Below are 72,089 nucleotides of genomic sequence, written 5' to 3' on the forward strand. Positions count from 1 at the left end.
TTGGTATCGAGTGATTTGTTTGAGGTGCTGATAGTTTTCTGTCAGTTTTGTTGCCTAGTTTAATGTTGATGCTATTATGCATTTTGTATAGTTTTGTTGCTTAGTTTAATGTTGATGCTATTATGCATTTAGTGTAAGTTTTGTTGCTTAGTTTAATGTTGATGCTATTATGCATTTGGTGTATCGTTTTGGACATTTACTTTTATCGGTGAAAATTTTACATTGTTGCCCAAGAAGGTTATTCTTTTAGATATATAGAAAATTCATTTTATGTAGATAGCAAATTTAGGGAAACATGGTTTTACGGTTTACACATGTTCAATCATATTTTATAATTTTATGAAAAATATGATTATTTTGTGGCTATAATGATCATGATAAGGTTGATATGTTGTGATGATGCCTGAAAGGATAGTATAGGAATAAGTGAATATTATTTATGATGTGCTTTTGATTATTTTATAACATGCTTTTGGTTATTTTTTGTTGTTTTTGTTGTAAACCGGGGATCCTCTGCGCGCAACTGTAGAGACTGATCCCTCGAGTCTTGTGGAACTCAAATTGGGCGGCAAACACTCCTAAGAGTTTTAACGATGCTGCATGTCCAAGGCAAAGATTGAACTTAGGACTTTGGTTAAGCTAGAAGAAACTCGTGTCATATAATCTAAATGCTCTTGAGTTGTTTTAAGAGTATGGTTGGCTAGTACTCACTACTTAGGGTGATATGACTATGAGATATAGCACTAGTAAGTGGATATATGTTATCCATTATCATATATTTGAGACATATGAGCTCAATTATTATATATTTATGATATGATATTGATAGAGTTAATCTCTTTTGATTTTGGGAATATGTTAAGACACATACAATATTCTACATGCAACCAATAGTTTGCTTGAGATATGTGTCGTTGTGTTTATCATGTCCATAGCCTATAGCATCACTATCACACTTTTAGGAAACATTGGTTGTGGAAAGGTACTCTTATTTTTCAAAATGGTGGATATAAGGTTTTGGTCTTTTGGACAATGACTTCCTGTTTCATTGTGGGGAAACTTTTGCATAGTTGTCCCCTTATCTTGTCCCCTTGTCTTGGTGACAACATTATTTGGATGTGGTCATAACATATATTGTTAGGTGCATGAATTATGAGGATAACTTGGATGATAATTATGTGTTTGAACTTTGAATGTATGCCCTTCAATGTGTATATTAATTAATCTTCTTTTACATTTTGACATTGCATATTCTTATCTCATTCATCTTTCTGTACTTGTCAACCTTAGACATTGAGTTTGAAGATGTCACCTCTGTCTATGTGTGATGTAGTGCAGAGAGAGATCTTGGTTCCTACTAAGAATGAATTGGAGTTTGTGTTTGAGGATTGAGACTAGGCGAACTCGAAGTTAGGTCATTCGGGCCTAAAAAGCTACCTAAGCACATGCACTGTGTGCTTTGGGACATATGATATTGTTAATCATTAACGGACGGTAGAGTCGATAAGTACATTATAAATCCCCGGATATGTGAGCCTCCTTTCGGAGAATTGCAAGCTAGGACAGCGTGAGAACACTGCTAACTATTTGCTGCAAAGCTAGGAAGTGCATTATAAATCCCATGTGGATTAGGAAGAGCTTCCCGTGAAACGTCTAGAACCACTTATGACTCTTGCCAAACTGTGGTAGGTTTATCAGGTTGTAGGACTTGTCCTTTAGGAGAGGGGGTATGTTTGATGTTTTTGGTGAGGGTATATGAGTCAATAGCGTCCCAAGTCCCAAATTTTTATATTTTATAGGTATATTATATGGAAAATATTAAATAGTGCACCTGGTGCACTAGTTAAGCATACCAAAAAGGAAATTTTGTCTTGAAACTTGTGCATTCAATAAGATTTTGTTTGCGAGTCATGTTTTGTGACTTTATGGTTTGACAAGAGGAGATCCTCTCATGTTAAATTTTCCTCCAATTTAATCACACCATGCAAAAGTCTTTCAAATGGTGCATGATGTACAAATAGTAAATAACATTAAAGAAATACAAATTTTATAAAATTCACTGTTGGATTGAAAGTTTATATCATTTGGACCGTCCATAATTTTTTTTTTTAAAAAAATTGAAAATCATTTGATATGTTATCGAGATACGTCAAAATTAACGGTATTCAGTAAAAATCAATAAACCGTTAATCTAGATGGATATCATATCTAATGATTTTAAATTTTTTTTATAAAAAATATAGATGATCTATATGATATAAACTTTCAATTCAACGACAAATTTTGTAAAATTAATATTCGTTTTAATGATATTCACTACTTATGCATCATACACCACCTGAGAGGCGGAGAAATGAACTAATAGGTAATAAAATTAGGATCTAGCATAACAAACTAATCTCTCGTTACACGGTGCACAATAGAGTTGAGTTTTGTTAGAAGAGATATCCACATTTGTTGTTCGAGAATATCTTTAACATAGCGTGTGTTTCATCCGTTAAGAAATATAAAAGACTAATCATTATAATTTTAGTTATGCTGTATTTGATTTGAAAACTACTCCAAGGATTTGACAAACTAGGGGCAAGAGACTATATAAAAATTAAAATTTTTGTTCCTCACTATGTAAACTACATACATGATACATGAGAACATTTTGTATGAACTACAAGTTGTATAATATACCTTAGAACTTTGTCATGTACTCTTATATTCTATGTTTGTTTTTACTGTTCTTATATTCTGTTAAACAAACTCATAATTTAACAAAAATAATTGAATAATTAAACTTTTTAAAACGATAAACTCAACTTTCTTTGACATAACATGTGGTTATGTAACCCTTGATAAACATGTTATCACCATCATAAGAGAATTATGTGCCTTAAATGTCAAATGTGGAACGCATATCATTGATGGTACACGTTTTTTGAATTATTCTAGTCATTGCTCATTTTCTTCACCAAAATTGCTATTTGTACTCCTATGAACCAAGTAACGTTGCTTAGTGTTATTTTGACATAAGATAAAAAAAAAACGTGTGGCTACACACGTTTTTGATTGTTGTCATCATCAAATTTTCCCTTATCATGAATTTTCTTAAAAGTTTTGATGGTTTGTTCTTTGCTCCCTCTAAATTTGTTCAGAATTCTCTCATATTTTCTTATGTGCTAGAAGACATTTTTATATAGTGCAAATATTTTTTTTAATAGTGTAAATTTTACTGAGAGATATCTTCTTGTAATCATAAAAAATATGGGACAAACAGCCCCTGTCTAAAAGCCTAGCGGTCCAAGTTGAGGTTTAAAGTTTCAAAAATTGGGGACAAAAAAATGCCTAAAAAAACATAATATAATTATAAATATATAATATGATAAATTTTTTATTTTTTTTTCCCAAAAGAGGAGTAGCAAAGTGCTACTGCCTCAATATATATATATATATATATATAGAGAGAGAGAGAGAGAGAGAGAAAAACAAAAGAAGGAGGGGGACTAGGCCAAAACCTCCTTACACACGGATAAGCCTGAAACTAGGCTTACCCAAACTATTATCAACAAAAAAACCACTAATTTGTTGAGGAAAAATTAATCCTAAATATTTGTCTAATTTAATTAGTTGGTCAAGTTGAGGGCTTCAAGGTTAACTTGACCTAGGTGTAAACCTTGGGCTCAAGCAAAATTTTGTTCCCTTCATTGAATTTTTATAAACCCTTCTTTAATTTCTTAATTCTAAAAAAGTCTCACTATAAAATTTGTTTTATACCCGATTTTTTTTCTTTCTTTTTGAAAAAAAGAGGGCCAAAAGGCCCAAGAGAGGATTACAGAGGATTACAGAGAGATAAAACGGGGTAGTTACCCCACAATATCAACTTCTAACAATAATCTAACATGAGTAGGACAAAATTCATAAAAAATCAAAAGATCGCGTAAAATACACCGACTTCTAAACATGTTGGAGCCATCATAAGTTAAAAAAAATCATATGATTAAGGCACCAATAATATATGTCAATTTATATCATCCCATTCCCATACTTTGGGCACAAAAAGTTGGAACAAATCAAATGAGTAGTTTCAATATTGCATCTTCCCTTTGCCTTGGCCAATATCATCGATTAAACATCATTATTCATCAAGCCGTTTATTTTTAACTTTTTGGTTCATCAAGCCGTTTATTTTTGAATATATTCAATAATACTAATTAACTAGGGAAACGCTAAACATAGTCTGGTCCAACTTCAATAAGTAAAAAATTTAACAACAAATTATTAATTGACACTCAAGTCTCAAAGCCATACTACTAAGTTTTTGAAACAGTACCCTAATTACCTACAACCTAATTAATTATTTGGGTGTTTTTTCAACCACAAGTATCCACCCTACTACATCGTCTAATCTGGTTCGGGTTCAGTTGTGACATGACTCTAGCTCCTTACAGATCGTTGTTACAGGAGATTGAAATGTAGTTTTCTCTACTAAGTCCAACAACAATCACTACTGAACCAACTAACAATCGGCAGTTATTTGGGTTTGTGTCAACTAATCAGTTGCAATATCATTAACATCGAATTAATGTCAATTTAATTGACTAAGATGCCCCCTAGTATACACAAGAATGATGCCAGAATATAGGGGGAATTCTTTCATTGAAAATGGGACCATACTTGGGGATTATGGTTTTCATTTGCATGTTTTAGTTACGATGACAAGTCATATTTCCAGTCAATGTGGGATTTCTAACACACCCCCTCATGTCAGAACTGAACAAGCTGGAACGTGGGATCAACAACAACGGGTGACCCAAATATGGGAGGTCTCCACAACAAACAACAAATGGATCTATGATAGGCTCTGATACCCTATTAGAATTTTAGAGGCCTATACTCAACCACAAAAGCTAGCTTGAAAATTGAGGTTTGCACCACACTTATAAAGACTATCTATGTCATATCTCTAGTCAATGCGGGACTTCTAACATTTTGTGTAACGATTGAATAGAACCATAATCCTTATTGTACCAATCCCCAAGTGAAAATCATATTCCTTTCCGGTTAAGGAAATAATAAATAAAAAAAAAGAGTAAATTTTATATTGAAATTAATATTTTCTATAGTTTAAAAAGATGAAATATACAAGTTCGAAAATAATTTTACTATATTAAATTTCTTAACTCTCAGAGATACTAGTTAACATAATCCCCAACAAGAATTAGTTAGCGATGATGCATTTTTTAAATAATGACAACAATATTTTCACAAGAAGAATTACTTTAAAGTAAAAAAACTTCACTCTAAATAATGACGTATTTTAAAGGTCATGCTAATTTGTGCCCCCTAAAACACTAGTCAAAGAATCAAAAAGAGTAAGGTTTGTATTGAAAATAATAATTTTTTATATTTTAAAAATATTAACTATACACATGTTCCAATTTGATTATATTATCTTTGGTTTCCTTAACTAGTGACCCGGAGAAACAAGTTAGCATTTTTTTTTTATAATTGTGGACTAATGAACTTAGGACTTAAAATAATATTTTTTTCTCGATAAAAAAAATATAATTTTTGAGGTAATAAAACCTTTGCATGGATTGCCTTAACCTTTGGGTTAGCCCTGAGAACTCTCTCGCTTGGTATTTAAAATATATTTATGTATTTTTTTTTATGGAAAAATATATTTATGTATTATTTTCTTGAAATAATTAAATATATAACACGCATAAGTACAATTATTATATAACTCAAAATTGTTTGATCTAGTCGTAAAAACATAGGTTTTCAAATCCTATTAGTATCCTTGAAGGCAAGAAAAATAGAGTTATTGGTTTATTTTATCAGTTTCATGTTAATGATCGGTCAATTCACCAAAAATGTAGACTTCTAATTAGTCTATTATGATTAAATAGAAATTGGTTATTTTTACATTGTCCTACGCTTTTGTGTGGACGCGCTGAGTTCGTCAGTTTAAGCCCCCTAGTTTTTGTATATATTTTTTCTTTTTTATTTAATATATAAGGAGATATAGACAAATGATGAGTGTGACGCCTACTTTGTCCCCTGATGTCTGAATACCCCTCGCTTATAAAAAAATGGCAAGATAAATATAAAGAAAATGCTAACTAGTGCCCACGGGGCACTAGTTAAAGAAATAAATATTGTAAAAAAAAATATTGAAACACATGTACACTACTTTTTAAAAATATAAAAAATGTTTTTTAACGCAAAACTCACTTAATCGATTTACTTAACTAGCAACTCTAGTTAGTATGACCTTAAATATAAATACCCTTAGTAAGTGCTCATAGTCTTGTTTTGGATTGTACATCATTCTCTCACCCTAAATTTGTTATTAAAAAAAAAGCACAATTATTATTCAAAAAATATATTTACTAAAAACCTAATACTCCAACCGGTTATTTTTATAAGAGTCAAATGGATAAACGAAAAATGATGTATCCAAACTATATTCCGAACCAGATACATAAACTTTTATCGACCCAGTTGTCCCTTATATAAAGGACTACCGATAGTAATTTATTTACTAAAAACAAATTTCATTATTATTATTTGTTTGGTCAAACATTATTATTATTATTTATTATTATTATTTAAATTAAAATTTTGGTGTAATTCATTCATTAATCTTGAATTCAGCATTATAACTTTTTTGGTCAATAATTTTTGTTTTTTCCTTTGGTGAAGATAACTTTTTTTTTTTGACTACGGTCAAAATAATTTATTATTTTAATTAATATGTTATATTACTTTTTTTATTATTATAACTAATAATTATTTACTAAAAACAAATAATATACTATTATATGAAAAAGCCAAGTCTAATCCATTAATCATAAATTCAACTTGAAAATACTTTTTAATATGTCATTTTGACTGAAATATACCTTTCGTCCTTTTTTTTTTTTTTACCTTTATTTTGAATTTTATCTTTTTTTATTCATTTTAGTCTTTTTTTCTGTTTTTAAAAGGAGGCTTTTTTCTTTTTAATATGTTTTTTATTTTGACCATTTCTTTTAATATGTTAATCCTCCTATATATGATCATATTCTTTGTCATTCTTTGACATTCCTTAAACATGTGATTAGGGGTTCGATTCCTGAATCATGCGTATAGAGGAAATTCGGTGAAAGAGGAGAACCAAACTCTGTGTACCCCACAAGTTTCTTAACAAAGATTAGTCATCGTCAACAATAGCAGAAACTTCGTACAAATATCATAGTAATTAAAAAAAGTACAAAAAGTTTCAAAAAATAAAGAAATACATTAAAATTTACATATAATGCATTAAAAATTGTCAAACTGTTATTTAATTATTGCAAGAGTTCGACCACAATTAGACCATTAAAAGTTAAATATAAGGAAAAATTCTAAATTTTTAATCAAATACATCAATTTTTGTTGACCAAACTTGAGTTAATTTTCACTTATATTTTAGGACAGAGGAATTAATCTCTAACCAAACTTGACTTATTTCTCGATCGAAGTCAACCCCTTCTCATAATTTTGTACTCCCTCCGGTCTTAATTAGGAGTAGGATGCTAAAGAGAACACTCCCTCCGGTCTTAATTACAAATAAATATTTACTTTTAAAATTCATTGAATAACTGATATATCAATATAAAAATAAATAATACTCTCTCATTCTTAATTATAAGTAAAATTTTTCTTTTTAAATTCATTGAAAAAATGATGTATATGGTCTACATTACAGTTTAGATACATAAGTTATTCAATGAATCTGAAAAGTTGACTTTTACTAATAAGTAAAATTTTTCTTTTTAAATTCATTGAAAAAATGATGTATATGGTCTACATTACAGTTTAGATACATAAGTTATTCAATGAATCTGAAAAGTTAACTTTTACTTAAGAACGAAGGGAGTAATATACTTAATTTTTATATTAATGACCAAATACATCAATTATTCAATTAATTTATAAATATATTTAATACCGAAAGAAATATATATAATCCGAAAATGGTGAGAAAGATACTCCCTCCGTCCCAAAATGAGTGAATCATTTTGATTATATACACTATTCACATATCATACTTTGACCCTATTTTTCTACTAATAAATAAAAACAAATATTAACATATAAAATATTGTTGGATTCGTCTCGATGAATGTTTTCAAAATATCATATTTTTATAATTTTTACTATTATACAATTAAAAATATTAATCGTCAAAGTTATACATTGACATTCGTGACGCAATCAACTGACTCACTTATTGTGAGACAGAGGGAGTACTCTCTCCGTGACAATATATAAGTAAAAGTCATATTTTTAGGTTCATTACATATTTAATGAATCTAATTTATATTATAAGACAGATACATTAAATATACGATCAACCTAAAAAATTAATTTTTGTTTATATATTTTCATGGGGCAGGTATGCTCTAGTGACTGAATCGAACTATGTCTCGAATTAAAAAATCAAAAAGTCAAAACATTTTAGTATGTCATTAAGAAAGTTTTGGTTTCCTAAAAGGAGTCAGAATTCTAACGCATGCTTTTACTCCTTTTCCCCTCATTTTTTATTATTGCATTTAATGTACAAGTCATCATTATTAATTATTATTATAATTATTTCTACATGCACAACTTCTTTTTTTCATGATAAATACAAGAATCCAATAATAACTGATTGAAATTTATTCACAAAGAATAAGACCAAAACCCCATTAATAATAATTTCCAATATTATTAAATTCACCTCCTTCATAAACCCCCCACTTTCCCCTTTGACTAATTCACAAAAACTTCAACTCATTTTTTTTCTCTCTCTCATTTTTCCACCATGAGTGATTATCACAAATCTTTCACGTTGGATCTTAATCTTGGACTTGGATTAGGATCTTATGTGCAAAATAATGTGAACAATTCATTGGCTAGTTCAAAAGATGAATTAACCATTGGTTTGAATCATGATGATAAGGCAAATGAATTGAGTTTGAAGAGAGTGCATGAAGAACAAGAACACACAATTGAAGAAGAGATTGCTATTGACACCACCAATGATAGTAACGGGTGTACAAAGAAATTGAGGCTTACTAAGGAGCAATCAACCATGCTTGAGGATGCTTTCAAGCTTCATAACACCATTAACACCGTAATATATTATTCTTTTATTTATTTTTTTCTTTCATATATTTGTTTTTGACACACATTTTTACAATATCTTTAAAATTGTTTTTTGTTTAATTATTTATTTTTTAAAAAAATTTCACGACAAATATCCGACTCACTAAACCGCCTAATCTGATTCATGAGTCAGTTCTGACATCAAGTGATCAGTTTTAGTTTTGATTAATTATTAATTTATGTTAGCTAATTTTATATGATGGTTTATAATTCATCATGTTTTTTTATTAATTACTGTTTTATATCATTAGTTATGTTTTCATGTTTATGAGAAATTTAAGGGAATTGATTTATTTTTTTTTTGTTTCTTTTTTTTTTTGGTTTCGGTTTCACATGCAGGCTCAAAAACGGGCACTTGCTGAGAAATTAAATTTAAAGCAAAGACAGGTTGAAGTTTGGTTCCAGAACAGAAGAGCAAGGTATATTGTTTTCAATTTTCAATCTTTTATGATTTTTTATTCATGGGTTTTTTTAATTTTGGTTTGATCTTAATCTAACAATTGTCTTCATCAAGTTTTCACTTTTGATCACTTAGGTTCCATTATTCTTCTTTTTGATTTTTTTGATTGATGTGTTCCATAATTTTAATTATCATGTCTACCCCCTGATTTCATTGATAAAATTGTCTTTTCAAAAAAGAATTTTATGGGTAAATTGTCCAATTTATTTTTTGTTGACCAAAAAGAAGGATTTTTTCTTTGGTTTAGAAAAGAGAAGGGATTTAAACAGGGGCATTATGGTAAAAGAAAATTTGACCCCTTTGTCTCATAATAACTATCATTTATGTAAAATAAAAAGTGTCTTCTTCAAAGGAGTTTCACTTTCAAATTTTCAATGTAATTTTAATTGATATTTTTCTCCAATTATATTTAATTAATATTATACTATGTTATTATTTTTTCACTTTGATCTTATGATCATGAAAATATATCAATTTTTTTTTTATCAAAAAATATATCTATTATATAAGAACAATTTAATAAAATCGTGATTTCTTAGTTTGTTCAAAATGGTCAAATGTGATAGTTTAATACGGTCAATAGTTTCAAAAGGATCTTATAAAATGAGACAAATAATTATGTAATTTTTTTTTGCGTACGTAAATTTTATATTTTTTTGTTGGATTGGATTGTGGAGCACTGAAATTTTTGAGACTTAAAAATTGAATATTTTTCAACCTTATTTTTTGTTGACTTTTGACTAAACTTTCTAAATAATATTCATTAATTAGAATTGACTTTTCATGATTAATTAAAATTGACTTTTCATGACTAAGCTTTTTTTATTTTTCTTTTTCCTTCTTTTGACTGATATTTAGGACTAAGCTGAAACAAACAGAGGTAAACTACATGTTCTTGAAGAAATGTCATGATAAACTAAGTGAGGAAAATCTTATCTTAAAGAAAGAATTAGAAGAGTTGCGTGCATTAAAAGTTGGACCATCAAATATTAATCAATCAACCAAAGCTGCAAATTGGACCATTTGTTCATCATGCAAGAAAATATGGAAGCAAAATGAAGGACACAACAATGAAGATGATGAAGAAAATATGGTTAGAAAGAGTAGCTATAGCACCATAGAGATAGAATAGAAGCTATAAGGATATATAATTAATTGATTGATTAATTAATTAATTAATTAAATTGGAATATTATTATTAGTATCATCAATTATCAAACATTAGTCCGTACATCAAATTATGATGTATAGGACTGCTATAGGTTAGCTAAAGATATTTAGATTATATTATTAATGGGTACAATTTTTTTATTTTGTTTTATGGTTTGTGAATTGTCTTGTAAATGTATATAAATAAATTAATAAGATAAAATGCAATTTTAGTCAAAATGGTACGGACATGAGTACGTGTGTTTGTTTGATGGTTGAACTTTGAAATGTGGGAAGATGAGACAAATTATATGATGTGTGGTATGAGAGTATTGTTTGAAACTAGACTTTTGTTTTAGGCAAGTTTGAAACTAGAGTTAAGAATCTATGATGTGTGGTATGAGTATTTGGCTATTTGCGTTCATTTTTTTCTTTATGCCGATTGGTTTAGTAGTTAAAAATTTCACCTTTTAAAATAAATGGATAAAGTATTTAAAGTTTGAACTTTAACTCCTCCTGTATATATAATCCGATGTTTCTGCCATATTAGCTAAGCTGACGAAGACTTATTCAATTTTATATTTTAAAATGATATCAGTTCTATTTGCTAAATGTATTTTTAAAATTTACGATAAATTTAACAAAAGTAGAATGAACAATAATGATATTATAAAAACTACATAGTATAACTTTTGTAAAATTACGATATCTCACTTTAATTTTAGCAAATCTATGATACCAAACATGTAGTAATTCATTATTATTTTACACTTAACACATTTTTTATTTGACGAATCTTCAATTCTTGTGTTTTTCCAATGAATGTCAATATGGTGAATTTTTTTCTTCTCAATCAATCAAATTTTTTCATACACAAAAGACATAATTGAATCTTTGATCATTTGTTTACAAAAATTAAATTTCTTATCGCTTGGATTCATAGGGAGACCTAGCCCTCGTGAGGGTTTAAAAATTAGAGAAATGCAAATATGCCTCAATTTTTTCCCACTAGTTTAAGAACTCAAAAGTTTGAACTAGGGGCGACAATTGAGTCTATTAATCAACCACCCATCACCGTCTATGATATGAGCTATCAGAATTAGATGATTATTCCCGTGAGATACGACATATCCTGATGGTGGTTGTGAGCTCTAAGCAACAGTAGAAAAAGGTACATGTAATAAAAATGTTAGCATTCCAACGCTCAAGTCGGTAACAACTAAAAATAAGTGTGTGTATGAATTAGGTGAAATGTGTATACCTTGAAAGTGAGTGCATATGCATATATGTAGAGGATATGCATAACAACATTGTTGGTTCCATGAGTGAGATTGAGAATAGTACTTTCCATGTAGGTCATTATCTTGTATGTGCAGTATAACGTAAGGAACAATGTGTTTTCAATTGGATATGAAAGAGCCATGTTGCGCTTAAAGTATATTGAGCCTCTATATATGTATTTTGGACTTTAGTCCAGTCCGAAACACTCTACATAATAAAATCATTAATCGGTTGAATTCAATCCATCGACTTAAAAGTATAGATGAATTCGATCCCTCTAACCATTAATTTTAAAAATTCAACGAACTATTCTTTTGCTTTTGGATGAAATCCAATAAATAATTTAAACTCATTTGTAGCACATTTTTTTAAAAATTAAAATAGATATAATCCTTTTAATGATAAAATAGAGAATTATATCATTTTCATATTTTTCTTATTATAAAAAAATTATGTTGAAAACGTATTTAGAAAATATCAGATTTTTTTACAAGAAAAAAAAAAGGAATTGTTTTAAAGGAACCATAATTATTTTAGAAAAATAGACTTAAAATTATAATAATTTAAATATTAACTTAAATTCAAAATAATATTTATAATAATTTTTATTAATTTAAAATATTAGATTTAATCGTACCGCCAACGAAGCTCCTCCAATCATCGTTGCGGGTCACCAGAGTGCCACCGTGCTCCGTCACGAGGACTGCATATGAATTTGGAATTATTTAATACATTTATAAATATAAATTTATTTAAATAAACAATAATTTTCTTAAAAGGTAATTATATTTTTATTAAAAAACAATTTATGCCAATTTTTATTTTGTTTTGCTTTTTTAAAAAACTTTTTTCCATTTTTTTAAATCGTTTTGCTTGTTAATTTTGTTTATAACATGTAACATGATTTTATAAATGTATTGGTTGCTTTGTGATATATATATTGGATCGATATTCATCCATTAAAATATAATATATAATATATGGATGGATTTGATGATTTTTATGTTTAATAGGTGAATTGAATTATTTTAAAGAAATTTCAATATTTTTGTTAATGAGTTATTTTGATCCATTTATTATCTTCTAAATTCATCCATTTTATCACTTTTTTTTTATAAGCAAATTATTGAATTATAAGGAGTATAAGGTGTACTCAACCCTTACAATTCGGTGAACCTCCATTATATACTATGTAGCAATAACTCCTCTAAACATTGTGTTGTTTCGAGCACGCCATAAACTCCACGTGGTAGCTAACCAAATTAGATGGCGGCCTTTAGCATTTTTATTATTCTTCAGCAAAGCCCCAAAATTGTTTAGATTATCCATTTCTATTATCCATTTTATCACATCAAATTTGAACCCTGGACTAGGGTCTTCATATGCACTGCTTAGATTAATTGTGGTGGTAGAAAATACCCTCTCTATGCTGCTTAATTTGTAGTTTTGTAACCTTAAAACCTTTTTCAGCTTAATTAAATGTATTTTATTTTAGGTCAAATAATTTAGGTTAGAAATTTCATCTTAAATGTAAATAAATGAAGAGTCTTGGACTTGAACCGTGGCTCATGCATATAAAATGTGTTGTTGCTATCAACTGAACTAAGCTCACAGAGACAATTAAATATATCATTTATCTCCTGCTAATAATTTAATTTTTGGATATATGATGATATAGTTTTGTTATCTTCAAATTTTTACTTAACTACTGATACCATTTTATTTGATGGCTTATATATACATTGATGTATTTTTAATAATTAAAATATTTATAATATATAATAATATAATGTTGTACTCGCTAATCGAAATTCATAAACTGAAGTGATCATATTTGATCACTTTTCACCATCATCATTACTAACTTATTACAATTGTTTATCTTCTACATAATAAAATCTTAATTCTTTGGCCATATTTCTACATGACATTTATAGAATTCCTTCAAAAAATAAAATAAAATTATAGAATACTTGTGCAAAATAAACTTTGCAATAATTAGAGGTTAACAACCTCCGCAAAAAATATGTACAAAATAAAAACCTCTGCAAAAGTATTTCACTATCTACCGCAAATGGGAAACAAAACCGCTGCTTATTGTTGTGTTTTTTTGTTGTTGATAAACGAAATGATAATTTTGATAAGTTATGAAAAATTCACACATAAAGTAAAAGGATCGAAATTCGAACTCCAATCATAACATTTAACCTAATTTTTTTGTCAGTTGAACTATAATTCATGTATGAATGGTAAAAATAAAAGAGAAGTTGGACATAGAAAGAATATCATTATCATGTTATCAACTATTACATCTTATGACCGTCACTTAGTTTTATATATTAAAATCAAACAATTAAGATTTACAAGTCAATTGTAGTTGGAATTTGGAAGATGAGAATCCTACAAGATTTACAACTAGTTAAACCAACAACAAGTGAACAAACATCAACACTTCTTCAATTGACTGCTTTTAATTGGGTCAATAACCACCGACCCACAAAACAATTGGTCACAAATCATATTGGGCCACCCATTGTCACAAGAACATAGTAAGACACATTCATAGCATCTTCCTAGTAATTGCTCACATTTCTAATCTTGAGAAATCATTAGGAAGAATATTTAGAAAATTAACCGGAAAATCTTGATAGAGTGTTTTAGGGGTTAACCCAAATTAGATTTTACAGAAATGTAGTCAATGCTAAATGCACTAATCAATTGCAGGAATCACATTGAAAGCAACCTTTTAATTTAAATTAATTTGAATCACACATATCAATTGGACAAGGTCTTTCGATTATATAATTTTAATTTACCATGGTTGAATAGGATGAATATAAGAAAGTAAACAAACAGATAAAATTTAGTTTGACTCGATTCAATCGAACCCCGATTCAAATGGAGATATAGTAGATATCAGAATGTAATTAATGTTGTAGGGTTCTGATTGTTGAAAACAGACACATACAATAGGCTCAATTTGAGCCTATCTCATAGCGCGCACGCACACACACCTTAAGTGGGCAATAAAGTGGGAAAAAAATTGTGGGGTATTGGCACCGCTGTGGCGAGCATTCCAGACACGCCAGGACTTTTTGTTTTTCCTGGCACAACCGGGACAACCCAGGCACGACCATGGCGAGGATTCAGACTATTGATCTTTGCCTCTTCTCACAACCCAGGCACGATTCAATGCATGCACGTTTTTATGTGGTAAGTACCCCTTGTACTTCAACCCGACTTTGTGAGTAAAGTACACTTTGTACTTTCGTCCATTGAAATAAATATTTTCATTGTTAAAAACAAAAAAAAAAAATACAGATAATAATATTTTAGTTAATTTTTTTTTCTTACTTAAATATTTTTCTTAATTTAAGTAAAATTATTCAATTGATCAATCATTTTAAATCAAAGGAAGTATATTCAATAAATCTAAAAAATAAAACGTTGCGTTGTATATGAGACTGGAGGAAGCATCTACTTGACTTTTTTCCCTATGATAGGTCAAATTCTCCTCTATTTCTATGTTTCCTTTTTTTAGAGAGAAAACAGAAGTAGCTAGGTAACTACTAGCCACACTGTAGTAACAGAATTAGAATTTAGACTATTCATCCCAGGTTGTCTCTCTATAAATGTTCCATACAAATTCTACAATGTTCTTTATGTTAGAGTAAATTCTTATACATATATGAAACACAAACCATCATTCATTCAATCAATACTTTCTCAGCAAACAAGTGTTTTCAATTTCAATTCTTATGAAAAAAAACTCTGATTTGAATTCAATGCATGCACGTTGTTACATCAGTGAAAAAAAAACACACAATTAATTCTCCTTGCATGCATTACCTTCTCTTCAATTAGTGTCAGCTTTTTCATGTTTGGTCCTTTTATCAAAAAGCACGTTTTGATGTTCCATTGATTAACCAAATAAGTTGGTTTCAGATAATTAATGAAAAGGATGGTTCTGCATGGTTTGTTAGCTAGGCTCTTTCATCAGCTATGCTAATGACCCTCACGTACAGAATGTTGCTCTTTGGCTCCATTAACATGTCATATAGGAGTATATTCTTTTCATTGACCAATTATTATCGAATAATTTTGATACATTAACTTTTGTTGATCAATTTGTCTTTAATTTATATTTAAAACTGGGTAGAGTAGGGATTCAAATCCTCTCATGCCCCTCCTCTCCAGTTTTATGTTATGTGTAGATCTGAACAGTCCATCAATAATATTACAGTGTTAACCGCTAATATTTAATAAAAATCAAAGGTTGAGATCAAACGGTGCCATTGATAAGTGGCTAGAGAGGTTCCAATTCCATATAGTAGTAGTAGTAGTAGTAGTAGTAGTAGTAGTAGTAGTAGTAGTAGTAAAAGGTTGCGTTAAGGATTTTACGATTTCGACTATTTCGTATGATGTGTCACATATTGCGGTCGTCGCAGTGTGAATTAATCACAAAATTGCACATCTTACTAAAATTATTTGTACTATCATATAATGTATAGTAACTTAATTTCTAATTGTTTCTTCATGGATTCATAATTGTAATTCATATTTTTAAAGAATTTGTGTCTTCTAAAATATAAATTAATCAATAATAAATGCATCTCGCGGCCGCAACGGAGTTTATCACGGCATAACGGTGTTTTGTCGCTGCCGATTTCGTTATTTTAAATCACTCTATTAAAACGGAAGAAAACGGTAACGAACACTATCGATACTCTTTTGTCGCGGCTGTCCATTTTTAAAAACCTTATTTTTTTATTAAAAAAAACCTTATTTCTATATATAACAAAGATAAAATAAAGTTAAATTATTTTTGTGTAAGGTAAGTTGTTTTTCTAAATCATCATGGTGAACTTCTGAAAATAAACTGAAAACAACTTATGAACATGGCATATCATGTTTTTGTAAGGTTTACCAAACTCGTAGGTGCTTATGTCTTATGTCGGTCAATAAGTTTAAATAAGTTAATTCAAATAGTCCTATGTCTCAATGAGTTTGAATTCAACTTCAAAAATAAATGGAGTGTTTTGTCTCTACAAATAATTCTTCTATGAAAGTTAAAAAATGTCTATTGGTCAAGTTGAATTGAAGTCAATTAATGAGTTTGGTAAAAATTTCTGACCAAAATTGTGATGTATCAAGGTCTCTTTATCTTCATATCCGAGGTACCATATTTAATGTCTCACTATTCCTTTAATAACTCACTATTTTTCTCAACTCAACCCCTTATATCCTTTTCACTAATATCATCACCAATTCCTTCTCCTTTGTCTCCACTCACTACATGATCTTCCCCTTTCTCATTGTTTCCATCTCAATCTCTTTTTTGCCTTATTTGTTTTGTGCTATTTCTATACTTCTATTTTATCTTTTTTTGCTTGCTATTTTTGAATCAAGTTTGGTACAATGAAATTATCCAAGTTAATATTGATAATTATGTTGTTCCTTTTGTTCTCTTCTTATGTTGGTTCCAACATGATTATTAGAAAATCTTTGCTTGTTAGCAATTTGTTTGATGGTGCAAAGAAGACCAAGAAGATAAGTGATCAAATATTTCATGTCCACAAGTGCAACACAAAAAGACACAAATTTGGTCCTTATTTGTCATGCTATGAGAAGAACACAAATTCAGATTACAAGAGACTTGTTCCAACAGGTCCAAATCCATTACACAATAGGTAGTTTTTCATATTGGCTTAATTTGTAGGAAGGAAAAAAATTCATAACATGATTTTTTTTTTTATTTTGTTCCTTGAGTTAATGTATTTAATTTATGTCTCTATTTTAATTTTTTTAGAAGAAATGTAATTATACACTTTCTTCTAAATTAAGTAGTTTCTCAATTCAAAATTCTCCCCTTCGTCTCTTCGTAATTAGTTCTCTTTTTTATTATGTGACTTGTTATATTTCATTCATTTACCATGTTGAATAACAAGAAGTTAATTAGTAGTAAGTTACAAGTATATATTTTCTTATAGCAATTACATGCATTAATTTTCATTACAATACGTTTACATGCATATTTGAATTGACCGTGAATTTAGTCGAACCAGGATCACCTGCAGTTGAATTAAACTGCAGGAGTAAAGCAAACTTGTTCTATTTTTATTTAACAAATTAAAATAAATTAAAAAGTAAAAAAGATAATGTGCTACAGCAGGACCCTGCAGTTATTATATGTATGTAACACATAGTTAAGAAAAAACTATTTCTTCCCTATCAAATTATAAGTCGCTTTACAATATTAATGAAACATTTAATATTATTTTTCATATTATGTTTTTAACTATTTATTACTCCACTTGGATTGACATAGTGGTGTTAACATGAGTTCTTGAAGTATGTTAGATTTTCTCAAGGTCTTAGGTTCGATTCACTCTGGTGTCGATTTCGGTGGACTAGTCCATACAGAACAAAAAAAATGCTGGCTTTAAATGGATCCGACAAGTGGGCGGTGGGATTGATCATTCGAATTAGTCGGTCCTAATGCCAGATACCGGGTGTTTTAAAAAATAAAATAAACGAATTGAATGCATGTCGGGGAAGAATTGAATGTGATACCTATGGGATATCTCTGCCATGCATGCACTACTATTAAAATCTAATGGCAAGGGTTTAAACACATACACACATGTTGTCGTTTTGCGTTTGTCCTCTTTTTTTTTTGGTACAATATCTATCTTCCTATTTTTGCATGAACCATTGTGTTTTCCATTCTTGTCTTCAATCTCTTTCAATTGTTGTTGTATATCTCGAGGTTTTATGGATATTTTATATAATTGCAAGTATTGTCGCATCACATTAGGACTAATCTGTATTATTAACTCGAAATTAGTTACATATTAGATTTATTAATTAATTAACTTTTTATAGTATTTTTTTTGTGTAAATTAGATATTTTGTGCCCATAATTATACAGATTAATCTCTTCGGTCATACGTGCATACAATTTACTATCATAAGTAGTATATTCCTTACTACGTACCCCCCAAACTTGCTACTACTAGCAAATGGTCACATTATTGTCAAAAAGTAATAAAAAACAAGCAATCGGGTGTATTAGAAAATTTTGATCCTCAAAATTCTAAAACAATAAAAGTAGGTCATGCTAAACAGTATATCAGGAGCACTTGTTAAACATAAAAAAAAAATAATAATAATAATATTGAAAAGACAACTTTTTACAATTTTAAGATACTGAATACATAAATTTCAAGAAGAAATTTTCATATTAATATGCTTAATTAGTAACCAAAGACACTACAGTAGAAACTCTATAAATTAATAATGTCGGGACCGGAGAAATTTATTAATTTAGAGAGTTATTAATTTATCGATAAATTAATAATTATTAATTTAAAGAGTTTTTAAGTAATTATACTGTACATACCAAATAAAAAGGCAAATTAGTCTATGTCTCTTAGAATTACGTTGCAGCAAATCTTGGAACTCAATGTAAATTAATAAATATTGTATTCATATCCATTGGAAATATAACTTTTGACTTTTGAAGTGTATAGTAAATGTAAACAAGTGGAATGTTCAATGTATTCTTAAGCAAGTTTGACATATATAAATTACATGAATGTGTTAAAAGTATTCAAACCATATCTCACTCACGAGATGACTTCTCATCTAAAAGGTGTTGCAAAATCAACTATGTCAGATCAAATACGTAAGGAGTTGTGCGAGTACAAGAGAGATAATCCTGCAAGCACACAAAGTGTAATATATTTTTTTCAGTTTCTATGAATTATTAATTTATGATTTTCTTGGGACCGAAAATTATAAAGGGATCTCCCAAAAAATTATCATCTTATTATTTTATCGAATTATTCAATTTTTTACACTGGCCCAAGTCGGGACAGGACAAATTTATTATTTTAGAGAGTTTATTAATTTACCGAGTATTAATTTAAAGAGTTTCTACTGTATTTAATATTTTCCATAAAAATATTATACCAAGTTCTGTATTTATTCATGAAACACTAGATCAACAAATCAAGTATAAAGTTAATTCAATAATTTGTTTTTGACTTAATCTGATCAACAAAATCAATCATGTAAGTAACAATCAAGCTAATGTTAAACCGATCCGGATCCTCTGCTGCAAAGATGTCTGCTGCAATTTCTGCTGCAACTACATCAACTGTAGGATCCAACGGACGTTTGTGATTAAAGATGAAAAAATAGCATTAAAAGATGAAAAAAGTAGGACTAAAATGTTGAATAAGTCAATGTTAATTTGAATTTAGATTATTAGTATCTGTTAGTATGTTTCTTTATTTTGTTCCTATTCTCTTGCACACATTTAGGATATGCTGTTAGTGTGTGGATTAGTTTCCTATTTATTAGCTAGGCAGTTGTAGAGCTAAGTCTATAAACTTGGCCTTTAATTATTCAGTGAATAATACGCAGAAACACACTGCATTTTCCCTTCCATTTCAAACTTTTACTTTTCTGTGTTAACATCTGGCATCAGAGCTAGGTGTGTAGTAGTAAAGAGAAGCAGCAGACTTCAATAATGACTACAACCACGGATGGCAACTTCGTGCAACCTGCGATTCCAAAATTGGGTGAGCACTATGACCATTGGGCAATGCTCATGGAGAATTTTTTAAGGTCGAAGGAGTATTGGAATCTCATAGATCCAGGGATTCCTCAACAAGCTGTCGGTGTTCAACTGACAGAAAATGAGAAGAAAACAGTGGATGAGCTCAAGCTGAAAGATTTGAAGGTAAAGAATTACCTCTTTCAAGCAATTGATCGAGCTGTGCTTGAAACAATTTTGAAGAAGGAGACATCGAAGGAGATTTGGGATTCCTTAAAACAAAAATACAAAGGCACTACTAGAGTGAAGCGAGCACAACTTCAGGCCCTACGACGTGATTGAGAGATTTTACAGATGAAGAATGGAGACTCAGTTAACGACTATTTTGCTCAAACTCTCACAATTGCAAATAAGATGCGAATGTACGGTGAACAAATGTCAGAACTTACCGTCATCGAAAAGATTCTTCGCTCAATGACATCCAGGTACGACTATGTAGTGTGTTCTATTGAAGAATCTCATGATTTGGATTCCATGACTGTGGATGAACTCCAAAGTAGCTTGTTGGTACATGAACAACGAATGAATGGCCACAATTCACATGAAGAACAAGTGTTGAAAGTAACTCAAGATGAGGCAAGTACTGGTCGAGGCCGCGGAAGAGGTGGCTTTCGTGGTGGACCTGCTCGAGGAAGAGGAAGAGGAAGAGGCAGAGGAGGTAGACAACTAGTAGACAAAGCAGCAATGGAGTGTTATTAATGTCATGAGTTTGGACATTTCCAGTATGAATGCCCAAAGAAACCATTGGACAACACTGCAAATTATGTCGAGGCAAGTGAAGAAGCAGTGTTACTTATGGCACAACTTTCATCAGATGGAAAATCAAATACACAAGACATGTGGTTCATTGATTCAGGCTGCAGCAACCACATGACAAGTAGAAAGGACTGGTTTTCCTCTATTGATACTTCTTTTTCTGATGAAGTGAAATTAGGGAATAATTATGCTCTAAAGGTTAGTGGGAAGGGTACTGTTAAACTTCTTGTTGGGTTTTTGTATGTTGGCTACATTTTGCAAAAACATATTTTAGCCAAGTGTTGAGACAAATGTGCTGACCCCAAGTGTTGTGACAAATGTTGGTACACTTTGGAACAACACCTGTCTCTGTATCTGCGCGCGTCAGCTAGCTGTTATTATTTTCTACTCAATCTTTTGAAGATCTGTTTGAAGAATTGTTTCAAGGTTTCTTACAGAGGAAGGCGCACGTGTTTAATGTGTTTCATGAGGCAGCCAAACCCTAGTTTTATTTTCCAAAGGAATTATATTTTTGGAAAATATATTTTTGTGTTTCAAAAATATAACTATTGTTTTCAAAAATATATCACTGCTGCCGCAATTCTAGAAGCCCTAATTTTATCTTGAAGCCCAAGTCGTTCTACTACTATAAATACGAAGGCAAGCATATGGTTTCAAGCATCTAAAATCGTGTCTTACAAAGTGTGTGTTTTAGGGATTTTAGAGTGTTAATTGTGAGCCTTTCTTGTGTCTCATTGATGCAAGCTTAGGACCTGAGTTTATTGAGTTGTAAGTGTGAACTTCTCCTAAGCTTTGAAGTACGGAGATTGTTCTATTGTGTTGTGTGGTTTACTCGCAAGCTTTTAAGCAAGAGTGAATCGTAGTTTCTTAGGAGTGTGTCTCCACCTGTTGTGATTGTGAAATTGAATAACAACGCTGTCTATGTTGTTAAGGTGGGAATTGGGACGAGGTCTCATATCTAGGAGTTCCTAGGTAGAAGTGTCATTGGGTAGTGATTAAGTGAGAAGTTGTAAACGGGTGAGTTTAGCTTCGAAGTAATACTGCTGATAGTGGACTTCATTCCTGGATTGGTATCCCCCAGAGTAGGCTTTAGGCTGAACTGGGTTAACAACTCTTGTGTGTTATTTACTTTACTGTTTGTATTGTTTTATGTTATTTGCTCTGTTTATAGACAAGTGTTGGCGCACCGGTAACAACATCTGTCTACAACAGACAAATGTTGATACACCTTGATCAACACCTGTCCACTGTGTGCCAGGAATTTCAATTGGCATCAGAGCAGGCACCCTGTTCTGAATTTTAGGGTGAGCTCCAGGGAAATCGTTTCTGGCAAGGATGGACAAAGAAGGAGGGTTTGTTACCAGACCACCTCTTCTGGTTGGTACTTCAAACTATGACTATTGGAAGTCCCGCATGATGGCCTTCCTAAAACAAATTGATAGCAAGACATGGAAGGCAATTCTGAGAGGATGGACTCCACATGTGAAGATGGACAAAGATGGTAAACCAACTCTTGAGTTGAAATCTGCTGAAGAATGGTCCAAAGAAGAGGATGAGCTTGCTCTTGCAAACTCAAAAGCATTATATGCACTATATAATGGTGTTGACAAGCACATATTCAGACTCATCAAAAAGTGTGTCTCTGCTAAAGAAGCTTGGACAATTCTTGAGACTGTTCATGAAGGTACCTCTAAAGTGAAGCTGTCTAAGCTACAACTCCTAACAACTAAGTTTGAGAATCTAAGAATGAATGATGATGAAACCATTCAGGATTTTCACATGACCATACTTGATTTTGACAATCAATTTGATGCCTTGGGTGAAAAGATACCTGAAGAAAAGCTGGTAAGAAAAATGCTTAGGTCTTTACCTAAGAAGTTTGACATGAAAGTCACAGCTATAGAAGAAGCAAAGGATATCACAGATATGAAGCTAGATGAACTGGTTGGTTCTCTACAAACCTATGAGGTAGCTACAAATGAAAAGATGGATAAGAAAAACAAAAGCATTGATTTTGTCTCAAATGCTGAGGAAGAAGATCAACAGAGTGACACAGAGTCTGAACACAGCATCTCTGATGCAATGGTTCTTTTGGGAAAACAATTTAATAAGGTGCTAAAGAGAATGGACAAACGCTCTAAGACAGGTGCAGCTGACTTTGGTCGCAACACTTACAGGAATTTCAGAAAACCTGTAACAGATTAGAAATCAGCTCCAAATAAAGGTGTTCAATGCCATGAATGTGAAGGGTATGGTCACATTAGAAGTGAATGTGGAACCTTCCTGAAGAAACAGAAGAAGGGGTTAACTGTAACTTGGTCAGATGAAGATTCTGAGGGAGAAGCTGATACTGCAAAGGCTATACATGTATTGACAAGTGTTTGCACATCTGACACTGAATCATGTGAAGAAGAACTGACCTTTGATGAACTTGCTGAATCATATAAAAAGCTGTGTCTGAAGAGTGCAGAAGTTTGTAGAGTCTCTGAAGAGCAAAAAGAAACAATCACTAAGTTGCAAACTGAGAGAGCTGCTAATCTGTCAAGAATCTCTGAATTTAGTAATAAATGGGAAGATAGTTTAAAGATCATTGAGGAACAAAAGGCAACCATCATCAACTTAGAAGCAGACAAGATCAAACAACTGACTGAGATAACCCATCTGAATGAAGAGGTAACTGAATTAAACTCTCATCTTGAGAATTTAAAGAAGCATGTTCTTAGGCTATTCAAAGGAAGTGATCTAGATGAAATCCTGGAAACTTTGTCTGCTCCTAGAAGATCCAAAACAGGCATTGGGTACGAGTACAAAAATGTTAATAGGATTATGGATTACAATAAAGAAGGGAAATATATGCCTGAGATAAGTAAACAACCTTCTCCAAAAATGCATGACAGGATGTCGCCACACTTGGCTCCTAGACAACAGAGACAAGTGTTACCACATGTGGCACCACATCAGCAAAGATGGCAGAAACCTAGATTTATACCTAGACCCAGAAGCAGGTATCACTCATGGAGATGTCACCACTGTGGAAGAAAGGGGCACATAAGGCCTTACTGCTACAAATTGTATGAGTATCCAAGTGAAATTCCTCAAGAGTCTGATCCATCCATTACTAAAACAAGAATGGAATGGAAGCAAAAAGATGATACAACCAATACCAAAGAGGATACAGCTGAAAGCAGTGGGAAAAGTTTGATTGCCCATACGTCTCTCAGAGCCTCGTCAAAAGAAGATTGGTACTTTGATAGTGGTTGTTCCAGACACATGACTGGTGTTGAAAAATATTTGAAGGAAGTAAAATCCTATGCCACAAGTTTTGTGACATTTGGAGATGGAGCAAAGGGGGAAATCAAAGGTATTGGAAGACTGATTGACCATGGTCTACCAAAACTTGAAAATGTTCTCCTTGTAAAAGGGCTAACTGCCAATCTAATCAGTATAAGCCAACTATGTGATCAAGGCATGAAAGTCAACTTTACAAAAAATGAATGTCTGGTCAGTAATAATGAAGGGGACACCCTTATGAGGGGAGTTAGATCAAAAGACAACTGCTACTTATGGATCCCTCTTGAAGAAGCTAATGTATCTACATGTCTCTTAACTAAAAATGAAGAGGTTAAGCTGTGGCATCAAAAATTAGGACACCTTAACTTGAAGAGCATGAAGAGAGTCATAACTGAAGAAGCTATCAGAGGACTACCAAGCTTACAGATACAGGAAGGCAATATCTGTGGTGAATGTCAGATTGGGAAGCAAACCAAAGTGTCGCACCAGAAGTTGCAACACTTGTCCACCTCTAGAGTTCTTGAGTTACTACATATGGATCTGATGGGGCCCATACAAGTTGAGAGTCTTGGAGGAATAACTCATGAATTTTCTTCACCAATTACACCTCAACAAAATGGTGTGGTTGAAAGAAAGAACAGAACCTTACAAGAATCTGCTAGAGTGATGTTGCATGCCAAAAATGTTACTTACAAATTCTGGGCTGAAGCCATGAATACAGCATGTTACATTCACAATAGAGTAACATTAAGAAAAGGTACTGCTACAACACTGTATGAACTATGGAAGAATAGGAAGCCTACTGTAAAATATTTCCATGTGTTTGGGTCAAAGTGTTATATTTTGGCAGATAGAGAACCTAGAAGAAAATTGGATCCCAAAAGTGATGAGGGGATATTTTTAGGTTACTCAACCAACAGCAGAGCGTACAGAGTTTTTAACTCCAGAACAAGAACCATGATGGAATCAATCAATGTTATTGTTGATGATAGTGATACAACAAGTGCGGATCCAGCTGAAGAGACAGATGTCATAACACCTGTCCCAACTCCAGATGATGATCAAACTGAACCTGAACCTAATCAACATTCTGAATCTACTACAGAGGCTCCAAGACCAAACAAGGGACCATCTACTAGAACACAGAAGAATCATCCTCTGGAACTTGTCATTGGAAATCCAAATCAAGGAATTGCAACAAGAAGATCAAAAGAAGCAATCTCCAACTCATGTTTCATATCCAAGATTGAACCAAAGAATGTTAAAGAAGCTTTGACTGATGAATACTGGATCAATGCTATGCAGGAGGAACTAACTCAGTTCAAAAGAAGTGAGGTATGAGATCTAGTACCTAGACCAGATGGTATAAATGTTATTGGTACAAAGTGGGTGTACAAGAACAAAACTGATGAAAATGGTGACATTACTAGAAATAAAGCCAGACTTGTAGCACAAGGATACACACAGATAGAAGGAGTAGACTTTGATGAGACTTTCGCTCTAGTTGCTCGTTTGGAGTCCATAAGATTACTCTTGGCTGTGGCATGCATTTTAAAATTCAAGCTATACCAAATGGATGTAAAAAGTGCATTCTTAAATGGCTATCTAAATGAAGAGGTATATGTTGAACAACCAAAAGGGTTTGTAGATCCAAGCTTTCCTAACCATGTTTACAAACTAAAGAAAGCACTCTATGGATTGAAACAAGCCCCTAGAGCATGGTATGAGAGATTGACTGAATTTCTGTCAGCCATGGATACAAGAAGGGTGGTAATGATAAAACCCTGTTTGTAAGAGAAGAGAAAGGGAAGCTAATGATAGCTCAGATATATGTGGATGATATTGTATTTGGTGGAATGTCGCGACAAATGGTGGAACATTTTGTGCATCAAATGCAATCTGAATTTGAAATGAGTCTTGTAGGTGAGCTAACTTATTTTTTAGGTCTTCAGGTCAAACAAATGGAAGACACCATATTTATCTCTCAAGAAAAATATGCAAGAAACATTGTGAAGAAATTTGGAATGGAGGGTGGTAGTCACAAAAGGACACCTGCACCTACACATTTGAAGCTTACCAAAGATGAGAAAGGGATTAATGTGGATCAAAGTCTCTACAGAAGTATGATTGGTAGCTTACTATATCTCACAGCTAGCAGACCTAATATCATGTTTGCAGTAGGCGTTTGTGCTAGATACCAATCTGAACCCAAGATGAGTCATCTGACTCAAGTAAAGAGGATCTTCAAATATGTCAATGGAACATGTGGCTATGGAATTTTATACTCTCTTGGAAATGATTCTACCTTAGTTGGATATTGTGATGCAGATTGGGCTGGAAGTGCTGATGATAGAAAGAGCACCTCTGGTGCATGTTTCTTCTTGGGAAACAATCTAGTATCTTGGTTTAGTAAGAAGCAGAATAGTGTGTCTCTATCAACAGCTGAGGCAGAATATATAGCAGCTGGTAGTAGTTGCTCTCAATTGTTATGGATGAGACAAATGTTGAAGGAGTATAGTGTTGAGCAAGATGTCATGACACTCTACTGTGACAATCTGAGTGCTATAAACATTTCTAAAAATCCTATTCAACATAGTAGGACTAAGCACATTGATATACGTCATCATTATATAAGAGAGCTTGTAGAAGAAAAAATTGTTACACTTGAGCACATTGCATCTGAAGAACAATTGGCAGACATTTTTACTAAAGCTTTGGACGCAAGTCAATTTGAAAAACTGAGGGGCAAATTAGGAATTTGCCTTTTTGAAAATCAATAGCAGTTACTGCATGGAGAACGTGCAGCAGTTGATTTCTCACTCCCACTTTTGGTGCACGCTAACTTAAGGGAGTTATTATTGGTTTTTCAAAACCAACATATCTTCACGCAAACTTCTCATCTTCCTTTCTCTCTCACGCAAATCAACTCAACTTCAACTTTGTATTTTCTCAGAGAACGTTCAACTTCCATCTACTTCAATCACAAATTTCACCTCATTCCACTCACTATGTCTGACTCTGCAAAATCCTCACCAACGAAGACAGATGCTGTTCCATCGCTACAAAAAATGGTGATCGATGCTGTTCCTCTCAACACCATACCTTCCACAAGTCCAACTATGAGGAGAAAATCAGTTGCAAAGAAGGGAAAATCATCACGAACAAGTACAAACCCGTCATCTCCTTCCGCGTCAATTAAAGTTTCAAAGCGTAAAAGCAAGAAGGCTAAAGGTGAATCGAGTAAAGCGTTTACAATGTCTGAGCTTCACACTGATCCACTTCCTTCAAGTGGTGCTGCAACACATGTCGCTAGTGCTACAGTTGAAAATGTTGATACACCTGGTAAGAATTCTCTTAATTTAGGTCTTAATGTTCCAAATCCTGCTGAAACCCTAGGTTTAAAGGACCCTGCTGTGTCTGAAAAATTGGGGAAAAATGTTCCTGACCCCCCTACTATTGTTGATGCTAATATTGGTGCTTCCACTGAGACCAATGATGCTGTTGCTGATGAGTCTCTTCAGAAAACTGCTCCTGAGACTCATGGTGCGCCAAATGTTGCAACACATGGCGCTGCGCCAAATGTTGTGCCAGATGTTATCACATCTTTGGCACAGGAAAATATGGTGAACTATTCTGAGTCTGATGAGAGTCCCCAACCTAAGGATGCTGATAAAGAAACTGTTCCTGATAAGATTGTTAATGAAAATCCTGAGGTTATATTTGTTAATGAAACAACTGTGAGTGAAAAGTCCATTCCTGCAAATTCTGAAGCAAGTGTTGCTAGGAGGACTAGAAGTAGGGCTGGTAAAGGTGTAGAGACTGCTAACACACCTGTCCAAACACCCAAACCTTCTAAGGCTAGAAAAGATACTGGTAAAAAGCCTCTGTATGGACCTCCAAAACCTGTCAGTAAAGTGGTTCCTAGAACTGAAACTAAGAAAAGAAAAGCTCCACCAACTACTGATTCCGATTTTGAACCAGAGACAGATGTTGCTGCATCTGGCAGCACATCTAGGAAGAGTATAGGAAGGAAGAAGGTCCCTCAATCTGTTCCCTATGCTCCATTAGACAATATATCATTCCATCTGGAGAATGGGTCTGCAAGATGGAAATTTGTACATCATAGGAGGCTGGCTCTAGAAAGGAATTTGAAAGATGATATTCTTGAATGTCCAAGTGTTGTTGAAGCTCTTGAGTATGCAGGTTTGATGAAAACTGTGGTTGGTTTGGACAAGTGCTATGACAGGCTTGTCAAAGAATTTTTGATAAATGTTGCTGACAACTGTAATGATCCAGCAAGTCCTGAATACAGGCAGGTATTTGTTCGTGGTAAATGTGTTAAGTTCTCACCAACTGTGATCAACCAATATTTGCAAAGAAATTCTGATGAAGTGGCTCCTCTAAAAGTCACAGACAATGAGGTCTGCAAGGTCCTCACTGGTGGAAGAATAAAGGTATGGCCAAGCAAGGCTAAGTTGGCTGCAACTTCCCTCTCTCCATTTTATGCTGTTCTGAATAGGATTGTTGCACATAATTGGGTGCCTACAACCCACTCAGGTGATGTGGCCAGAGGATTGGGAAAGTTTATCTATGCTGTGGGTACCAAGGCCAACTTTGATTATGGATCTTATTTCTTTCAAGAAACTTTAAGCCATGCTTTGACCTATGCTGTTGAGAAACCAGTTGCTCTTCCTACTCTGCTATGCAATATCATCCTTGAGCAACACCCAGATATTCTGAGAAGTATTGATGTTCCTTGTAAAAGGAAAGGGGTGTTGGTTATTGAGCAGAGACTGCTGGATGGGACAAATGCTGCAGCAGGTGTTGGCACATCTGTCCAGACTGGTGTTCTTTCTAGGAAACAGATGCTTGCTGATTTGACCGAGACCAGCAGAGCTCTTGAGGCCAGGAAACTTAAAATAGATCGTGTGATTGAGGCACTCAAGGCTGAAGAGGCTGCTGAGACTGCTGAGGGTGAGCCTAATGGACAAGAAGGAGAAGGAACTAGTGGCTCTGAGGATGGCTCTGAGGATTTGATGGAGGACTCTGATGACAATTCTTCAATATGATTTCTGATGTTTTCTTATATTTTTCTGATGTACTTTTGGTGTTTCTTTGTTGTTACTTTTTTGGGCAAGGCCCTGGATTTCTAGCACCTGTGTGTGCTCTATGGTCTGTAATAATTGCACCCTGACACCTCTATTGTCTGCTACTCTACATATTTCCTATGCATGATGTTTGTCAAAATTGTGGCTAAAAAGGGGGAGTAGTGTGTGTGTGTGGACAGATGTTCTCACATCTGGTGACTGTTTCTATGCTAATGTTCGTATGCTTGTATTGAGGGGGAGTGTGAGTAATATGCATGTACTGAGGGGGAGTAGTGAATATTCTTTCTCTATCTGATGTTCGTATTCATGAATTCAGGGGGAGTGTGAGTGATATTATCTCTTTGATCGCCTGAATATGTTTGATGACAAGTGTTGTGCCAAGTGTTATGGCACCTGACTAGTGAGTCCACTATCCACTATGACTGAGAATTTATTTTTCTCAGATGTTTATGGGAATTTACTTTTCCTATTGTTCTTATGATGAATGGATGCGCGTTAAACTATTAGGAGTTTATTTCTCCTACTTCTAAGCATCTACTATTGGGAGTTTATTTCTCCCTTGTGTTGTTCCATGAGGCTAGTTGTGTTTTTATTCCGCTGTTGCATTGCCTCTGATGCTACTTACCTCTCTTAGAAGTAGTTTTATTATGTGTTACTTTCTTTCCTAGTTGTGTGATCATGTTGACTCGAAGGAAAGGTAATACTGTATCTCTCTATATACTGGGCTAATATTGTTTTAGCCAAAATTTGCCAAAGGGGGAGATTGTTGGGTTTTTGTATGTTGGCTACATTTTGCAAAAACATATTTTAGCCAAGTGTTGAGACAAATGTGCTGACCCCAAGTGTTGTGACAAATGTTGGTACACTTTGGAATAACACCTGTCTCTGTATCTGCGCGCGCCAGCTAGCTGTTATTATTTTCTACTCAATCTTTTGAAGATCTGTTTGAAGAATTGTTTCAAGGTTTCTTACAGAGGAAGGCGCACGTGTTTAATGTGTTTCATGAGGCAGCCAAACCCTAGTTTTATTTTCCAAAGGAATTATATTTTTGGAAAATATATTTTTGTGTTTCAAAAATATATCACTGCTGCCGCAATTCTAGAAGCCCTAATTTTGTCTTGAAGCCCAAGTCGTTCTACTACTATAAATACGAAGGCAAGCATATGGTTTCAAGCATCTAAAATCGTGTCTTACAAAGTGTGTGTTTTAGGGATTTTAGAGTGTTAATTGTGAGCCTTTCTTGTGTCTCATTGATGCAAGCTTAGGACCTGAGTTTATTGAGTTGTAAGTGTGAACTTCTCCTAAGCTTTGAAGTACGGAGATTGTTCTATTGTGTTGTGTGTTTTACTCGCAAGCTTTTAAGCAAGAGTGAATCGTAGTTTCTTAGGAGTGTGTCTCCACCTGTTGTGATTGTGAAATTGAATAACAACGCTGTCTGTGTTGTTAAGGTGGGAATTGGGACGGGGTCTCATATCTAGGAGTTCCTAGGTAGAAGTGTCATTGGGTAGTGATTAAGTGAGAAGTTGTAAACGGGTGAGTTTAGCTTCGAAGTAATACTGCTGATAGTGGACTTCATTCCTGGATTGGTATCCCCCAGAGTAGGCTTTAGGCTGAACTGGGTTAACAACTCTTGTGTGTTATTTACTTTACTGTTTGTATTGTTTTATGTTATTTGCTCTGTTTATAGACAAGTGTTGGCGCACCGGCAACAACATCTGTCTACAACAGACAAGTGTTGATACACCTTGATCAACACCTGTCCACTGTGTGCCAGGAATTTCACTTCTTATAAATGGAGCCGTGCATTTCCTGAATGATGTATTTTATGTGCCTGAGTTGAAAAATAATTTATTTAGTGTGGGTCAACTTCTAGAGAGAGGATTAACAGTTGAAATGAAGCAAAACAAATGTAGAGTGTTTAAAGAAAATGACCTTATTTTTGAAACTTTCATGACTACTAATTGTATGTTTGCTATTAGTGTCAAATCTGGAGTTTCTCAGTCATGTTTTCAGGTTAATTCTATGTCATCAGCTCAAGTGTGGCACTCTCGTTATGGTCACTTGAGCTACAGTGGACTGAAAACTTTACTGGAACATGATATGGTAAAAGGATTGCCTTCCTTTAAGCCACCAACTCAACTTTGTGAACATTGCCTCAAAGGGAAGCATCAACAAGATCCTTTTCCACGACAAAGTAATTGGCGTGCATCTCAGTTGTTACAGTTAATTCACTCTGATATTTGTGGTCCTATCAATCCTACATCTAATGGAAATAAAAGGTACATACTTACTTTCATTGATGATTTGAGTAGGAAAGTATGGGTATATTTTCTTATGGAGAAAGGCGAAACACTTGGTGTATTTAAAGAGTTTAAAGCATTAGTTGAAAAACAAGTTGGTGTTCCTATTCAAATATTGCGTACTGATAGAGGGGGAGAGTATCTTTCTAAAGAGTTTGCTGAATTTTGCAGTGAACATGGTATTCAAAGGCAACTCACTGCTTCATATACGCCACAACAAAATGGCGTAGCTGAGAGAAAAAATCAGACTATTATAAATATGGTTCGTAGTGTTTTATTAGAAAAAGGAGTTCTAAGATCTTTTTGGCCAGAAGCTGTAAAATGGGTGATTCATGTTTTAAATAGAAGCCCTACTCTTGCTGTCAAGAACATCACACCAGAGGAAGCATGGAGCGGACTTAAGCCATCTGTGTCATATTTTAAAATATTCGGTTGCATTGGATATGTTCATGTACCTGATCAAAAAAGGAGCAAACTTGATGACAAAAGTATCAAATGTGTGTTGTTGGGTGTGAGTGAGGAGTCTAAGGCTTACAAACTTTATGATCCAATCAACAAGAAAATTTTGATTAGCAGAGATGTTAAATTTCAGGAGGATGCTGCCTGGGATTGGGGTGAAGCAAAAACCAGCATAACTGTTGATACAAGTGAGTTGAATCCCTTGGAAGATTCTTGTCAAGATGTTGTTGAGACAATCCAAAACACTTATAATGATACAGCAGCAACTACAAGTGCTACTGCTCCAAATTCAACTTCAAATATGTTGGATTCCACTAGTTTAACAGCTTCAGAAACTCTAGCTGGAGAGAGGGTTAGAAGGCCACCATCATGGATGGGAGATTATGTCACAGGTGATGATTTAAGTGAGGAAGATGCAATGAATTTTGCTATGTTTGTAGGTTCAGATCCAGTTACATATAAACAGGCATCAAAAATTCAACATTGGAGGGATGCAATGGATGCCGAAATTCAAGCAATTCAAAAGAATGATACATGGGAGTTGGTTGATCCACCACCAAATTGTAAAATTGTAGGAGTTAAGTGGATTTTCAAGACTAAGTTGAAAGAGACGGGGGAGATTGAAAAATTCAAGGCTAGGCTTGTAGCAAAAGGATACACTCAAGAGGAAGGCATAGATTACAGCGGGATCTTTGCGCCGGTAGCTCGTCTTGAAACCATCAGAACTGTTGTTGCATTGGCAGCTACAAAAAAATGGAATATTCATCAGCTTGATATTAAATCAGCTTTCTTACATGGAGCAATTAATGAAAATGTCTACCTAGAGCAGCCACCAGGTTATGTATTTCAAGGACGTGAGCATCAAGTATACAAGCTTAAGAAGGCATTATATGGCCTTAAGCAGGCTCCTAGAGCCTGGTACAGCAAGTTGGAGTCTTATCTTGCAGCAAATGATTTTTTGAAATGTCCACATGAACACACTTTGTTTGTGAAAAAGAAAGAGAAAGGTGAAATTTTAATTGTTTGTGTTTATGTAGATGATCTTATATATACGGGTAATGATAAGCTGATGTTTCAAGAGTTTAAAACTATGATGATGAAAGAATTTGCAATGACCGACTTAGGCAAGATGAGATATTTTTTGGGCATTGAAGTTTTGCAAGGCTGCAATGGTATTTTTATTGGGCAAAAGAAGTATATTAAGGATATGCTAAACAAGTTTGACATGTCTGATTGTAATCCAGTGAAGAATCCTATAGTTCCAGGCAGCAGGTTAGTAAAAGAAGAAAAAGGAGTGAAGGTTGATAACACTCTATTTAAGCAGTTTGTGGGAAGTCTTATGTACCTTACAGCTACAAGACCGGATATTGCATATTCTGTCAGTTTGATAAGTCGCTTTATGGAGGATCCAAAGGAGAGTCATTTCGCGGCAGCAAAGCGGATTTTGAGATATTTACAAGGCACTCAAAACCTGGGAATTTTCTACAAGGCTGGAGGAAATGAAGAGTTAATAGCTTATACCGACAGTGATTATGCAGAAGATATTAATGATAGGAAGAGCACTTCCGGTTATGCTTTCTTGTTGGCAGGTGCTGTGATTTCTTGGGTGTCAAAGAAACAACCTGTGGTTAGCTTATCCACAACAGAAGCGGAGTTTATAGCAGCTGCATTATGTGCATGTCAATGTGTTTGGTTGAGAAGAATTTTGGAGCATCCGAGTCAGTGTCAAGAAGGAGCTACTATGGTGTTTTGTGATAATGTTTCTACAATTAAATTATCCAAAAATCCAGTTTTGCATGGAAGAAGTAAACATATAGATGTCAGGTTTCATTTTTTGAGAAATTTATGCAATGATGGTGTTATTGAGCTGAATTATTGTAGTACAAGAGATCAGTTGGCAAACATCATGACAAAGCCACTTAAAGTTGATGAATTCCAACATTTGCTAAGTGCTCTAGGAATGATTGATGAGTCAGAGATAAACTGTTGCAAAGAGCATACAGTTTAAGGGAGGGATTGTTGAATAAGTCAATGTTAATTTGAATTTAGATTATTAGTATCTGTTAGTTTGTTTCTTTATTTTGTTCCTATTCTCTTTCACACATTTAGGATATGCTGTTAGTGTGTGGATTAGTTTCCTATTTATTAGCTAGGCAGTTGTAGAGCTAAGTCTATAAACTTGGCCTTTAATTATTCAGTGAATAATACGCAGAAACACACTGCATTTTCCCTTCCATTTCAAACTTTTACTTTTCTGTGTTAACATAAAAAACCATGCAACCGTTTCAAGAAAAGATAAGGAGATGAAATGAAACCCCCAAATTGTTGAGCGTAGACACAGACGGAGAAGCCAATCGGCACGCGACGGCGAGCATGAGAGAGTTAATTCACAGAGATGAAACTGCCGCTATCAGAAGGAGAAGCCACTGCGATGAAACCCCCGATTTGTTTCACTTATAAACACACACGAAGAACTAATCGGCGCACGGTGGCGGGCCAAATCGCGATTCACAAAGTCGAACCTTTTGATATTTTAGTTGCTCTTAACATTATACAAAACATTTTGCTGCAAATATTTTGGTCAATTTTTTTAATTCAGTTAAGTATAAAAATTCAATTGTGGTTTTTTTTTTTTATGTAACAATTCATTTGTGGTTGTTATGTCGTGTTGTCTGTGCAAAATGAGGAGGAAAATTATTAAGAAAGACAAGTTGATAATGACTATTAAAATGAAAAAGATGATTACTGATAACCCAATTTTCAGATGAAAAAAAAAGGGGATTGATAATGGGATTAATGGCTAATTGGAGTGCTTATGTCAGGAGATGTGTAAAACTTCAGAAGTGAAAAGGAAGACAGTGGAAAGAAAAAACAAAAATAGTACTCAAGCACCTTTTCATTTTACAATAGCTTTTACCGAACTAACCTTTCGGACCATTCTTCTTTTTTGACACACCACTAATTAACGGTTATTTTTGTCTTTTCTTATCAAATTATAATAAAATAATATTATTATTATAATTATTATACTCTATACACATTTTTTTTACATTTTATTTTATACTATTCATATAGGACATATATTTTTACTCATATATTAATAAGATTGTTTATTTTTTTGATAATTTTACGAGACGTATATTTATACTCATACCTATTTTTTGTGTTTTATATTAGATCTATATTTTTACTCATATATTATTAAATTTGTCTATTTTTTGAGAATTTCTACGAGACCTAATATTTATACTCACGCCTATTTTTTTTTTTTTTTTGGAACATGTATTTTTACTCATATATTAATAAAATTGTCTATTTTTTTTTATAATTTCAACGAGACTTATATTTATATACTTGATGACAGTCAATTATATGATGTTTTTAGTAGTAACTTAGGGTTGTTTTAATAGCAAATGAATCCCAAAAGCAAGCAAATACCTGGAAAAGTGAAGTTACTTGGCCCAGAAGCAAAAAAAGTGGAAAAAACATCAAAAAAAGGCAAAAACATAATAAACAGCGCAAGCCATCGTACCTACGATGAGATCCAGCATCGCACGATGAGAAGGCGGTTTAAATCGAAGAAAATCTGCAACAAATATTTTTCATCGTACCACGATGACATATCATCGTGACACGATAAAGGCGGTTGAAGAAAAACAGAAAATCTGAAGTAAATCTTCCACCGTACCACGATATGATCCATCGTGGCCACGATGAGAGGCAAAATTACACGCCATCGTGGTCACAATGGGTGCGCAAAAAATCCCAAAATCCAGCTGAAAAACTATAAATAGAGCTCTCATTCTTCACAATTATTCATTCAGAAATCACTCAACAATAGTGATGCTCAGGGGAGAGTTAAGAGAACTCTAAGGAGGAGGCAAGGAGGGCCAATGAACTCCAAGGCCAATAAGGTTATTTTCTTTATTGTCTTTGTAATTTATTTTTCCTAGGTTAGGTCGAGTAGATGAACTCCCTTATGAATGCTTGAGATATGTAACCCTGGTTCGATAAAGTTTATGTTCAATTGTTATTACGTTATTTTCTATATTTGTCTTAGTTTTAATTCTTCATTCTTTAGTATTGATCAAATTAATTGAATGAACCCAGAGGGAAATTAACTGATCCCATGACAACAACTTAATAAGTCAGACTAAAAGACATTTCATCTTACCAATATGTGAGACCATTAAATTCAGTATCTGACAGTACAGGGGCAAGATTAAGATTAACACGTAGTTAAATTCTGCACTGATGTTAGGAAACCGAGCTGACTTAGAGAACTTGTTAAATTCTGAACTTCTAAAGGTAGGGATGCCCCTTCGAGACTGAACCCGTTAAAGGTAATGATATGAAATAACGAAGGTTAAACCTAGACTAGCTTAATTGGTTCGACCTAAACAGATTGCAATAGAAGCAAGTTAGTAATACTAGGCTTACTTTACTGAAGCTTAATCCGGCAGCTTATAATTGAATATAAGGTATAGTATAACGCCACTTATCAAGCAGGAGTAAGCGAAGGATTCAAAACACATAACCGCACACCCCGTGTGGCCACACACACACCTTTTATTGTTGCTCTTTACTTTCTTGTCCTTTATTTTATTGTTATTTACTTTTATGTAAAATTCTCTCAAACAAACAAAGCGAATGCAAAAACACTTTTACTTTCTAAATTCCTAAGTGAAACTAGTAATTTTGGCACAATCCTTTTGGAGAACGATAACTTATCATTTTATTACCTGGTTGCACTTGCAGAGCCACCATCAATACTCATAGCTATTTTTTTTTTTATTCAGTAAGACTTGTATTTTTACTCATATATGTTAGTAAGGTTGTTGGTAATTTCTACTGGACCTATATTTATAATTATATATTAATATGAGAACCTTATTTTTTTGGTGATTTCTACGAGACCTATACACAAATTCATTCAAAAATGTGAAGAGTACACGTGAATCTTAAAAGTAGAACTAAAAGTTGTGGCATCACATATATTTGAAGGACCAAACTTACTGAATTTATTTTTTATTTGATAATTTTTACGGGATCTATATTTATACTTATAGTATATGTTAATAAAGTTGCCTATTTTTTTTATAATTTCAATAGGGACCTATGTTTTTACTCATATATTAATAAAGTATTCAATAATATTATCACAAGTAATCTTACTTTACTCTATAGCCAACATACACGAGACAAAAATCTTTAACATAATAAATAATTGGTTAAATTGCACTTTTGGCCCCCTAAGTTTCAGAAACTTGCAATTTTGGCCCTTTATGTTTCAAAATAGCACTTCTAGCCCCCTAAGTTTCAAAAAGTTGCGATTTTGGCCCCCTATGTTTCAAAATAGCAATTTTGGCCCCCTAAGTTTCAGTAGTTGCGATTTTGGCCACCTATGTTTCAAAATAGCACTTTTGACCCCTATCTTTACCCCTTTTGCAAAAGGTCAATTTTGATCGAGTCAAAGTTGATGTGGCAAGTCACTTAAGTGACTCGCTGCCACGTCAACATTTTTTTGTCATCTTATAATTAAAAAAACTAAAAGAATAAAAAAAATAAAAGGAAGTCACATGCTTTAAATTTATTCTTTCACTAACACACATATATAATCTCAAATCTTAAAGAATTAACCAAATACTTCGTGACGTTTATTCAAAAGGATTTTTCACTATACGTAAAAAAAAAACCTAATTCCAAATCCAAAAATAGGAAACAATGGAAATTGAAAACTCTTCGTGCTTTTTGTTATGTCTTTTTAATTATGTAATGACTTCATATATGTAATGACTTGATTTGTTATGTCATTTTGATTTAGAAAAGTGTCTTGAACTTCCATTTAGAAAAGTGTCTTGAACTTCCATTTTGCAAAAGGGGTAAACATAGGGGGGTCAAAATTGCTATTTTGAAACATAGGAGGCCAAAATCGTAACTTTTTGAAATTTAGGGGGCCAAAAGTGCTATTTTGAAACATAGGGGGTCAAAATTGCAACTTCCTGAAACTTAGGGGCCAAAAGTGCTATTTTGAAATATAGGGGACCAAAATCGCAACTTTTTGAAACTTAAGGGACCAAAAGTGCAATTTAGCCTAAATAATTTTATAACAGGACTAATTTCATACTATACAATACTCGTCTTATGATTAATAAAATATCGCGACAACACCGTCACCCGTGTTGTGTCATTTAAAACATGGTTGCATAATAATATTTAGGATTTGAATATTCTTACTAAGATCATAAGTATTTTTTTTCTTCTTTCAAAAAAAAAAAGAAATAAGTATTTTTCTTTGGTACCAAACATGCAGTGTTATCCCCCTATTTTGATTGAATCGGAATTTTAACCCTTCTATTTAACATAAGGAATTTTAACCATCCAATTTTATAATTTTTTGGATTTCCCCCTTCTCTCCCCCTATATTCCATTTCCTTAATGTATGAGAATTAAATCAAGCATATATAAAAAAAGAAGTCAAACAAACAATATTCCAACTCATTATTTCTTATTAATACTTTATTTATTTGATTCATACATGATGCATAGTTTTTTTTTTTTTTTTGGTTTTTCAATACATGATGCATAGTTGCATATATTAACATTACACATATGATATGATCACGGTGGCAATAATTTATGAAATTTATTCCCAATTTAGTAGTATATCAAAGTGCAGCACATCCTCACCGTTTTATCCACTAGCACCGATTATAGGGTATCTTAATCCATAAGAGATAAGTTAACTTAATTGTGAAGTATAGAGGCCTATATAAAGGCATCTATATTATGTTGTAAAATCATAAGTTTCTTTATATATGTCCCACTTATATCAAATTGGTATGGTTAAATATATCCTGGACCGTCGCCCAGTCCAAAAACTTACTATTGGACCTCAAAATGGATAAGAGGCACCGCCCACTTACACCTCCTCACCGTTTCTTTTGTTAGCTTAATAGATAAGTAGTTAATTAGTAACTTAATTGTTAAGAATCCACGTTTATAAAAGGCATGTCTGATCCATGTTTGTAAGATATCATAAGTTTCTAAATCATAATAGTAGTGTTAAAACAATTCTCTCTTCCCATGTTCTTTCTTCTTGCTGCGTAAAGTTTGTTTGTGTTGCTTCTATGTCCCACTGATATCAAAATTCGGGTTTGCAAACATTATTTAAACATAGGGAGTTCTGGAGGACGTTCGAGAGGAGCGACCACACAAGATTAAAATAAAATAGACTAATGTGCGTGCGTGCACTCGCGTGTGTAATGTGCATAGTGTGTTAAAATAAAATAGTTTTTTATTTTCAGGAGCACCATCTTTTTTTACTTAGTGTGTGTAATGTGCGTGCGTCCACTCGCGTGTGCGTGCACGCGTATGTTAAAATAAATAAATTGAATAATAATTATTATAACTAAATTTTAAAATAGACTTACACTCTTATGATCTTGATAGTGAAATCCATTTGAAAAATTAAAAGTTATCATAGGAATTCTAACAATTGAAAGTATAATCATTATTTTTTCTTTCACATTATATAATTGTATATGACTTATAAAAAAAAATGTGACACCAAAATTATAATTTGTATAGGACATCCAAAATCTTAGGAACCACACTGATTAAAAGAAGGTTGGCGGCCATTGCTGGACCAACTTATAGTAATCATATGAATTAGATAGCATTGCATAAATATAGAAAAAATGAGAAAATGATGAAATATTGCAGCATTGTGTATATCAAGGTTGTCAGAACCGGACCGGTCATCGAACCGGCGAGCTCACCGGTTCAAGGTTCAATTGGTCGGACCGGGTTCAATCGGGGTCGAACCGTTTTTAATTAAATATATATTTTAATTAATATATAAATAAAAATATATGAATAATTGCTCAATATTTCATAATTTCACACATTAAAAAGATAAAATATCACAAGTCAAAATAAAATAAAATTTATAATTCAAACCAAATGAAAAATAGATGAAAAACAAAAAAATTTCCTATTCCTACGACGTCGTTGATTTGATTCATATATTTTTTTTTAAAAAAAAAAAAAGTTAAAACGACGTCGTTTTGCCCTATTTTTTAAAAATAAAAAATAAAAAATCTGCAAAACCGCTTGAACCGCCCGGCCGGTTCACCGGTTCGACCCGGTTCAACCCCGGTTCAAGCAGTTTTTTGCCGGTCAGTTTCCTATCCGTTTTTTGCTCAAAACCGAACCGTTTTTATGACCGGTTCACGGTTCGACCGGCCGGTCCGGTCCGGTTTTGATAACCTTGGTGTATATAGATCAAATTGCTAATTGAAAAGACTCAAAGAGTAGTGAGGAGAATGCAAGTAAGCTTCGATTTAAATAAGAGTCAATAATGCATGCATAATGGCAAAAGTCAAAACTATAGTTGTTTCATTTAATGCTTGATGGCAAATTTTAATATTGCAAGTATTTCTCTTTGTAGTACTCTTCCGTTCCAAAATATAAGTTATGTTTAGAAAAAAATTTGTATTAAAATATAAGTCGTTTTACAATATCAACGTATAATTATTATTGATCTTCCTAAATTACCCTTTTTATTTATTCTCTTTTTCCAATGAGAGAAAAAGAAGTTATTAAGTTTTTTTTTTCTTTTACAAAGCTTTAAATGTCATGTGAAGGGTAAAAGAGGAAATATATTATAATTTTATACAACATTCACAAAAGTTAGCAATTTCATAATATACATAAAAATGTCAAAGTGACTTACATTTTCGAACGGAATGAGTATTACTTAATTACAACCCCAAACTTCTTCTTATTAATTTTTTTTTTGGTAGCTCGAATCGAATGAACTATCTAATTAAGGCTAGAGATTTGTGAATTTAACTCTAATTCAAATTCCATAAAAAAAATAAAATAAATTTTTATTTTGGTTTCTTTCACAATTGGATTTCTATCTAAAAGTGGTGGAAGTGATTGGATTAGATAGGTTGAGTGGACAAACATGGTTTACTAATTTCCTAGTAAGTTTTGTTTTAAGGCGAGTTCTAACATGAGAAAGGATGATAGGTCTCTCATGCCTACCCCCCAAAAAAAGGGACAAAGAAGGGGTGGGACTGGTTGACTCGTCGAATATATAACCAATTTTATTTTACAAAAAATGTATTGGCCCATTATAAATTACTCTTCTACTTTTGTCTCTTACTAGAAAATAGAAACTCAATTAAATTAAACTACAGTTTAGGGTTTATATTTTATATTTAACTTTTTTGCCTCCTCTCATTCTCAGTGTTGTTATTGACTGCTTCAATTCTTTTTCTATCGGCTACGGTCAAACAGTACCGTTGTTAATTTGGATAGAAGACTAATTGTTGTTTATTTGTGTTTTGCTGGACTATTAGACTTTAGCTAGCATTTCATGGATTTAAATGGAATTCGAGTTTTGTTTGTTTTGGATTAAACTACGTATTTTCTTAAGATTTTATCACTAGTAGAAAAATGACTTTTGGTTTGGAGATACCACTACCGGTATGTGAATACCAGTAGTGAAATACATTTGACCAAAGGATTCCACTACTGATATTTTTAAAACGGTAGTGGAAAGTTCAGAGACAAGGGATTTCACTACCGGCTTTGCTAAATCCGTAGTGGAAAGTAGACACGGTGGCAATGTCGTAATTACGTACAAATTTGTTTTAATTATCTTCCACTACCGATCTAGGATTCACCGGTAGTGGAATCCTAATAGTGTTATTATTTTTTTCATATTCCCACTTTTCACTACCGATCTAGGATTCACCGGTAGTGGAATCCTAATAGTGTTATTATATTTTTCATATTGTCATTTTCATTCCCAATTTTCATACGCGTTCAATCTCCCTCCCACTGCAAACTCTCCATTCTCAATCGTCCCAAGTTCTTCCAAATCGTCCCAAGTTCTTCAAATCAAACACTCCAATTTCCCAATCATTCTCCAATCTCTCCATTCTCCATTCTCCAATCTCTCCAATTTCATTCGGTTTCATTCTCCAAACCCTAGAATGCTTGAATCGCCTCCAAATTTCTTCGTTTTTATTCGGTAAAGGTATGAATAAATCAAACTTCCTCCAAATTTCATTCGTTTTCGTTTTCATTCATTTTCATTCTTGTTCATTCGTTTTCATTCGCTTGGGTTTTCATTCGTTTTCATTCACGTCGTTTTCGTGGGTCTGTGATGTTCATTTCTGTGTGGGTCTGTGTTTTTTTGTGTGGGTTTTCATTCTTCTTCTGCTTGATGGCTTGATGATGAGAATGTCAATATAAAAATACAAATTTGCATGAGATTTGGAAGTCTGTGTAGGTCTGTGTAGGTCACTTTAGCATGAGATTTAATGAAAAGTAAAAAGATATATGGTCATTTCTGTTTATGATATTTATTTTGCTGCTATTTTGATTATTTTTTACTTCATAGATGATATGTAATGTTTTAAACCAAGCCATGTTTTGCTGCTATTTTGCTGCTATTATATCAGATTTTATTGTTGAAGCTAAACTCCAAATAGGCAAGAAAATTCAAATAACCAAGCCATGTTTTAATGTCAAAGTGTGATTCAAAATTCGTTATGTTGCTGCACATGAGGGTGTTAGGTATAAGCAAGTATATAGAAGTCACTCATGTTAACCTTGTGCTTAATATATTCAAGGTATATAGAAGTCACTCAAGTTATAGTACTTAATATATTCAAGGTTGGCTAAGGAGTGAAAATATGGAGTTAGAATAGTGCTTAATATCTCTGCCATATAATATACTTACTCAAGGTGACCAAGTTTGATGTAGTTAGAATAGTAAGGGAAAATATGGAGATGGTCAAGAGGGTTTTGGTATGAGCCTAAGATAGCTGAGTAGTGTCTCTCCAAATACCCTTCAGCTTCACCACATAGCCTTATAAGATGGGATCTTTTTTCTTGCAAATACCCTTCAGCTTCGGCTTCAAGAAAACATACAACTTGGCCATGGGCAGGGGTCAATATTTATGGCCAATTGTATAAACATACAACTTGTTTTGATATTAACTAAGTTGTATAAACATATTTATAAAATTATCAATGCTTGTGCTGTGCAGGGGTTGCTGTGTTAGGCGGTGATTGCTGCTCCTGCGTTAGGCGGTGATTGCTGCTCCTGCGTGTTGCTTGTGCTGTGCAGGGGCTGGTGTTGCTCTTTTTTGGTGTTGTCATCTTTGTTTGAAGTTAGAAGGTTCAATCACGGTCTCATCTACAGGTACCGATTCTATTTCAAAACATAGAAGCTATAGGCTATGAATTTTTATTAAAATAGAATGCATAATCTAGTCATTCTGTTATAGGCTATGAATTTTTATTAAAATAGGGCGAGAGAATGTTTCGCAATAGTAACAACCTAGTCATTCCTTTAACTTAGAATGCATAAATTTCGAAACGTAGGTATGGACCGTAGTTGGATGAGAGCTAATCGATTAAGTACTGAGTACAGACATGGAGTGATGGAATTTCTACAGTTTGCGGAAAGTAATGCTGAACTAGAACGTCCTCCTCCTGAATTTCCTCCACTTTTTCTATGTCCGTGTATAAATTGTGCAAATAAAGAACCAAAACGTACTAAGAAAGAAATCATGAATCATCTAATTTGTGACGGGATTTGTCAAAATTATACACAATGGATATGGCACGGTGAAGTAGTTGCAACGCCAAGTGTGTCCCATAGAGAAAGTGGTAGTGTGGATATCGATGATCGACTGGAAGACATGATGCGTGATATTGGAGAAGATTCGTTTAAGAGGGCGCATGTGTATGAAACTTTATGCAGTGACAAGGATGAACCATTGTATCCGGGATGCACAAATTTTACCCGTTTGTCTGCGGTGTTAAAATTGTTTAATTTGAAAGCAAAAAATGGGTGGACCGACAAAAGTTTCACTGAATTGCTTGAATTGTTGATACAAATGCTTCCAGAAGGTAATGTAATGCCAAATCGTTATTACGAGGCGAAAAAAGTATTGTGTCCAATGGGTTTGGAGTATGAAAAGATACATGCATGCCCTAATGATTGTATATTATACCGAAAAGAGTTTGTAAACTATAATCATTGTCCGACATGTAAGGCGTCTCGCTACAAAAAGAAAGATGGTGATTCTAGTGATGATGAGGTGACCAAAACGGGTCCTCCCGCGAAAGTCGTATGGTACCTACCAATAATTTCAAGGTTCAAGAGATTGTTTGCTAATGCAAATGACGCAAAGAATCTTAGATGGCATGCAGAAGAGAGAAAATGTGATGGCCAAATTCGCCATGTAGCTGATTCTTTGCAATGGAAGAAAATTGACTCTTTGTTTCCAAATTTTGGCAAAGAGTCGAGAAACCTTAGACTTGGACTTGCTACTGATGGAATGAATCCGTTTGGTAATCAAAGTACTAACCATAGTTCATGGCCTGTTCTCCTGATGATTTACAACCTATCTCCTTGGTTGTGCATGAAGCGTAAATATATTATGTTATCGATGATGATTTCAGGCCCAAGACAACCAGGAAATGACATAGATGTTTATCTAAGTCCACTAATTGATGATTTGAAAGTGTTGTGGGAGGAAGGAGTGGATGTTTTTGATTCGTATTCTGGTGAACAGTTCAACATGCGTGCCATGTTGTTTTGCACCATCAACGACTTTCTGGCATACGGCAATTTGTCTGGGTATTCCGTTAAAGGGCATAATGCGTGTCCCATATGTGAAAAAAAAACATGTTATAAGCAACTGAAAAATGGAAAGAAGACTGTTTATCTTGGCCACCGAAAATTTCTAAATCGTTATCATCCATATCGTAGATTGCGAAAAGCTTTTGACGGAGACCAAGAGAATGGTGTTGCTCCAACGCCCTTAACTGGAGAGGAAGTTTATGAACGACAACGAGACATTAATGTTGTCTTCGGAAAGTGCCAAAAGCCAAAAGGGAGAGTGCCAAAAGCGAAAGTGCCAAAAGCCGAAAGTGAAAGTGTCAAAAGGAAAAAGCAGCCTGTTGTGAAAAGTATATGGAAAAAGAGGTCAGTGTTCTTTGATCTTCCATATTGGTCTAGTCTTGATGTAAGACATTGTATTGATGTGATGCACGTGGAGAAAAATGTATGTGATAGTGTAATTGGAACACTTCTCGACATTAAAGGCAAGACAAAAGATGGTGCACATGCTCGTCTTGATATGGATTTGATGGGTATACGACAAGAGTTATTACCACAAAAAATCAATGACAAGACATATTTGCCTCCCGCGTGTCACACTTTGTCTAAAGACGAGAAAACAAGTTTTTGCAAGTGTTTACAAAGTATCAAAGTGCCACATGGTTACTCGTCAAATGTCAAGAGCCTTGTATCAATGAAAGATCTCAAATTAATCGGCTTAAAATCTCATGATTGTCATGTCTTGATGCAACAACTACTACCTGTGGCTATTCGTGGGATATTGCCCGATAATGTTAGGAAAGCTATATGCAGGTTGTGCTTATTCTTCAATGCAATATGTTGTAAAGCAATTGATCCATTGAAGTTAGACGAGTTGGAAAACGAAGCTGCAGTTATCTTGTGTCAATTGGAGATGTATTTTCCTCCTTCATTTTTTGACATTATGGTTCATTTTCCTCCTTCATTGAGATGTATTATCCCGTGGAGGGTATAAGAGGCTCGAGGAGCAGATGATCAATGAAAAGAGATTGTCCTTATCGAAAGATAGTTCTGGCTTAACTGATGATGATCGTCATCCATCTCCACCGGAACGCTATGAGACATGGACGAGAGCACGACAAAAGAAAGGGGGAGAATTCACATCCGAGCCTGTAAAAAAAGTTGCTGAGAAAATTGTAAGTAACATTATAATCATGCTTTTGCTTCAAGTAACACAATTATTTACTATATTGTGACTTTGTTTGTGCATGTTGTAGGAGAAAATTGTTGAAGACTCAAAAAAGGGTGACTTTGTTCCAACGAGACGTCACGATGTCCTAACAGAAGCCATTGGAACACCTGAGCATGGTGGTAGTGTTCGTGGTGTTGGAAAAAAACATAACATTACCACTTACTGGGGAAGATCAAAGGTTTCACGTCAAAGTCAAGGTATAGATGTCAAAGAGCAACTAGCAGCATTTAAAGCAGATTTGGAAGCTAAGTTTGAGGAAAAGTTGGCGCAAGAGCGTAAGATGATGCAAGATTCTCTTATGGAGACACTAAAGTCCATGGGTTTATCCCAAACCTCTGATACAAATAATAGAGTCATGGTACCTGAAGCGCAAACTGAACAACTTGTTGTCACCGGAAGCGCAAAAGGGAGTTGTTCTCCTGCACCGGTCAAGATGCAAAATGAACTCAAGGAGGTTGTTGTCACTGAAAGCGCAAAAGGAAGTCGTTCTCCTGCACCGGTAGCAGAGGCTCAAGATAACATGGACGATGTTCAGAAATTGTTAATCATGGTTCTGAAAAGGGGTGATGATCATTTGAATGTAGAATTAATTCATTGTTCAATGTGTACTAATTTTCTCATGTCTTGCAAGTGTATAAGAGAGTTGTTGGTGGGTTTTATTTGGCTCGACATGAGTACTCTAAGTGTTTGGTGCTCGTAAGTGTACTTTCTTATTTACTACTATCTCAATATCTGTTAATATGTTATATATCTCTCCTAACTTTAAAATTATATTCAGGTACATTCATCGTTTATGCATTGAAAACAACACCACAAATGTATATGGAATTTTGGAACCAACTTTTCTGAACATTGTTGGTGATGCTGGGAAAAAAAGTGATCAGAGAATATCTCAAAGTAAATGCAAGAAATACATCCAGCATAAGTTACAAAATGAAAAGAAAGAGTGTCAATTATTACCATTTAACCATGCGTAAGTTTGTATGAATTTGTGTATTTTTTTAATACTTATTTATTTTTTATAACTCATAGTTATTAACAATATAATACTGTTCTTCCACGCACGCGTACAGAGGACATTGGCAGTTGATAATACTTTGTCCAAAGATAAATACCGTGGTTGTTATTTGTTCACTACATTGGAAACTTAATCCAATAATGGAGAAAATTGTTTCAAGGTAATTAAGTTTATACTTTAGGGGTTTTGGTTATATACTATAAACATAAATTATTACAAATTTTATATGATTTTATGCGGCTTTTTTTTCTTATGAATTAGTGTTTTTACGGTTGATCAAATGGCGAATGGCAATAGAAAGAACAATACCGTATGGCTTTATCCACAAGTAAGTGTGGTATTCTAACTTTATATATATTTACTTTTTTGATAAGTAAGTGTGGTATTTTTTGATCAAATGTTACTATATATAATTTGTAGGCGAGGAAACAATATAATTCAAATGACTGTGGATACTATGTAATGAAAAATATGTTGGACATTGTCACTGCTAAGATAACTGATTCTTGGATGGAGGTAATAATTTTTATTTTTTATACATCAATAATTTTTTATAACCGAGTCAAGAATAGTTTTATATTATTATTTACTTATTGTAGGTATTTAATGACCCAAAAGAGTTAACAGTTGAGGAGATGTATGAATTGCGATTACGTTGGTCAACATATTTTTTGGAGTTATTGGAGGGTTAAGATTTATCTGGTGAGTTATAGAATAGTTAATTATTTGAACTTTGTTTTTGCAAATTGGTCTATTCAATACATTGCAGCAATTTTAGTTTACACTTGTTTATTTGAACTTTGTTTCTGTCAAATTTGAGATTCTGCAGGGTGATGAATTGGTTATTAGCTTTAGTTTGAGTCTTGGAAGCAGATCAGGTGATGGAATTGGTATTTTGGCTCGGATGTGCATCTCACTGTTTTGGACTGTTTATTTTGGACTATTTTAGGATGGTTTTATGAAGGAATTGGTATTAGAATTGGTATTTTTGTGATGGAATTGGTATTTTATGAAGGATTGGTATTTTAGAATTGGTATTTTAGGAATTGGTATTTTAGGATTGGTATTTTAGGAATTGGTATTTTAGGACTGTTTATCAGGTGATGGAATTGGTATTTTAGGATGTGCATACTGTTCTAGAGTTTTGATTTTTCATATTAATATGCAGGCACAGGAATTGGTATTTTGGCTCGGATGTGCATCTCACTGTTTTGGACTGTTTATTTTGGACTATTTTAGGATGGTTTTATGAAGGAATTGGTATTAGAATTGGTATTTTTGTGATGGAATTGGTATTTTATGAAGGATTGGTATTTTAGAATTGGTATTTTAGGAATTGGTATTTTAGGATTGGTATTTTAGGAATTGATATTTTAGGACTGTTTATCAGGTGATGGAATTGGTATTTTAGGATGTGCATAAATCCCCTTTCTGCACTAGTGATACTGTTCTAGAGTTTTGATTTTTCATATTAATATGCAGGCACAGGAAGCTACAAAAAAACGAAAAAAAAAAAAAAAAAAAAACTAACATACCACTACTGATATTTATAACAATCAGTAGTGAAAACTAACATACCACTACGGGTATTTGTAATTACCCGTAGTGGAATCCTCAATTCTAAAAAAAAAAATGGAATAGCATACATACCACTACCGGTATTTACAAATACCGGTAGTGGAATCCCAGATTCTAAAAAAAAAAAAAATGAAAACCATACATACCACTACCGGTATTTGTAAATACCGGTAGTGGAATCCCAGACTCTAAAAAAAAAAAATGAAAACTATACATACCACTACCGGTATTTACAAATACCGGTAGTGGAATCCCAGACTCTAAAAAAAAAAAATGAAAACCATACATACCACTACGGATATTGAAAATACCCGTAGTGGAATCTCATACATACCACTACCGGTATTTGTAAAAACCGTCGTGGAATCCTCATAAATTTAATTAATAATACAGTAGAAACCTGACATACCACGACGGGTATAAAAAGACCCGTCGTGGAAAGTATTGACTTACAACGACGAGTGTGTTTACTACCGGCCGCGGCCAGTAGTGGAATCCCTATTTGGCCGGTAGTGGAATCCCCTTTCTGCACTAGTGTATGGTTTCTTTATTGATTTTATAAATTATGGATGTTTGAAGTTTTAAATGGTAGTTTTATTTTTTGGTTACTTTGTTGGTTTTATATTTTGATTTTTATGTTGTAACTAATTCAAATTTTCGAAACTTAAGGGACCAACTTCAAATGTTTAAAATATAAAACACCAACTTGAAACTTTAATTTTGCTTATAAAAAAAAACTAACTTGAAACTTTGAAAACGTAAACTTAAAATAAATATAAAGGGTCGAATGTACAATAAAATTTATATTTACTTGAGACGTCAATAATAGTTTTATAAGCTCATATACATTGTTGGAATCCTGTTAGACACAAAATAGTAATTTGTCCCAACAACATCAGTGTTTTGTGTCTATCGATCTGCAAATGAAACTCTCTATTTCTTTTAAAAAATGAAGAAGATCTTAAAAATATAGGAGTTAAGATCCTCTTCATATAAACCATGTATATATACAAACTAGAAGCAAATGAAATATTTACTTTATTGTAGTCTTTAAAACTCTTAATTTTTCTATTTCACTTCTTTATTTGAAATAAATTTAATCAATGGTTTGGCAAAGATGGTCCTTCAAAAGAATGTTCATCTTCATCCTTTTTGGGCCTTCGATCAAGGAAAGCTGGTCTCATTGGTGTTGTAACCATTTCAATTTTGAATGTTAACAATGCTACAATTTCTGACATGGGTGGTCTCAAATGTGCATGAGGTTGAAGGCATAAGAGAGCTACATGGATTGCTTGCAAAACATCCTTTTCTACGAATCCATCTTTTCTCAGCTTTGGATCCACAAGGTCCAATAAATTTGATTTCTCGTACAATTTCCATGCCTATATATAATCATATGAAGATTCATTATAAAAACTACGGAGATACATACAATTTTTTTAAAAAAAAAAACACACACACACGAACTGGGGTTATGTACAATCGGACAATAATGACTGCAGTGCAGTCGACCCAATAATCACCGTCAGATTAAGATCAGACGATATAAAATTTAAGCTCAAAAGTTTTGATGGACTAAAATTAATTTTTCTACATATTCTAGGGACCAATTTTCATATGAATTTTTTTGCAGGAATTAAAAAAAAATAACAAAGAATAAAAGTTAAAAAACCTGATATATTTGCAGGAACTAAAATAAAAATAAAATTTGTAAGAGTAAAATAAATATTTAAAGAGATTAAAAACAACATGCTTGGTTTTGGACGTGGGTCTATGGACGTATTTTTTAAAAGGATCGGATTGGTTTATGTCATTTTATACTTACAACAGATAAATTTATCAAACATTTTAATTTTATTCTATTAATTTTTCAGCTATCAGCTAGCTTATAACCTAATTTTACAAAACAGATCCTTAGTGTTTAAGATGCATGTGCTCCAATGTAGGTTTTTAATACACATAGCACTTTATAATCAAGAATTCATTATTTCAATATAATTAAGAATTCAAAACTTACGTATTCAGGAAGATACTGCATTTCTGGTGGTAAAGTATGATCTGTGTTTTTCCTGCAACAAATAATTTCAAGAAGTAGAACTCCAAAACTATATATATCTGCCTTTATTGACAATTCTCCTCTAATAGCATATTCAGGAGCTGTATAGCCTCTGGAAAGAAAAAAAAAAAAATTATTCATAATCAATTGTAAACATGTAGCAAACAAATGATTAATTGCTTGCTTTGAAATGAACTTCATATAGCAATTATAAAAAAAAACTTCAATAATGTCTATAATATGCATTCTTTTTGTTTAGGCTCACGCGCACACATATGTGTGCGTTTACAGTATGTGTACACATACTGTAAACACACACACACGAGTGTAAACTTTGTTAAGATAGAAGACATACAATGTTCCTGCAAATTGTGTACTAAGATAAACTTGATCTTCGGGGAAAAACCTCGCTAGTCCAAAATCTCCAATCCTTGGTAAAAATTTGTCATCAAGAAGAATGTTGCTTGCTTTGATATCTCGATGAACAATTCTTAAGTGTGAGTCTTCATGAAGGTATTGAAGTCCTCGCGCTACTCCAAGTATAATTTGGAACCTAGTGCTCCAATTTAGAAATCGAACATCGTTTCCTATAATAAATAAGTAAACGATGGATCTTAACCAAAAATTAATCGTAGTTTAAAAAATTTAGTTAATCTAAAATTAGTCAATGAATGAATGAATTTTAGCATGTACATATTAAAAAAAAAAAAAAAAAAAAAAAAAATTAAAGAAGGGATACAAACCATATATGAAGAGATCCAAACTTCGATTCTTCATGTATTCATAAACAAGTAATCTTTGAGGTCCATCTATACAACTTCCAAGAAGTTGAACCAAATTTTTGTGCTGCATACTTGTGATCAATTTCACCTCAGCCAAAAATTCTTTTTCTCCTTGTTGGGATTTGTTAAGTGATAATGCCTTAACAGCAATCATCCTTCCATCTTCCAACTTTCCCTATTAGATCGCCGATTGTTGTTATAGTTTAGTTTATTTTGGCTTAAATGAAGTTTTACCCCTCTATTTTGAAAAAAATCGGAATTTTATCCCTTCTATTTCACTAAAACGGTAATTAATCTCTCTATGTAACTCCAAATTTAGTGGAGTTTGATTCAGTGGAAAGCTAACTCGATTACGATCATTTTGGTACCAGTTTGGTGAATTATTGATCAAAATTGAGTCATGTACAAAGCTTTGAAGTTGAGGCTCAAAAGCAAACTGATACCAAAATGACCGTAATCGAGTTAGCTTTTCACAGAATCAAACTCCACTAAATTTGGAGTTACAGATAGAGATTAATTACCGTTTTAGTGAAATAGGGTGGTAAAATTCTGATTTTTTCAAAATAGAGGGGTAAAACTACATTTAAGCCATTTATTTTTATATGAGTGTGATCAAATCGAGTAAATATACCTGATAGACAGGACCAAATCCACCACTTCCAAGAAGATTACCATGAACAAAGTTATTAGTTGCCTTCCTCAATGTTTGGTAGTCAAAGTAGCTAATTGATCGAAGGCTCCTACTAAAAAACTCCATGGACCCTATGTAATATGAACATTTCACTAGGGTGAACAAGATGGATATTGAAATGAGTAGTTATAAGTAACTCTAATTTTTATGCAATATGTTCTTAATTTTATAAATATTTTTACGGATAATTGTAAAAAAAAGAGAGTAACATTATTGTAAAAAAATATTAAGCCGACAATATTTTGTATTTAAACATAAAATTTTCTTATTTGACTCAAACTCTTGAAAATAACAACATTGTCATATTATTCTAATTAATAAAATCGTGATTAATATTTAAAAATAAACATTCCAATCTTTTGAAAATAAATCAATTAATAGAAGTATGTTCATAATCGGAAGATTCAGATAACCTGAAATCACCCTGACCCGTTTCAACCCGATGCCTAAAACTATTAGATAGAAACGGGTTTTCGAGTTGAGTTAGGTCCTGCACACCCCTACATTTCATTAGAGTAATATACTCACTAACACGCTTTTCGAAATTAATGTGCTATTTAAGTCTAAAAAAATTAATGTGCTATGTAGAACTGGCGGGATCAATATGATTAATCGAATGAGCAATGTTGGCGAGAAAATCTATCCTTGTTATTTCGTATGAGCAATGTTGTTTTTTGTTTTGTTTTGAAGAACAAGAAGAATTATTCTATATGTCCTTTAATTGTTCTTTTTCTCAAAAGTTATGGAAGAAGATTTTTGATGGATAGAAACATTTTTCCTCTCTTGGAGCCTTGTTGATCATGTTATTTGGTTGACAACCACTTGGTGTATATGGCGTGCACACAATAATGTGTTATTTAGAGGAGAAACTATTGATTGGAAAACCATAGAAAATAAGATTATTTATATTTCATGGTTTTGGTTTATAGGTAAAATATAGCTAGTAAGTCATCCTGTGTATTTTCAGATTGGTGTAAGGATCCATTAAAATGCATTATTAGCATGTAATGGTTCCTCTATGAATTATAAGGGTTAAGTACACATTGTACTCTTTATAATTCAAATTTTTGCTTATAAAAAAAAAACCAAATGAGTGATATAGAAAATAAATTCTTAGAATGAGTGTTAATATAATTTATTTCTTTTAAAATTATATAACTTTAATTTTAGTTTCTAAGTAGTTTTAGTTCAAACTTAATCTCTCAATTAGTTATTTAAGCATGATTTCTTTTTATCATGTTATAGGTAATTTTTATATTTACTTTTTTTCAAGCGCATGAGTTAAAAATCAAACCTTCTGATCATATATTAATTTAAGAAATCAAAATTCTTTATCACTTGAACAATTCAATATTGATGGCTTAATTGGTTTTAGTCCCTCAAAATAATAGTTGGGGGAATAATGATCAAAACTACTAGAAAATTATGACACAAGGTATTCATAGAAGACCCATTTGAATTGACTTATTTTTGAACTTTTCTAATATAATTTATGTAAATAAATAACTTTTTATGTATTAATTATAAATTTGTCAATATAGTTTATGAAAACACAACTTATGAATATACTAATTTTTGTTAGTGAAAATTTATAAATTAACAAAAAAAAATTATTTATTTGTATAAACTATTTTTTATACATTTAAAAATAAGACAATTCAAATGGGTCCTAAATCCATTACCTGATGATTGTTGTGTGGATGGAAATATCTTCTTCATCATCTCCGTTGGTCCAACTATTTTCTCAAAAAACAAATGAGTTATTTAATTATATAATAATAATAATAATAATAATTAATAAGCATATACTCTTATAAATATAAAAAAAAGAAGCATATACTGTATATCTTTAAAATAAAACAAATTAAATTAATTAAGAGAAGTGTTTTGTTTTTGTTTTTTTTTTTTTTTCACAACCAGTATCTGGTTCACTGGACCGTAATTTGGTTCGGAGTCGATTCTGGCATCAAGTGGTTTCAGCCATCTCCCGATTGTAGTTGCGGGGAATCGAACTGTGAACATTCCTATCAAATTCAGCATCAATCACCACTGAACCAACTAACGATTGACAGAGAATCATTTTTTTTTTTCTTTCTTAAGGAAAACTAAGAGAAGTTGTAAACAGAATATTATGATGATAATTTAATTTTCTCAATGATAGTACGTACCTTCATGCGGAACCGTGTTTCTCATTGGCTTTGTTGGTCGTTTAATATGCTTTCTAAATACAATCCAAAGAATCAATAATAATATGGTGACAACTACTAACCCTCCAAGGACAAAGAACATTGTTTCACGTTTGTGCTCACTTGACTTTATTTTTGACTCATTGTTAGAGGGTAAAGAAGTTTCCCCTGCAATGGTTCGCAAAATCTAAAATATCATGTACTCAATCGTGCAAGTAGTAAAAATAAAATGGTAAGAGTAAGATCTAGATTATGTGCAACTAAATCAGCATGCAATCATTTCATACAGTCAAGATCTGTGACCATCTGATTGAGATCTGATAGTCTAGATTTTATTCTCTGAATTTATATTAAATATATATTAAAAAATTGTATTAAGATATAAAATGTCTAATCTTGATCGGACGATACTGAATATCTAATTGCACATTAACTACAACAAACTTGACTGCATCTAATCCGTGACTAAAATTTAGGCCGATCCAAACTAGTATGTCGCTTAGGTGGTTGTTGGTAGATTGGGTCGTGAGTCAGTCTAGAACAAAGCTATATAAGGCTATTTTCATGAATCTTTAGCAATATCAAAGATGGCAAAACAATACGAACCATAATTTGAATCATGGTTTTATGTAGTTCATTTTTTATTTTTTTGTCAATGAATCGATCATATTGCACAAGTATATGTGTAGTGTAGTATATATCTAAATAAAATATATATATATATATAGCTAAATGTGTGTATTATATGTACGATGTTATAAAATTGAAAAATATTCCCTATATAATTATGCACTCAAAATTGAATGGTGATCATAATATATTCCATGAATTTGCAATCGTTAAAAACAAAATAAAAAATGAAATAAAATTAGAGTGACAAAGTTTAGATGGAAATTTAGAACCTTGAAGTACTCGGAGAGGCATAATTTGGGAGGAAAGTGAGCTCAACCAATCTAATTATTTTCTAGCAAGATTTTGTAATTCTTTGGAAATGTTTTCTTATTTCTATCTATGTTGGGGAATAGAAAGAAGAAAAAAAAAGGGAGAAGTATTCTAAGTTTGTTCCATAGAATTGAACGAAACAAGGATATATTGTCGGCCTCATAGAGTTGAAAGACACATGTGGTTGAATACAAAAATCCAAACATATCTTGTACTATTTTGTTGCATATGAAAGTACAATATTTTGTGAGGAAGAACCAAATTGGATCTTCTCCTTTGGAAAATTGCCACATCCTGCCCTATAACTCTCTTTTTCTCTTAAAACTTTAAATAAGAGTATCAATTATGCATTTAAGTTTTTTTTTTTTTTTTTACAATAAGAAACTCAATGCATTTCATCAATCAAATAATTATCAATACTGTGAGGAATTGACTCAAAAACACAGCGACTAAGTATGAAATATGCTACTCTTGCTATAACGAATGAGCAACCATATTCGCTTTTCACTTTTGACCTCAAAGTTATTATTTATCAATAATAAATTCGTAATATGAGTAATCAAAATACTAAATTTGGATAATCGCCTAGAATGAATAGCATCAAGCCATCAACTACTACTTTTGAGTAACTTTCAAAGATACATGGGATAAGCCTCTTTGCATCATTTCTTCTATATATTGCTTCTTTAATTGTCATGGCTTCATCTCCAAAGTGTTGAGCTTAGTATGCATTCATTGGACCCATGCTATCATGTGAAGAGTATGCAATGATGGGTTCTATTGAGAATCCTATAGTGTTTTATAGAACAGACCTTGGACTTCGAAAAGCAAAGGAATACTTTTGGTACCAAGGTCATGTTAGCTCCAAAGGGTGCATTGAAGTTTGGTGTTTATCTCACATGAAAGTTTACTTATATTTCAAACAGTGGGATCCGGGTGGACATTCTTTTGTTCAATGGAAAGGCTGGAATTGGGTGCCACATAGAAGAGTGTGCTTATTATCCAACAACCTTGAGGACAAAGTTGATTTTAACGGGGAGGAATGTTATGACTCAAAATAGCACATTTGGCAATACACTTGGCATAACATAATTGGTTGAGGTAAATGGACATATGGCGAGTGATCCTTAAATCAATAAACCTTGGTTTGTGCATAAATAGTTAAATGAGGATCAATAGTGGGTAGGAAGAAAATTGATGACGTTTATCCTCTCTCCCTTTAGTACTCTCTTGTAGAGTAATGGTTAAGTCTTAAACTTAATCTTCTTCTATCTTTTCCTTAATGCTTTTTTTGTACTAAGAACACCAATTCTAATTGGATTCTCATCTATCGATTTTAATTTTAATTCAATAATTAACTTACAATTATCAATCTAACACATCTTCAATTTTAGGAACCTTTACAGGTAGTGGGTGCTAATTGCTTATTTAATTTAATGAAACTAGAACTTCCGCCCCGTGCACGTGTAACGACCCATTTTTCGTATTCGTATATTTTATTAAATGTTATTTTATTTATTAATTGGCTTTTATTATTTTAGTGAGCGACGAATAATTATTTAGCCGAACGTAAGTTATTAGACGCGAGAACCTTTGTTTTGGGCTTAATGGGCGTGAGAGGCAATGGGCCTAAGCCATTTGGGCTTGGTTCATGACAATGGAAAGTAGTATAAGTAGCAAGTCAAACACATGAATAGTATCACAATTCATTTCTTTGAGTTTTGAGTGAGCAAGAGCAAAGCTAAGCTAGGGTTTTGGCTAGGAGAATCACGAGCAAGAGAGGAGAGGAAAGGCTTGGATCATCATCTTTGCTTAAGGTAAGAGATTAGAATTCATGATTCTTGAGTGGCAAGGAGAGGGGAGATTGTCTATGTCTCCATTCCCGAACTCTCCCACTCAATTTCTTTTAGACTTTTGGTTAAGCTTTTGTATGTGAGTGTGATGTTCTTCATCATCACTTTGTATGTGTTAATCACTAGCTTGATTTCATGAAAAATATGCATGTGTTTGGATCATGTTGAAAAAGTTTATGAAAGTTGCTTAAAACCCAAGAAATTGGCATGATTTTGATTGTTTGAGGTATTTGGATGTTTGGAAGGGATGATTAATGTTCCTTGATACCATATATGCTTGAAATAGCTGTTTATAAGAATTTATAACATGTTTGAATGAATTTTTGAGTTGATTCAATGTTAAACCGCCTTATTGAAACTCAAGAACAGATATTTTTCTGGTATAGTTCGCTAAGCGACCAGGAGTTCGCTGTAGCGAACATGTTCGCTGAAGCTCGCCAATGCTCGCCATGAGCAGGTGACTTCCTGGTGAGGTTCGCGTAGGCTCGCTAAGCCTTCGCTCAGCGAATAGTTCGCTGAAGCTCGCCAATGCTCGCCATGAGCAGGTGACTTCCTGGTGAGGTTCGCCATGTCTCGCTGAGGCTTTGCTTAGCGAAGGCCTCTGTGACAGCAATTTTTGTTGATGTTTGTAAGTGTATTTAGGCACTTGTAACATGGTTTAAGGGTATCCTTACATGATTGTTGATACATGTTGATACTGTTAATGCTTATTGTTAATCGTTATATGATTGATAAACGTGTATGCAATAAGTTGTAGCTTAAAGTGAGCAATGTGATGTTTTGGCATTAAATTGTAATGTTAAGTGAATGTGTTAGGATTGTGTTCCCGCATTCATAAAAGAGTGGCTTCGAGCTAGAGAATATCATATGGTTGATATGTGTATGCATACATGCATTCATGATTGTATGTGAACATTGGAAACTTGGGTTCCAATAACGAAAATGGATTATGTGTCCATAATGAAGCCGAGGATCGGATTAGATGAATCCATGAGTCCGGAGTTGCTATCCAACAGGATATAAAACTGTGTTGGCTTATCCAAGGGAGATAAGATGGTTCGGTAAGTTCCGACATATCCAGCAAGATATAAAACTGTTCTTGGTCCACCGTTGGTGAGACACCTTGGTACCACATGCATTTAGTTATGTCTAGGGATGGCATGACAGTGAATTAATTGGCATTAGATACCTTAGGGTAAATGCGCATATATTTGATAAATGGTATGTGACATTATCTGGTTGAATTGTGTTGAACCTTATTAATTGATAATTGTTTAGTACGATGTTTTGGCGTGAGTTAGAATATGTATGATGTAGTTCGAAAGTGTAAGACCTTTCTTATGTTCGTATGTTATGCGATTATGTTTTTCTAACTCTCTGCTTTGTGTTATTTGCTGGACCTTTGGGGGTTCAGATATTCAGGCTGAGGACTGTGCCGACGTTTAGACTGCTGTTTTAGCTTGGTGTTGAAGTACCTTTTGGTGAGGAGACTTAGCATAGATTTCTCCTTATAGTGCTAGCTTTTGGCTAGAGTTTGTAAATAGTAAATGCTCTGGTAATGTAACATCGAGTCGGGGGTTACGCTTGGATTTCATCGTATATCGGTGTTACCTTTTTGATATGCTAGTTCTTGTATAAGTGACATCCTTAGGGATGAATATGGCTTATGTATATATATATGTATATATATGCATGCTTGGTGTGATTGAATCCGCTGTTGCTTTTCATGTTAAACTTCATGACGCTCTGTGTGTGTATGCTTGTGTTTTAATTACCGCGTGGCACTCTGCCTTTACACTTGTTGAAAAGTTTTTAAAATTACGTTTTTAAGGGTAGTATGGGTTAGGGTGTTACAATAGTGGTATCAGAGCAGGTCGGTTCGTGTGAACCAATTAGGACTTTTCTTTTCCCCGTATGAGCATGTGTAGGGAACACTGTTAGTACTTTCTAACGTCTAGTTGTGATTCGTTCAGGAATCATGGCTGCTGCGAGAACGAATGCCCAGATTGCGGAAGCTTTGGCCGCACTCACCAACATAGTGGTTAGAGATCATCAACCTGGAAGAGAGGTAGAGATGAGGTTGGAAAGGTTCATGAAGCAGAAACCGCCAACATTTACCGGAGGTTACAACCCGGATGGAGCTCACAAGTGGCTGGAGGAACTGGAAATAATTTTTGAAGCAATGGATTGTTCCGAGGAAGGGAAGACAACCCTTGGGACATATGTGTTGCGTGAGGAAGCGAACGTGTGGTGGAAGAACGCCAAGTTGAGGCTAGGACCCGGTGGTATGGCTATACCATGGGCAATGTTTAAAAGAGAATTTTTGGTTAAGTATTTTCCTGTTGATGTGAAGAATAAGAAGGTGGTGGAATTCATGGAGTTGAAACAGGGAAATATGACGGTAGCTGACTATGCCGTCAAGTTTGAGACTTTGTGTGCGTTTAGTCCGCATTACAACACTTTGGAAGCGGAGAACGACAAGTGCGTGAAGTTTGAAAGTGGTCTACGTCCAGACATTAAACATATGATTGGATTTTCACAGATAAGGGATTTTGCGACCCTTGTGAACAAGAGTAGGATCTGTGATGAAGATGGTAGGGCAAAGGTGAACTACTACAAAGCTGTGAACGACCGAAAAGGGAAAGGGCAAGAGCGCGGAAAACCTTATGACAACCGCGGTAAAGGGAACACAAGTGGTGGTAAGAAGCCGGTGAATGGGAATTGTTACAACTGTGGAGAAAGGGGTCATATGTCTTATGATTGCCCGAAGAAGGGAGATAGGTGTAAGAATTGTGGAAAGCTGGGCCACAAGACCGAAGCTTGCAGAGTAAAAGTGGTGTGTTTCAATTGTGGGGAAGAAGGCCACAAGAGTCCGACTTGTAAGAAGCCCAAGAAGGTGATGGGCAAGGTGTTTGCTTTGAGTGGAGAGGATGCTAGCCTTGAGGACAATCTCATTAGAGGTACGTGTTTCATCTATAACACTCCTTTAATTGCGATTATAGATACGGGAGCGACGCATTCTTTTATTTCTTTGGATTGTGCGAAGCGTCTTAGTATTCCTTTAACGGATATGACGGGTAGGATGGAAATAGAAACTCCTGCTAATGGTTCAGTGATTACCCGACAAGTATGTCGTAACTGCCCCGTAACCATTTTTGATAGGCACTTTGGTATGGATTTAGTGTGTATTCCACTTAGTGGTATGGATGTAATTTTTGGTATGAATTGGTTAATCTTCAACCGAATTCATATCAACTGTCGTGAGAAGGCCGTTGTTTTTCCGAAGCCGGAAGAGAACTTGCATTTGATGAGCGGGAAGGAAGTATCGGAAGCGTTGAAAGAACATGCCGAGATGTTCATGATGTTTGCATCATTGAAACTCGAAGGAGGAGTTAAGATAGAAGAGTTACCGATCGTTTGTGAATTCCCAGATGTGTTTCCGGATGATATATCTAACGTGCCTCCAAAGCGAGAGGTAGAGTTTTCTATCGACCTGGTACCTGGAACTAGCCCGATATCGATGGCGCCGTATCGAATGTCAGCGTCAGAGTTGAATGAATTGAAGAAGCAACTTGAAGAGCTGCTTGAGAAGAGGTTTGTTCGACCGAGTGTTTCGCCATGGGGAGCGCCGGTATTGCTTGTGAAGAAGAAAGATGGAAGCATGAGATTATGTATAGACTATCGTCAGTTGAACAAAGTGACGATCAAGAATAAATATCCACTTCCGAGGATAGATGATTTGATGGATCAACTAGTTGGAGCTTGCGTGTTTAGTGAGATCGATTTGAGATCTGAATACCATCAGATTAGAGTGAAGACGGAAGACATACCTAAGACTGCATTCAGGACGAGGTATGGGCACTACGAGTATTCAGTTATGCAGTTTGGTGTGACCAATGCACCCGGAGTTTTCATGGAGTATATGAACCGAATTTTCCATTCATTTTTGGATAGATTCGTGGTGGTGTTCATCGACGACATTTTGATTTACTCAAAATCCGAGGAAGAGCACGAAGAGCACTTGAGGATTGTTTTGCAAGTCTTGAAGGAGAAGAAGTTGTATGCCAAGTTGTCAAAGTGTGAATTTTGGATGAAAGAGGTGAGTTTCCTGGGGCATATAATTTCAAGTGGAGGAATCGCGGTAGATCCTGCGAAGGTTGACGCTGTGTCACAGTGGGGAACGCCGGAATCTGTTTCAGAGATTAGAAGTTTCCTTGGTTTAGCCGGTTATTATAGAAGATTCATCGAAGGTTTTTCGAAGTTGGCTTTACCGTTAACCAAGTTGACGAGGAAAGATCAAGCGTTTGTTTGGGATGGTATTTGTGAGAAGAGTTTCCAAGAGCTCAAGAGAAGATTGACTACTGCACCCGTGTTGATTTTACCTGATGCCAAAGAGTCGTTCGTCGTGTATTGCGATGCTTCGAAGTTAGGACTTGGCGGAGTGCTTATGCAAGGGGGTAATGTGGTAGCATATGCTTCAAGACAACTGAAGGTTCACGAGAGGAACTATCCAACGCATGATTTGGAGTTAGCCGCAGTGGTGTTTGCTTTGAAAGTGTGGAGACACTACTTGTATGGATCGAGGTTTGAAGTGTTTAGTGATCACAAGAGTCTGAAGTACTTATTCGACCAGAAGGAGTTGAATATGAGGCAACGAAGATGGCTTGAATTCTTAAAGGACTACGATTTTGAATTGAGTTATCACCCCGGAAAAGCCAATGTGGTGGCCGATGCATTAAGTAGGAAAACTTTGCATATGTCATCATTAATGGTGAGAGAGTTAGAGTTGATTGAAGAATTCCGAGACTTGAGTCTTGTGTGTGAGGTTACTTCTTCAAGTGTGAAGCTTGGAATGTTAAGATTGACGAATCCTTTTCTGGAAGATATTAAAGAACGTCAGAAATCGGATAAGAGATTGATGGAGAAGATGGTACTCATCAATGAAGGCAAGGAGACCAATATCAAGATTGACGAAGGTGGAGTCATGAGATTTCACGGAAGAGTTTGTGTACCGGATGTACCCGAATTGAAAAGAATGATCATGGAAGAAGGTCACAGAAGTGGTTTGAGTATTCATCCTGGAGTAACCAAGATGTATCAGGATTTGAGGAAGTTATTTTGGTGGCCGGGAATGAAGAGGCAAATTTCTGAATTTGTTTATTCCTGCTTAACTTGTCAGAAATCGAAGATTGAACATCAGAAGCCGTTTGGTTTGTTGCAACCAATGTTTATACCCGAATGGAAATGGGATAGCATTGCAATGGATTTTGTGGGAGGTTTACCGAAGACCAAGAAAGGTAACGAGGTGATTTGGGTAGTGGTAGATCGTCTGACGAAGTGTGCTCACTTCATTGCTATCAGGAAAGGTACTTTGGTGCCTAAGTTGACCGAGATTTATGTGGAGCAGATTGTGAAGCTACATGGTATTCCAACAAGTATTATTTCGGATAGAGATCCGAGATTTACTTCCAGATTTTGGGAAAGCTTGCAAGAAGCTTTAGGAACGAAGTTGAGGTTGAGTTCAGCTTATCATCCTCAGACAGATGGTCAGTCGGAGAGGACGATACAATCCTTAGAGGATTTGTTGAGGGCTTGTGTTTTGGAGCAAAACGTGAATTGGGATTCTTGTTTGCCGTTGGTAGAGTTTACATACAACAACAGTTACCATTCTAGTATCGGAATGGCACCGTTTGAGGCTTTGTATGGGAGAAGGTGTAGGACACCTCTGTGTTGGTATGAAACTGGAGAAGGTGCAATTCTTGGACCAGAGATTGTACAAGAGACAACAGAGAAGATTCGGATGATTCGTGAGAAGATGAAAGCGTCTCAGAGTCGACAGAAGAGTTATCATGATAAGAGGAGGAGGGACATTGAATTCCAAGAGGGGGATCATGTATTCCTACGAGTTACATCGACTACTGGAGTAGGACGTGCGTTGAAGTCGCGAAAGTTAACATCGAGGTTTATTGGGCCGTTTGAGATTTTGAAGCGAGTTGGGAATGTTGCGTATAGGATTGCATTACCGCCATCATTGGCGAATTTGCACGATGTTTTCCATGTATCACAGTTGCGCAAGTATGTGTCTGATCCGACACACGTGATTGAATCGGACGATGTTCAAGTGAGGGATGACTTGACCATCGAGACTGTGCCTTTGAGAATCGAAGGAAGAGAAGTGAAGAGGTTGAGAAACAAAGAGATTGCATCCGTGAAAGTCGTGTGGGGAGGACCGGCTGGTGAGAATGCAACGTGGGAGCTAGAAAGCAAGATGAGAGATTCTTATCCCGATCTGTTTCTAGGTAATTTCGAGGGCGAAATTCTTTTAAGGGGGGTAGGATTGTAACGACCCATTTTTCGTATTCGTATATTTTATTAAATGTTATTTTATTTATTAATTGGCTTTTATTATTTTAGTGAGCGACGAATAATTATTTAGCCGAACGTAAGTTATTAGACGCGAGAACCTTTGTTTTGGGCTTAATGGGCGTGAGAGGCAATGGGCCTAAGCCATTTGGGCTTGGTTCATGACAATGGAAAGTAGTATAAGTAGCAAGTCAAACACATGAATAGTATCACAATTCATTTCTTTGAGTTTTGAGTGAGCAAGAGCAAAGCTAAGCTAGGGTTTTGGCTAGGAGAATCACGAGCAAGAGAGGAGAGGAAAGGCTTGGATCATCATCTTTGCTTAAGGTAAGAGATTAGAATTCATGATTCTTGAGTGGCAAGGAGAGGGGAGATTGTCTATGTCTCCATTCCCGAACTCTCCCACTCAATTTCTTTTAGACTTTTGGTTAAGCTTTTGTATGTGAGTGTGATGTTCTTCATCATCACTTTGTATGTGTTAATCACTAGCTTGATTTCATGAAAAATATGCATGTGTTTGGATCATGTTGAAAAAGTTTATGAAAGTTGCTTAAAACCCAAGAAATTGGCATGATTTTGATTGTTTGAGGTATTTGGATGTTTGGAAGGGATGATTAATGTTCCTTGATACCATATATGCTTGAAATAGCTGTTTATAAGAATTTATAACATGTTTGAATGAATTTTTGAGTTGATTCAATGTTAAACCGCCTTATTGAAACTCAAGAACAGATATTTTTCTGGTATAGTTCGCTAAGCGACCAGGAGTTCGCTGTAGCGAACATGTTCGCTGAAGCTCGCCAATGCTCGCCATGAGCAGGTGACTTCCTGGTGAGGTTCGCGTAGGCTCGCTAAGCCTTCGCTCAGCGAATAGTTCGCTGAAGCTCGCCAATGCTCGCCATGAGCAGGTGACTTCCTGGTGAGGTTCGCCATGTCTCGCTGAGGCTTTGCTTAGCGAAGGCCTCTGTGACAGCAATTTTTGTTGATGTTTGTAAGTGTATTTAGGCACTTGTAACATGGTTTAAGGGTATCCTTACATGATTGTTGATACATGTTGATACTGTTAATGCTTATTGTTAATCGTTATATGATTGATAAACGTGTATGCAATAAGTTGTAGCTTAAAGTGAGCAATGTGATGTTTTGGCATTAAATTGTAATGTTAAGTGAATGTGTTAGGATTGTGTTCCCGCATTCATAAAAGAGTGGCTTCGAGCTAGAGAATATCATATGGTTGATATGTGTATGCATACATGCATTCATGATTGTATGTGAACATTGGAAACTTGGGTTCCAATAACGAAAATGGATTATGTGTCCATAATGAAGCCGAGGATCGGATTAGATGAATCCATGAGTCCGGAGTTGCTATCCAACAGGATATAAAACTGTGTTGACTTATCCAAGGGAGATAAGATGGTTCGGTAAGTTCCGACATATCCAGCAAGATATAAAACTGTTCTTGGTCCACCGTTGGTGAGACACCTTGGTACCACATGCATTTAGTTATGTCTAGGGATGGCATGACAGTGAATTAATTGGCATTAGATACCTTAGGGTAAATGCGCGTATATTTGATAAATGGTATGTGACATTATCTGGTTGAATTGTGTTGAACCTTATTAATTGATAATTGTTTAGTACGATGTTTTGGCGTGAGTTAGAATATGTATGATGTAGTTCGAAAGTGTAAGACCTTTCTTATGTTCGTATGTTATGCGATTATGTTTTTCTAACTCTCTGCTTTGTGTTATTTGCTGGACCTTTGGGGGTTCAGATATTCAGGCTGAGGACTGTGCCGACGTTTAGACTGTTGTTTTAGCTTGGTGTTGAAGTACCTTTTGGTGAGGAGACTTAGCATAGATTTCTCCTTATAGTGCTAGCTTTTGGCTAGAGTTTGTAAATAGTAAATGCTCTGGTAATGTAACATCGAGTCGGGGGTTACGCTTGGATTTCATCGTATATCGGTGTTACCTTTTTGATATGCTAGTTCTTGTATAAGTGACATCCTTAGGGATGAATATGGCTTATGTATATATATATATATGTATATATATGCATGCTTGGTGTGATTGAATCCGCTGTTGCTTTTCATGTTAAACTTCATGACGCTCTGTGTGTGTATGCTTGTGTTTTAATTACCGCGTGGCACTCTGCCTTTACACTTGTTGAAAAGTTTTTAAAATTACGTTTTTAAGGGTAGTATGGGTTAGGGTGTTACAGCACGCACGGGTATAATTAAAAGGTATATGAAAAATTGGAATAACATAACCATTAGTTCAACAATAAATTTGGATAAATTTTCATACAACGGAAATTATGATATATTACGAAATATTTCCTTATAAACTACATTAGAAATTTTATTTGCATCATCACCGTATTTGTCAATAATCATAATCTTTAATCATTCTCTACAAGTAACTCTAGAAGTTGCAACGTACAACTGACCATGTAAAAACACCGGCGAAGAAAGATATATCTTAACATGTTTAAGAGATTGTTTTTACTCTTTATTTTAAATTTTGATTAAATATTAAAAGTTCACATTGTGATCTTAAATTGAATTATGATTTGTTTGGCATAAAAGAATAGTGGTAACGAAGAAAAAAAATGAGACATGTTTTGTAATTTTTTTTAAAAAAATTGAGTAAATATTTTTTTTGTAATCAAACGTGTAAAAATTATATACACATTTCGTCTTATCCAAAAAAAAATTATAAATGATTTTTTTATAATTGGTTTAGGGTTAGCTTATGTTAGCAAACTTATAATATAAGAGATAAGACATATAACTCAAATTCAAATCTATAACGCATCTTATTTAAATTAATTTGAAACTGAATATTGCAAAAATCCAATGAAAAATTAATTAATGTAAAAACTGGGAGAAAAAATGAGAGGAAAGAAATTAATTGAATTCTATTTAAACAAAAAAATAATTGTATAAAAATAAATTGAATGTGTATTACATAAAAAAATTGGAGTTGTATAAAAAAAAACGGCGTTGATTTCTATTTAAACAAAATTAAGCATTGATTTCATATTTATTACATGTGGATTACCAAATTATATCAGATTGATGTAGCCTAGTGGCAAATGCACCTATGGGTGGCAAAACAGGTCCTACCCGCTGGGTCGGCCCGTTTTCCCCCCCATTTTTGGCGGACTGAGCCTAAGTTTTGAGCTCGGCCCCTTTAGTTGGCCCACCCCGCCGAACTCGCTTAAAAAGCGGGTTGGGGCGGGTCAGCCCGCGAGTTACATAAAAATATAAAATCTATTTTTTTTAGTAATGAATAGTATAAGATGACCCAACCCAATAAAATATAAGACTTATTTAAAATAAATTTAGTTTTTTTCTTCTATTCATTGATACAACCAATGTCAAATTTAGGATTACTTGTTGTCTCTCTACTCTCTTATTGTCGTACTTGCTTCTTTTTATCTCTTCGGTCTTCATACTCGTTCTCTTCTTCACCGGATTTCTAGTGTTACTAACTTTTTTTATTCTATTACTTGAATTAACATCACATACGGTGTGGTTCACATTTTTTTCCGATTCATTACCTTAAACACATAGTCAAATACTTTCTTGATAATTAGAGTGACTACATACATGTTTATAAGTATATAATCAATGGACTTATGACATACTTCCTTGATTTTGTTTCATAAGCTACGTACTTGTTTTTTCGTAACAACACAAGTGTTAAAATAAAAAATAAAATAAAAAACAAAAAAAACTTTTTGTTTGACAGGTCAGCCCGCCAACTATTGCTTGTCAGCCATTAAACAGGGCGGCTGTGATTTTAGACTCCAGCTAAGTTGGCTCGGCTCGTACCGTTTTTAGGCGGGCCAAGCCTAAACGGGGCGGGTTTCCCGCTTTGCCACCCCTAAATGCACCAAATAATTCTTAAAGATAATGGGTTTGATTCTTGTTGAGGTATTTTTTAACATTTTATTTAAATTAGATTAAGGTTAAAATGAGAGGAAAAATGAACGAAAAAAAAAAATTAGGTTTAGAGTTAGCGTATCAGAATAAGCTTAAGCTTAGAATATGAAAGATTGAATTGAGTAGTAAACTGATATTAATATTGAACCGGTCGTGTGGGAATTTAAAGGAGAATAAAGTGCAGCAAATTCCCTAAACAATGCAAAACGTGGGAGAAAGAGAATGAGGTATATCTATTAATTTCAATGGCATTAAAGTAGCAAAGGTGTGGAAATAAGGAATTACCATTTTATGTACTACTCATAATTCACGATATTAACTATATTAACAAGGTAATTAAAATAATCGAAATAAGACTATTTTTTTTTTTTTTTTGATAAGCAAAGATTTGTATTAATAAGGAGTACAATGGGTACTCAAACCCTTACAAATACAAATATAGATAACTTCTCATATACTATGAAGACAATAGAGAGGATTAATGCACCAGTTATAGTACAAATAATCTGCATTGCGACCTGCTCTACCACTAAACCAAAGCCACGAAATGAATTTAATAGAATCTACCAAAGTTGAGTAATCCGCCTTCTCTCCTCTAAACAAGATATTATTCCGCATGCGCCAAATGCACCAAGATGTGGCCAACCAAATCAAATGCCGAACTTTCATTCCCTTCTTCGTTTTCACTAATGATCCAAACCTCAAGAAATGTTTCCATCCGCCCTCTTGTTGGTTGTAATCAAAACCCATCCACAAAAAGACTTGCTTCCAGACTTCAAAGATTTTAGAGCAACTAAAGAAAACATGGTTGCAATCTTCCACTTCTTGAAAACAGAAAACGCAAGGTAAATCATGAGGATTAGATAAAATACCTTTAGATGCTAAAGCGGCGCGAGTCGGAAGCTTCTCAAGAAGCAAGCGCCAGCCAAATACTCCCACTTTTGACGGAACATCATTCTTCCACAGTTTGTGCAAAGCATAAACTAAATCAGAATCTAAATAACTCGAATCCAACCGGGATTGCAAAAAAATATAGGCAGATTTGACACTGAAAAGGCCTGAAGCATTTGGCACCCATCTCCATCTATCTTCCCTGTCAACACGCAATACCAGACCAATCAATAACTGCTCTAAAGCAGACTTCTCAGCGACCTCCACCTGGGACAAAGTTTCCAACCATTCTGAATTCCATTGCAACACAAAACTACCGGCCTGCAAAACATCTGAAACCACACAATCCTTGTGTAGTTCCTTGTCAAATAAAAGAGGAAACAAGTCCCTTAACGCAACAGCGCCAACCCATTTCTCTTTCCAAAAACAAATAGAGTTACCATTACCCAAAATGCTGCTGACATTTAAAGGGAACCAACAGTCACCATCCTTCCCACCCACTCCCATCACATCTCTCCACCAAAGCGAATCCTGAGTACTTGTTACTACAGCTTCCCAACTTAGAATTTTAGATGACAACATGCCATATCTATAACAAAGCAAATCAAACCAGAAAGCATCTTTCTCATTTAAACATCGCCATTTCCATTTACTCAACAAAGCCGTATTAAACAATTCTAAATCTTTAATACCTAAACCACCCTTATCCTTTGGTAAACATACTTGTTCGCACTTAATCCAACAAAGTTTTTTGTCCTCTAAACCTCCTCCCCAAAGAAAATTCCTTTGGATCCTCACCAGCTTATTAATAATGCAACGAGGAGCCTTATAAAAAGAAAAAAAATATAACGGAAGGCTCGACAACACAGAATTGATTAAAGTGACTCTACCTCCAATCGAAAGATTACGGCCACTCCAGCTAGAAAGTCTCTTTGTCATTGAGTCTACAATCGGTTGCCAAGTGTCTTGTCTCCTCGGGTTTGCACCTACCGGGATTCCCAAAAATTTGAAGGGAATGGAATCGGAACTGCAGGATAAGAAGCTTGCAGCCGCATCAAGAAAGTTGGCTTCCACGTTAATACCATACAACTTACTTTTAACAAAATTGATCTTCAGGCCTGACACTAACTCAAAACCTCTCAGAATAGTTTTGATAGTCCGAACATTATCCCACGACGCCTTTCCCAATAAAACTGTGTCATCAGCAAACTGTAATATCTGAAAACGAATTGAGTCGTCCACTTTGAATCCAACAAACTGACCAATATCCACCGCCTTATTTACCATACCAGTTAAACCTTCAGCCGCAATCAGAAACAAAAACGGAGACAGGGGGTCACCTTGCCGTAATCCTTTTCCAACTTTAAAATCCTCCGTTGGACTGCCGTTGACCAAGACCGACATTGAACTGTTAAAGATGCACGCTCTCATCCATCGCACCCATTGTCCTGCAAACCCCAATTTCACCATCATGTGTTCCAAGTAATTCCAACTGACAGTATCATAAGCACGCTCAAAATCAACTTTAAAAAGCAAACAAGTATCTTTTCTCCTTTTGGCTAAATCAATAACTTCATTCAGAACCACAACGCCATCGAGAATTTGTCTTCCGGGTAGAAAAGCCGTCTGACATGTAGAAATTAGCTTACCCAAAACTCTCTTCAACCTGGATGCCAACAATTTGGATAAGATTTTGTATAACAAACCAATCAGACATATCGGACGGTAATCAGATAAATGTTGAGGGTGATCCTTCTTTTGAATAAGGGTCAAGAAGGATGCAGTAACTGCTTTTGGTAGAACTGCACTATCATGAAATTCATTCAAAAAATCCAACACATCGCCTTTCACTGTCGACCAACACTCCTTTAGAAAATTAAAATTAAATCCATCCGGTCCAGGGCTTTTGTTTCCATCACAGCTCCAAACTACTTCCTTGATCTCGTCCTCCACGAAAGGCTGAAGTAAAAAAACATTGTCTTCCTCCGATAACTCTTTGAAATTAATGTCATGAACAAACGGTCTATTAGCCCAATCTTCAGTAAAGTTCTCAGCAAAGTGATTTTTAACTTCCGATTTGATATTTTCCACACCTTGGATCCACTCATCTCCTCTTCTCAACATCACCAACTGATTTCTTCTTCTTCTACTTTTAATGCTAGCATGGAAGAAACGGGTATTGGAATCACCTTCACTCACCCATTTCGATCTTGATTTCTGCTTGATCAAACTTTCCTTGTAATATAATTGATCCCAAAACTTTTTATTGATGTTGCCTTTGTCAACCAACACTGAATTCACCCCATCAATAGCTGCTAAACCCTCTGCCTCATTCAACTCCTTCACCGTGTTTTCAATATTCAAATCAAGGATACCAAAAACCTCCCTATTCCATCCTCGCAACTCCTCTTTCAACCTCTTTAGTTTTTCTTTAATAACAAATGCTTTCTTCCCTGTGAAATTCAAGTTTTCCCAGGTTTTTGCGACAAACGAATAAAATTCAGGATGCTTGAACCAACAATTGTTAACCTTAAAAGGTTTTGGCCCCCAGTTGAGACTAGAGCATAATAACCAAACCGGACAATGATCTGAAATATCGCGATCACCAATCCATTGACCCGATACTTCCTCTTTAGCGATGAAATTATCTGATAATAAAAAACGATCCAATCGACTCATGGCTTTACCATCTGCACTAAACCAAGAGAACTGTTTACCGGTTACAGGGATATCAATTAGCTCCATCGATTCTACAAATTGACAGAACTCGACCCGCTCATTATGTCTAACTGAAGCGCTACTGCCTTTTCTTTCTCCCGCCTTCAACACAGCGTTGAAATCACCTCCAATGCACCAGTCACCTTGTTCATTATTTAGCTTAAATTGTAATAAATCACTCCACAACTTTCTTTTACCAGATAAGATACAAGGTGAATAAACATCAACTAAATAAAGAATTCCCTCCCTCCATTCCACACACAGCCCCAAAAAACCATCACCGGAGAAACAAAATTTGATTCTAAACAGGCCTTTATTCCACATAATCAACATACCCCCTGATAAACCGTCAGACTCTTTAGCTACCCACTCAACATCCTTATGACCCCAAAGATTATGAATCATAAAGTCATCAAAATAGGATCGTTTAGTTTCTTGTAACAAGCAAATATCGAACTTACCTGAAGCAAGAAACTGACTGAACCTTCTTCGTTTGGCACTACTGCCCCACCCACGTAAATTAAAGGACACAATCTTCATGATAAGACTTGATTGCTTTGCTCCCTCAACCTTCTAGC

The 72,089-nt window shown here is 34.1% G+C and overlaps 4 protein-coding genes across 4 annotated transcripts; 3 read left to right on the plus strand and 1 right to left on the minus strand.

The window, feature by feature from the left end:
- Positions 1–8,703: 8,703 nt before the first annotated feature.
- Positions 8,704–10,953, plus strand: LOC123884565 (homeobox-leucine zipper protein HAT1-like). Its single transcript, XM_045933680.1, has 3 exons — positions 8,704–9,136; positions 9,508–9,587; positions 10,487–10,953. The coding sequence occupies exons 1-3, from the start codon at positions 8,825–8,827 to the stop codon at positions 10,758–10,760; spliced, it is 666 nt and encodes a 221-aa protein (XP_045789636.1). The 5' UTR covers positions 8,704–8,824; the 3' UTR covers positions 10,761–10,953.
- A 10,022-nt stretch (positions 10,954–20,975) lies between these two features.
- Positions 20,976–21,380, plus strand: LOC123886052 (zinc finger CCCH domain-containing protein 4-like). Its single transcript, XM_045935390.1, has one exon. It carries the CDS (start codon positions 20,976–20,978, stop codon positions 21,378–21,380), a length of 405 nt encoding a protein of 134 aa, XP_045791346.1.
- Positions 21,381–42,550: 21,170 nt separating this feature from the next.
- On the plus strand, positions 42,551–46,244 carry LOC123886053. The gene is made up of 3 exons (XM_045935392.1): positions 42,551–42,649; positions 43,668–43,822; positions 44,005–46,244. Exon 3 carries the CDS (start codon positions 44,007–44,009, stop codon positions 46,242–46,244), a length of 2,238 nt encoding a protein of 745 aa, XP_045791348.1. The 5' UTR covers positions 42,551–42,649; positions 43,668–43,822; positions 44,005–44,006.
- A 3,922-nt stretch (positions 46,245–50,166) lies between these two features.
- LOC123886054 (putative serine/threonine-protein kinase) lies at positions 50,167–55,098 on the minus strand. Its single transcript, XM_045935393.1, has 7 exons — positions 55,080–55,098; positions 54,775–54,960; positions 52,547–52,677; positions 51,877–52,090; positions 51,489–51,720; positions 51,095–51,245; positions 50,167–50,459 (listed from the first exon to the last, which is right to left on the minus strand). Exons 1-7 carry the CDS (start codon positions 55,096–55,098, stop codon positions 50,178–50,180), a joined length of 1,215 nt encoding a protein of 404 aa, XP_045791349.1. The 3' UTR covers positions 50,167–50,177.
- Positions 55,099–72,089: the final 16,991 nt, after the last annotated feature.

The sequence above is a fragment of the Trifolium pratense genome, linkage group LG5 (genome assembly GCF_020283565.1).
Source record: "Trifolium pratense cultivar HEN17-A07 linkage group LG5, ARS_RC_1.1, whole genome shotgun sequence".
NCBI lineage: Eukaryota > Viridiplantae > Streptophyta > Magnoliopsida > Fabales > Fabaceae > Trifolium > Trifolium pratense.

What these genes read in the sequence shown, in the direction of transcription:
- LOC123884565 (XM_045933680.1), top strand. Translation starts at nt 8,825, where the DNA reads ATGAGTGATTATCACAAATCTTTCACGTTGGATCTTAATCTTGGACTT. An exon ending in TTCATAACACCATTAACACC is followed by an intron (nt 9,137 to 9,507) that starts GTAATATATTAT and finishes TTTCACATGCAG; the next exon opens with GCTCAAAAACGGGCACTTGC. An exon ending in TTCCAGAACAGAAGAGCAAG is followed by an intron (nt 9,588 to 10,486) that starts GTATATTGTTTT and finishes ACTGATATTTAG; the next exon opens with GACTAAGCTGAAACAAACAG.
- LOC123886052 (XM_045935390.1), top strand. Translation starts at nt 20,976, where the DNA reads ATGAAGAATGGAGACTCAGTTAACGACTATTTTGCTCAAACTCTCACA.
- LOC123886053 (XM_045935392.1), top strand. Translation starts at nt 44,007, where the DNA reads ATGGACCGTAGTTGGATGAGAGCTAATCGATTAAGTACTGAGTACAGA.
- LOC123886054 (XM_045935393.1), bottom strand. An exon ending in TTTGGATCTCTTCATATATG is followed by an intron (nt 51,721 to 51,876) that starts GTTTGTATCCCT and finishes TATTTATTATAG; the next exon opens with GAAACGATGTTCGATTTCTA. An exon ending in ACACAATTTGCAGGAACATT is followed by an intron (nt 51,246 to 51,488) that starts GTATGTCTTCTA and finishes TTTTCTTTCCAG; the next exon opens with AGGCTATACAGCTCCTGAAT.